Below are 72,089 nucleotides of genomic sequence, written 5' to 3'. Positions count from 1 at the left end.
GGCTGGTACAGGAACTGGTACCACTGTATGGTTATCAAGCTTGCAAACTGATTTGCATCTGCTGTTCCATCACAAAGCTGTGAAAATGAAGAAGATTTAGCACAGATTATAGACCAGAGGTAGAGAGACTGTGAACCTCCAGATGTTGTTGGACTCTAGCTTCCATCAGTCCCCAGCCAGCATGGCCAACGGTCAGGGATGGAAGTTACAGTCCAGCAATTTATGAAGGGTCACTGAGCTCCTCTTTCCAGGTATTGACATAGCAGAGGTTTGCTTTGCACAGTCATATGCATTACCAGCTTGCTCAAGTCTTGATGGCAGGCAGCTGAATGAATGTCTCTGTTGATAAATATTGTATGTGAAATGGTATGATTGTTTCATGTGTGGTAGTATAGTGATAGTGACTCAGACTAGGTGTAGGGAGAGTCGGGTTCGAATCCCAGTGACTTTGGGCCAGGCATCAGCTCTTAACAACAACCTGCCCCCCAGGATTGTTGGGGGGAGAGCTACCTTCAGCTTCTTGAAGGAAAGGTCATTCATTCATTAATAGCATATTGTGCTTTGACTCATTCATACATGCAAGTCATTACTTGATGCTGCAACCATCAAGTGATGAATCTGCTCACCAAGGTACCTTTAGAGTTGCATACCCTTTAGTGTGAAGAAGAGCTGTCCGTGCAAGCTTATTTCTGAGAGCTAAATGCCACTCCTAGGGCTACAACCTATATCTGGAAACCCACTGCAGGGTCAAATATAGAGCTATTCAAACCATATCTATATTGTCCTGCTCTATCAGCTCAGATCTCTCACGGGGAAGCTGATCCAGTGTTCAAGGCACTGCTGGTACTCTGTGTGTTCCTGGGGTCCTTCTATTACAGGTTTATGAGCTGTTGTCGCTCCAAGTGCCTAGCTCCAATTCAAGCCTTATATATTGTCAGGGAACTGCCATCGGCTCAGGGGCGAGAGGGGAAAGCCAGATGGATTACAGAGAGCCCCCAACAATCATGGGAAGCAGCACCTCCTCAGTGGAGGAGAGTAACCACGCCTCCAGTGGAGATGAGCTTCAGGGCTCGGAGGAGGTGAGGCGGTGCCAGGACACCTTGCCTGAGCAAAGCGGGGAGGAAGGATGTCCCCCGTTACCCATGCCCTCTCTGCACAGTAGGCTTCCGTGCTGAGAGGGGAAGCGCACATTGGGTGTCAAGAAACTACTCTGCTGGGGAAGGTTTAAGGACCGCCCACTCACAGATTCTGCCAGTGAATGAGCGAGCCACGGAATAGTGGCGCTCTGCATGGTGAAGGGGTTTTGGCACCAATAGCGAGGCTTTACAGCCGACCAGGGAGGCACTTGCCTGATTGCTCTCGAGTAACCCCCTGATATCCTTACATATATGTTGGCAGGACTGTAGCGCAGGAAGCCCCAACTCTCCAGACAAGCTGACTTACTGTTAAAGGGCCCTTGGCTTATTCTGCAATCTTTGGCTTCTGCTAGGTTGGGGAGACAAGGGTACAGTGGGAAAAACCTCCTCTGAAATGGAAGTAGCCAATAAGACTGTGTCCTCCACATCTGAAGAAGGTCCTGGCAGTTCTTCCCCCAAGGATAGAGCCAGAGCCTTATCCTCTGAGTCAATCACACAGTGCTTTATCTCTCAGTTATGAAGACACATAAGAACAGGCCTTATCCTGTATCAGGTGAGACATTGTTCAATCTCATTCGATATGGTGTGCCATGGCTTGAAGCAACAAGAGTCACCTGGGATCTTCTGCTTGTAAAGCACATGTTCTACCATAAAATTACAGGTCCTCTATGAACTGGTATATGGTATACTGGTATGATCCTATGACCAACAGTTAAGTGTTCTAAGTAGAGCTGCCAGGTATGCCTAAATTCATGGGATAGGCCTGTATTTAAATATCCCATTTCTTCCAAGGTACGCCAGCCATTTGGAACAGCAATTTAGCCAATCGTCTGCTCTGGCCGGCTGCTGGCAGCAGCTCCCTAGGGTCTCAGATGGAATATTTCCCAGTTACCTAGGATAAGTGGAGATGCCAAGGACTAAACGGCCCCAGACTGCTGCGTTCCTAATATAGGATATGATTCTACAGCCAACTGCTGAGTGCTCCAGGTAGGGCTGCCATGTACTGTAAAGAGCCTGACTTCCATTGAAAATTTGCTTGCGTTCCAAAATACACCAGCCGCTTGGAAAAGTTCAGCTCTGTGCAGCCCTTTTTTTGGAGTGCTCAGGGATGGGGGAAGAAAGCGCAGACAGAAAACCCCGAGGCCAAAATATCTCCATTCCAGAATGATGCTGTTTCCAACTTGAGTCCCTCCATTCACTAACTGGCCAGCTCTGCTAATGGGATGAGTCTGTTTAAAGCATCTGGTCAGCAGTCAAGACAGCTGAAAGAAAAGGGAGGCAGAGAGATAGAATAGGTGCATTAATCTTGCAAATTATGCCTATATCAGGAGGGAGGAAGAACTCAAGACAAAACCAGAAAAGCCGGCTTGTCCTGAAAACAATGTTCACCACTGTTTCCTACAAGGAGACATCTGCTTGAGAATTCTCTACTGTAAGAATCCTACTGTTATAGTTAGGGGGAATATCATTTCCCACCATTGCAAAGCATCCTGCTTTAGTACTTAAGAAGTGGAATATGTAGATGCTTTAACAGGCTAGCAACCTGATCCCCCAAAGCAAGTGTGTTAGTGTATTAAGGAGGGAAGGAAGGTGTAGCAGCTATGTGGGAGCACTCAGTCCTGAAGCTTTTCATTCCTTACATTTATTCACTGCTTTTCACAGTGTCCCAAAGCAACATACAACATAAAAACTCCATATATCAGAATCATAAAACACAATAACTAAACATGCTCATCCAATATTATTTATAACAAGACAGATCCTACCCACCAATCCACCCAAAGATGAGTACTAAAAGACCAGAAAACAAAACAACCCTTCCAATTAAGAATCTAAGGCCAGGGCAAAAAGAAATGTTTTAGTCTAGCGCCTAATAGCAAACAGTGATGGTGCCAGGCATATCTCTTTGTTCCGCAAATGGAGGGCCACCACTGAGAAGTTGCCACCTTCCACATCTTCCTTGAAGAAGGCACACAGAGAAGGACCTCTTGCTGAGCGTGGAGCTGTTTATTAAGAGATCCTGCCATCACCATATGCTTAGATACCAACAAAGTACTAATGTCCATAGGGACAGGGGTGGCGCTGTGGGTTAAACCACAGAGCCTAGGACTTGCTGATCAGAAGGTCAGCGGTTTGAATCCCCATGACGGGGTGAGCTCCCGTTGCTCCTGCTCCTGCCAACCTAGCAGTTCGAAAGCGTGTCAAAGTGCAAATAGATAAATAGGTACCGCTACGGCAGGAAGGTAAACGGCGTTTCCGTGCACTGCTCTGGTTCGCTGCATGCTGGCCACATGACCCGGAAGCTGTACACTGGCTCCCTTGGCCAATAATAAAATGAGATGAGTGCCGCAACCCCAGAGTCGGCCACGACTGGACCTAATGGTCAGGGGTCCCTTTACTTTTACCTTACTAATGTCCATGCCATGTTATCATCCATAGCAGTAGTAAAGTAGGTTATTGTAGGAATATTCTGTAAGAAAACAGATAATTGGTTTTTAAATGGCTTATAGCAGCACATATCTAACTTTATTTGGATTCTTCTGTACCCGTACAGTGCAGTCTTGTTTACTCAGAAACAAGTCCCACTGAGATCAAGGAGGGACCCACAAAGAAGTCATGTAACAAAGGAAGTTGCTAAATGCAACTTGCATGTTAGATCTTCCCTATATTCCCTCATGCATTCATTTCTGATTGGATCAGAGAAATGGGCTGAGCTGCCAACCAAGTTAACTGCATCACTAAAAACACAAAGGTAGTCCTTTGCTCTGTGTGGTCCTAGCATCTGAAGACCCTGATGTTATGGCCAGAACACAAAGCACAAAGTAGCACTCCTGACTTGACAACAGAGAACAAGAAGAGTAAGGGAGGGCACAGAGGGCGCACAGAGAGAGACTGTTTGAATGAAGCAATCAGTGATAGCTGATGGGATGTGTCATCTCATATGCAAAAGGAACAGATGAAAACCATCTGCTTTTCACCAGCTCTTCTTTAACTTAGAAAAAAGTGGAGGGGGGGGAGCAAGCTTGGAATGAACTGTTATCTGGATTTACTGCCAGCATCTGACCCACAATGGGGACTTTTTCTTCTTAAATTTATGGTCTCGTGTCTCATCATGTCATGACATCATCCAGCATGATGAATTTTAGGCAAGATGCACTCACATCTTGTTGGGAGCCAGGAGAAGACACCCTTGCAGCACTGGGTCAGCTCCCCAGGCTCCCCCATTTCTGAGAATCACTCGGCACATCTGCCATAGATAAGGCCAGAGGAAGCCACCTCCCTCTCTCCCTCCCAAGATGTACTGCATCTAAGAGAGTTTTTTGCTTTGCTTTATTTAATGCAATATTTACTATTGTGTCTTCATGCTCCACCCTAAAGCTGGATTTATTTATTTTTTATTCTTATTTTTCTGCAAGACAGCCAAACAGATTGAGGATCATAGGAATGATTTGTGTTGTTTTTCTCTTGGCAGCAAAGTGCAGCCCTTCTGAGACTGGGAGGGAATCTGAAACACCACATCTCCATAACTTACTAAAGAACTTGGAACCAGAAGGGTGAAGCATTTGACACATTCCCTAGTTAAGAGAGAAATGCAGGTCAAGCCGGGACGTACAGAGTTCCCAGGGGCCTTTAAACAGATGAGCAGCTCTTAGGTGGCCAGGGCAAGTTTTCTGCAGTTTCTATGAACCTTACACTCAGAGCTGTCAAGTAAATCTGAAGAGAATTTATGGAAGGGCAATGAATTATGAGAAATTTAAGCACACAATCTTTGAAGAAAATCTGAAGGAAACTGAGGGCCAGTATATATGCTACAGGGGTTGTCAGCGCAGGGGTACCAATGTACACACCAGGATCTCCTGTGCAGCCCATGAAAAGTCTCATTATAGATCCCCTCAAAAATCCACAATGCATGAGAGATTGTTTACTCTTCCTGCTCCATTCCTCTTTTGTGTGGCTTGGGCTCTCCTGGATCGAACACTTAAACATGCCCAAACTGAGCAGAGGAGAGATGCAAACGGCTTCTCATTAAGAGAAAGCACAGCAATGGCTGATGTAGGCATCTTTCCAACTGGTGGGGGCATGCAGGCACCATTTTGCAGTCCTGTCTCTACATCCTGCCCTAAATCCACATCTGTTCGACTGGATACCCACACATTATTCAGCTTCATTCATTGTTCTGTGATGCTTCCCCACATTATTGCTGTTTGGAAATCATAGCTGTCAACCGTCCCTTATTTGGCGGGAAAGTCCCTTACCCCAGCGCCGTGTCCCGCTGCTGTCCCTTATTGATGATGTCCCTTAAATTTCCCGGGTTACACGGGAAGCAGCTCCTCTCCCTCCCTCCCTGCTGGCCAGGGAGGAGGGAGGCTCCAACTGTGTTGCTTGGCTGTGTTGCTCACCCAATAAGGAGTCTAAGAACAACTGGGGGGGTGGAGCTTGCATGCCTTGTGCCGATCAAATCAGCCGCGTTGCCTGGGGACTCACCTTTGCTCAGCGCTTCCCAGCAGAGAGGTGATGGTGGTTTTCCTTGCTGCATCCCCTTTGCCGGGTTGCTGCGCTGTGGGATCCACCGCTTGAGGCTTCGTTTGGCTGCTGGCTGGGCTTTCTGCCTTTGGCTTGGAGGGGCTCAGAAGTCGAACACACATGTGCTCTGAAAATCCCTTATTTTGGCTGCTGATCCCTTATTTCCGAGGCTGCTGGTCCCTTACTTTCAAATCTGTAAGTTGACAGCTATGCTGGAGATGCACTATTGTGCAATCAAAGCAAGACCTACACACACACCCTGAATACTTGTGGTATGAAAAGTTACAGGATTTCAGCAAAAAGCGTCCATGTGTGCCAACTGGAAACAACGCAGTCTGACCACCCCAAAACGTTTGCAGGTGCAAACAGTTTTGAAAGCGGAATCATCATTAGCTGCCCCAATACCATCATAAACACAAATAATAATGAATGCACAATAAGAAAAAAAAGTCGTCTGGAGCAGTCCTGGGTTACACAAAGGCAATACTGTACAGAGAGCAAGGAGGAGGAAGCTGACAGGCAGCACCATCCCTTGGACTGGATTTAAGTAAAAATACAAGCAGGTAGGAAATGGCTGAGGGCAGAGTGAGGTTGGTGGGCCAGTGCCCCATTTGTCCTAATGGACCTGCCTCCATTGCAAGTATGTATATGAGCACTGTGGATTATGAGCTCTGTCTCAGCTCTAAGTCACAGCCACTTTGTTTACAGAGACAGTACCACGTTCAATCCCTGGCATTTGCAGCATGGGGGATCTCGGACAAGAAATCTGGAAATGTAAAGTCTCTGCCCAAGACCATGGAAAACCTCCGGCACTCTGCGCAGGCAGCACTGAGCTAGGATGGCCAACAATTTGACTCAGTGTAAAGCAGCATCAACTATTTCTCCACAATCGTTTCTGATAGAGATCTTTTAGGAAACACAAGAAATCTCTATGCTCCTGTAGCTCTGCAGCGAGTCCAATTGGCTTCTGCACCCTTTTCCTACACTGCCTCATTTTCATGGCCCCTTGAGAAAGGGGGAGGGAGGAAACCCTTTTAGTTCATGCACCAGGTCATGACCCCAGGATTTGCAAGACATTATTAAAGTTTAGCAGATGAATCACTTCTATGACAGGGAACTTCTGCCTAAGCATTTGACTCAAATATAGCTTCCTAATCAAGGAGACAAAGGGTTCTTTTTCTCTTAAAGTCTGGCCCATTTCCATCTCCCTCCCAGGTCTATAAACATGGTGAATATAAACACTGAGTTGATTCCAAAAGTAAAAAGGGGGAGGGGGTGGTTGCCTGACAGTAACTCCATTTCTGCTCTCCATTTCTACATCTTTTACAGCTGCAGAGAAAACAAATTTACGCAGCCTCCCATCAGTGCTGTTGTTGTTGTCTTAGAAATTAGCTTCACATTATAAATTAGCTGCACCATATACAAGTAATACTTCTTAGGTTACATTACATGGGCAGCTCAAGCAGCAGGGGTGGTATAATAAATCCTGTGTCAAGTCACCAAATTCTCTGCATTCCTTGACTTCCCAGTCTGTGTCAAATGTCAAATTTCTTGCTGCGGCAACACAAGCAAGATCCAGAACCACTGAGTTACGTGGGTTTTCCAGCCATCTCAGAGCAACGTTCTCAGAGCTGAACGACAACGCTGATAAAACATTGTAAATGTGACTTCACACTATCGTATCTCATTCTGATACTTCATATCTGAAGCCTCACCCAGCTTGTGGATTACATACGCATGCGGGAATACAGCAATTGCTGCTCTTAGCATCATCAAAATCACCTTCCATTACAATATCTTTTTTTTTTTACAGCCTCTTTATCTTGCCCATGCTGTCAACGACCCAATCCATGAACTGTGGTGCTATGCCTGCTGATTGTATATCTTCAGGAACTGCAGGTGTCAGGGAAATTATTCAAAGAATCATACCCTGCCTTTCGATTAGCAACTTCTTAAGGTGGCTCACAGCAGATTGGAAATCTCAGAAAACAAATCCCCACCACCACACAAAATCCACCAGCCCTTAGACTTGTGGCAGATGGACAGGACCAGAGACAGAGGTCAGCAATGTTGGGCACATGCCAAGGCCCATGTCCCAATGGGGGTCCTATGCACTGATACTCTCTTTCCTGGGTGAACAAGCAAGGAGAGAAGCATGGAGGAGCAGTAGATTCCACACACCTTGCCTTCTACCTCCGGGAGATGGACAGATTGGACCCAGAGGGAGAGGCAAGCAGATGAGCAATGGCATTAGAAGGAGGTGGGTCTGTTGTCAAGGAACCCCCCAAACGTGGAACCAGCACTGCTTTCGGATAAGGCCAGAGTGTGCTTCCCTTCAGTTCTGTAGTCCCAGGGAAACGTAGCCACACTGAGGTTGTTTCACTTGCCTCCCCAGAAAAAACACATCCCAGTAAGGGAGAGGCCAGTTGGGCGCCAGCAACCAGCCATAGGAGGAGGAGCTGCAGGGAGGTTGCTTCCCCTTTGCCCTGCCAAAAAGAATACTTTTGGCAGCTCAGGTAGTGCATGGTCGTAGAGCAGTAACTGCTCTCTTCCTCTCTGAAAAAAACCAACCACTGCCATTTGATGGAAAAGTGGCCACAGGTGAGAAGGCAGGAACCAAGGGACACCCAAACCCCACAAGAGGAAGAGGACCAACCAAGACGCCGCGTTTTCCAGCATGGAAGCCAAGCCAATTGTTAGGGGTTTTTAAATATATATATATATATAAAACCTGGGCAGTGAGTTACTCATCATGGCATTAGCCAGCTGTAGGAGCCTGCCAATGTCATGTGTTATGTGTTAACTGGCATGAAGCAATGATGCAATGAGACATTTTGACATGTAGGAGTTCATCAGCACAGCTCCCATAGTTACACCCAAAAGAGCTTCAAAATGCAGGCTGCTGTGTTTATTTGTGCATAAATCATACATCCCACCCCACCCCCACACCAAAGAGCAGTGGTACATTACATAATGCCCAATTTACTAGGATCAGCATTAATGTTTGATTTTTAATATTCTGTTGGGAGCCGCCCAGAGTGGCTGGGAAAACCTAGCCAGATGGGTGGGGTATAAATAATAAATTATTATTATTATTATTATTATTATTATTATTATTATTATTATTACTGCAATACCATTCATAGCTACCTGTAAGCATTGGATTGAGTGCTGCTAATGTCTGACTCAAAACCCCCGGGATGTGTGTGTGCTAGCTGGGTTTTTTGACCCAGGCGAAGCCTCCCAAGGGCTGCCATTGAAGCTCCTAGCTTGTGTGTATGTGTACGCAAATGCGTGGGAGAGGGTGCCAAACTGGGTTTATGACCTGGGTGAAATAAAGCCTAGTTTCTCCTCTGTCTGACTGCATAGGTTCAACTTATAAAACACCTGACTTTAAAAAAAAAAAACTTCTATCATTTGAAAGGTGAGGTTCTGCTTTAAATCAGAAATGCAAACCATCTTGCAAAGGAGTGCTACCATTTAAGCTGCTGGCATAAAATAAGAACCCTACCAAATTGAAGAAGTACCCACCCACTGCTTGTTTTCCTCATTCTCTGTGCTAATCTGACAATATAATCATAAAAATTGACAGCCTCATTCTCACCTCACTCATTTTTTTGGTGCAAAGAGAGTCTGAAAAAGTTCCAGAGCTGTGCTCACCTACTTTCCCCCTAGACCAGGAGAAGTCATCGCAATGCCACAGAGCCACCTTCTCAACACCAGCATCACTATTGCTAACCAGAATGGCAAACAAACATAGCCTTGCGACCTCCACCACCCCATACCATCCTGGTAACTGGGAACAGCACTGGCATTGGGAGGGTGACTCCAAGGCACCAGCCTTCTGCACCAGCAGCTCTTCCACTGGTGCAGGGCTCTCTCTTTCCTCCTGAGTTTCATGTGGGCCTCTGCTGCTGTTGAAACTGGCCTTGAATCCAGCCACTTTGGAAAGAGGTAATTGTTATGTATTCAGTGGTCTGTGTTTGCCTGAGCTTGAGTCTGGACTAAGGATTCTGAGCTCCTCTGTTCTAATTTGACACATGTTGTCCAATCACAGAACATTTTAGGATCTGGGCCTCTGCCATCGGCCCTTGAACTCTGAGTTGTGATTCGCAGTTTAGAAGTTTAGACAGCCAATCACGTTGGGAGTGGGAGTGGCCCAGGCTTTCAGAAATGTATATTAGCAGTTGCTTTGCCTCTGTTTCCCAGTTATGTAGTTCAATAAAGGTTATTGCTGTTATCGCTGTGCCTTGCCTTGTAGGAACCCACCTACACTTCAGTAAGTGTGCTTGAAACAACACTATTTTTTCAAATCAGCTTGGAAGACTGGGCAATTTCTTATGAGTTTTCCCTTGCGTCCTTTTTGCAGAAGAGGAACCTTGTACCAGGAACCTTCAGGGCAGGACAGAGACACCACATTCCCCTCTTTTTATTATTATTATTATCTTTATTGCAAAACATACAACACAGACAGACAAAAACAATACCACAGTGACAACTAAACATTAATTAACTACACATCATCTAACACAGGCTTCCTCAACATCAGCCCTCCAGATGTTTTTGGCCTGCAACTCCCATTATCCCTAGATAGCAGGATCAGTGGTCATGGATGATGGGAATTGTAGTCTCAAAACATCTGGAGGGCCAAGGTTGAGGAAGCCTGATCTAACATCACACACATTTTTTACTTCCGAATCACCTCATTGTGCTATCTAAATACTCTTAATCTATATGCACTTCCTATTACAGTGGTACTTCCAGTTGTGAGTTTAATTCGTTCTGGAGGTCCGTTCTTAACCTGAAACGGTTCTTAACCTGAGGCGCGCTTTCGCTAATGGGGCCTCCCGCTTCCACCGTGCCACCACTGCACGACTTCTGCTCGCATCCTGGGGCAAAGTTTGCTACCAGGAGCATCTACTTCCGGATTAGCGGAGTTCATTATCCAAAGCGTTCGTAAGGAGGACGGTACGTAACCCGAGGCTCCACTGTATATCTATTACATACCAAGGAAAAATTTTACGTTTATGATTTTCTTTAATATTCAAGATTCAATCTATACCGGAGATTTGCATTTTCACAATATTGTTTTAAATATTCTTTAAATATTCTCCATTCTTTGCTCACTTTCTGATTTGAGTTTCCTCTTATTCTTCCAGTCATGTTCCCAAGTTCCAGGTATTCTATCATCTTCACCTGCAGTCAAACTTTGTAGGAATTAAGTCACCTTTCCATTTTTTTGCTACCAGAATTCTGGCCGCCGTGGTTGCATACATAAAGATGGTACTAAAGTTTTTTTGGATTTCAGTGGACATAATGCCTAACAGAAAAGTTTCTGGTTGGGTTTTTTTAAGGAGAATTTAAAGATCTTTTTGAGTTTGTTGTATATTAAGTCCCAAAATTCTTGTATCTTCACACAGTCCCACCACATGTGCATTAAGGTGCCCTCCCCTTTTTTTACATAATTTACATACAAACATACATACATACAAACAAACAAATGTTTGAGAGGTTTTTTATACATTTTGGCCAATATGGCCAAGTTCAGGTATCATCGATAAAACATTTTCATCACATTTTCTTTCAAGTTATAACATGCAGTGAACTTTATATCTTCTCTCTAGAGCATTTCCCATTCATTCATATAGATGTTATGTCTAAAATCCTGGGCCCAATGGACCATAACTGATTTCACCTCTTCCTCCTTGACTTCCCAGGAACCTTCAGGACAGGACAGAGAATGTGTATGTGAGGAGGAGAGGGGAGAGACACCACATACCCTTCTCTTTTTGCATTCCTTTGCTCATTCAGGAAACGCAATCAAGGGAAAGTTAATTTACTATATCAGCTTCTTTTCAAGAAGCTTAAGAAACCACAAATAAGGCCTGTGGATTCAGACTTCAAGGATTCTGACCAGCTGTGGCCAAGAGAAAACATCTGCGGGGGAAGGAACTGCCCATTTACCCGGTACTTTCTGAAATTATCAGTGAAACTCAAGAGGAGGACAGCCGTTCTGCAAGCCTCATGTAACCCGGCTGCTGTTAGTGGAGTTCTTGAACATAACTGATTCGCATTGCTTCACCACCATAGTTTCAGACTTACTCAGCTTACAGGAAATACGGACGCATACACATGCCTCCGCAAATCATAATATTCTTCAAAAGGGGAAGAAAACTATTTTGAGGGTGCAATACCCCTAAGAAATGGATTTCAGCCAATCAAGGTGGCATGTAAAGAGTTATTTGCTCCACAGGGTATTTTGTAAGTTGTTTGCTGACAGTCAGACTGGAATATGCAATGCAGTAATTTCTTTTCTTTTCAATTTATTTGTTATTATAGTTACAAAATATGAAAAATAATAGTTCTAATCAAGATCACAAACTGGGGAGAGAAATATTGAGCCTGTCTTCTCCACACACTGCAGTCCCACTGAAAACCAGGAAGCCTAAGTTTGATATTTAATTTTAAAAAACAAAAACAAAACTTCAGGCATGGTTGCTAATAATCATGCTGTTAAAGTAATGTCTGGTTTGGTCCTCAGTGTAAATTTATGTTGGGAACTGGCTTGGGTTGGGGGTGAGGAGAATAAGGAAGATCCCAGGCTATATATCAGACTGAATCTGGGAGTTACATTTGCTCTGATCATTTGGGGAAACAGTATTCACAGCCAAAGTGGATTGCCTTGTATTTGTACTGGGATATTTAATCACTCTTGCTTAGCCAACCGTAGAGTGTGTATGTATGCACACTCTCTTGGGCAATTTGTAAGCCTTGTATGAACAAGCCTTGAGTGCTATAATCTGAAATATCAAAGGTGAGAAGACGTACAGGTTGCCTATTACCTGCCTCTGCAGGATATTTACATAGCGTCAACCACCACCCTAACAAGGCGCCAATAAATTACAATTCAAATTGGGTATAAAGCACCACCATGATTTGATTAATAGTTTGAACAGGCTGCCAAAGAAGAGGGTGGATTAGCCACCACTTTGCAACCTTCACATCAAGTCCAAGTACAATTTGAAAAAGATATGGTGATCATACTTATGCTTATTGATTCCACCCTTATTGATTCCACCCATAGATATGCTTATTGATTCCACCCTTCATCTTACTCAACAAAGGAAGAGTAAAGCTAAGCAACATAGTCAGCATGATGCATGTCACACACACACACACACACACCCCACACACACAAGGCACTTCTGTGCAGTTTGTGGGCCTTCTTAGAATCTTAGCACTTAAAACCAAGTCTAAGTTTTTAGTCCTAATGTCTGAAGATGTTCATTTGAAAATGAGATGTCAGAGGTGATAGTTCACCCCCCACAAACACACAGCAGGTTTGTTTTTAAAAGATCAAAACCAGAAAGCTTCTCTCTCTCTCTCTCTCTCTCCCACACACACACACACACACACACACAAAATCCTAGCCCCTGTGTTGAAAACTCATTCATAATTGTATGGTACCTTTTCATTATTATGAAATATTTATATTGGCACTGCCAGTTTTGTTTGGATTATCCAGTGATGAATATCGGCACAACACAAATGTGTAAAACTCCTCCAAGTCATGTAACTTACTTTTCATGGTTGATCCTCAGTGATATGACCTGGGATCTTCACAACAAGATAATTTTTACTGTTTCATCGCATGCTGCAAACTGCACAAGCAGCGCCACAAGAATGCAACAGACCTGTTCATCCGGTTTATATCTTTGTTATGCAAATTAACTTATTAATGGCACGGGATTATTGTTTTTTTACTTTTTGGTAAATGGTTGTGCAAATGAGCAAGGACCCATTGCACCCAACATGCAGCTAAGCAAGGTGTCTAGTGCTGAGCAAAGACATATGAAAATATAAACGCTTGAAAATACGATTGTATGTGAACTGGTTTCACTCCATAAGCAACTGATGGGTGTACGTTGTAAGACACCAGTGAACTCAGAAGAGGGACCCTAGCAGGGCTCAGGCACCATACTGTGTACACTGGAAGCTGATAGGTGGAGAGATATTCTTAAGTGGGCCCCCATACAGTTCCCAGCTCTCCAAGAGAACAGCCAAATTGTTTCTTTGTTAAACAGAGGATAAACAAGACTAGCACTGAGGCCAATTTCCACAGAACTGAACTGTTAGGGGGCTGAAACACCCACATACATTATAAATCCCACCCACTGAGTCTTCGGAGGACCAATGGTTGCACCCAATCACTTTTTAATCCTCTATACGTTGTGTACCACAGATGAAGTGGCTGTCATCCGTCTTGCGGTTTTCACAGCCCAACACCGCACAACCATAGCCACTTGACAGTGGCAACAAGGTAAGCTGCAGCCAATCAACTCAGACCAGACCAGATCACGTGACTTGGAGAGCCCATAGCAGTCCTGCCAATATTACCGTATATAAAAACGATTCTAGACTTTCCATAGTAGCAATTCCCAGAAGCATGGCCATGTCGGTCTGTCGCAGCAAACACATCAAAGAGACTTGTGACACCTTAAAGACTAATAAGTTTATTAAGGCATAGACTATAGTCCATGAAAACTGGTGCCATAATAAATGGGTCCGGTCTTTGAGGTGCCACAAGACTCTTTGTTGTTGTTGTGTTTTTCTGGGCTTGGCTCCAAGTAGGAGCAACTCGTCGGTGACAGAAGATGTAGAACAGGTTCCTGCTCAACCCCTATCCAGATCCTGCTCTGGAATCTGACCAGTTCATCTTAGACTACAGTATCCACACTCTGACCCTTTGCTCCCAGCCGCATAGGGCCACACCATTTGCCTCTGACTGCCACTGGTCCCTAACACATGGAAAGAATATCTTCAGATAATGAGGCGACCGAAATGACTAGTTTGCATCAAACCAGCAGGCCCATCTAGGTAAAGGTAAAGGTACCCCTGCCCGTACAGGCCAGTCTTGCCAGACTCTGGGGTTGTGCGCCCATCTCACTTAAGAGGCCAGGGGCCAGCGCTGTCCGGAGACACTTCCGGGTCACGTGGCCAGCGTGACATCGCTGCTCTGGAGAGCCAGAGCTGCACACGGAAACGCCGTTTACCTTCCCGCTGGTAAGCGGTCCCTATTTATCTACTTGCACCCGGAGGTGCTTTCGAACTGCTAGGTTGGCAGGCGCTGGGACCGAGCAGCGGGAGCGCACCCCGCCGCAGGGATTTGAACCGCCGACCTTTCGATCGGCAAGTCCTAGGCGCTGAGGCTTTAACCCACAGCGCCACCTGCGTCCCTCAGGCCCATCTAGCTAGTAGCAATTGGCAAGCTAGTACCAACCTCCCATCACCAGTGTTGCAGCAGCTTACTGAGAGGAGGAGGAGGAGGGCTGAGGTTGAGATCAGAGTGGTGTGAATGCACTGGAGGGAGCACCGGAATAGCTCCACCAATATGTTTGTACTGTGGTAAAATCACCACTGCCTTGCTCCTCTTCCTCTTGGTAAGCCACAGCCATGTGGGTGAAGGGAGGCCAAGAAAGTGTTCTTCCCCTGATGGCTGCTTCTGGGAGTAGCCAATGTGGCGTCCGAGTCCCATCAGCATGACCAATAGTCAGGAATGATGGGAGTTGCAGTTCAGCAGCATCTGGAGAACACCATGCCGGCTACCCTGGTCTAGCTTATTATCATGCTTTCTGAAGTAGTAGGAGTTGGTTCCTTTCAGAGGAAGTATATGACAACCAGTGATCATTTCCTGCTCCATCACTGCTTCTAGCAGCTAGACTCTAGACCAGGGGTCAGCAAACTTTTTCAGCAGGGGCTGGTCCACTGTCCCTCAGACCTTGTGAGGGGCCGGACTATATTTAGAAAGAGGAAAAAAAGAATGAATTCCTATGCCCCACAAATAACCCAGAGATGCATTTTAAATAAAAGCACGCATTCTACTCATGTAAAAACACCAGGCAGGCCCCATAAATAACCCAGAGATGCATTTTAAATAAAAGGACATGTTCTACTCATGTAAAAACACGCTGATTCCTGGACAGTCTGCGGGCCAGATTTAGAAGGCGATTGGGCCAGATCTGGCCCCCGGGCCTTAGTTTGCCTACCCATGCTCTAGACACTCTACCTACCTACCTACCTACCTACCTACCATCTATCTAGTATACTGTCCATCATCTGAAGATTCCAGGGTGGTTCTCAACATAAAAATACACAATGAGAACACAAAACCAATAACCCCCCTCCCAGAAAAGCCAATGGCCAAAAGGGGGGCAGGCGCAGCTAGTGTCACACCCAACAACAGGCTTTCTGCCTGTAGCAACCGCACCAAAGAAGGCAGGGTGGGAAAAGGGGGAAGGAAGAACAAAAGAGCCAGAGGGAGACGGTGCTGGTGCTGGTGCCAAGAAACAGAAGCCTTGCAGCATCTACCAAATATAGCACAGCAGTCAGCATTGCAAATGCAAATCCACGCTGTTGGTGCAAGCCGCCTGGCACAGAGAAGCACACTGGCATTGGGCAACTGGAGCCAGATGGGTGTCGATCCTGGCCTGTGGCAGCAATCAGCTCCTTGCCAGCCTTTACCTGCCTTTTCAGCTCAAGCCAAGCAAAAGTGCTAAACCGGAATGCCCTGTATTTTGGGAGCCTGATTCTTCAGTCCACCTACATGAGGCAATCCATTGGGAGTGCAGAAAGTTTTACATATGGAGACAATGGCTTATATCCTAATTATAAGGTAGAAGAAAGGCCCACTTAGAGCTGTATTGATAGTGGATAACAACCCATGGTGGGGTTGCTACTGCTACATCAATCCCCAATGTTCCATTTCCTACTCAATGCCATCCAAATACATTGCGCTGCTCCTCCTGATACAGCCAATGCTTTAGAGCAAGGATGTGGCCATCCAGATGTTGTTGGGCTACAAATCTTATCATTCCTGACCATTGGCCATGCTGGCTGGGGCTGAAGGGTATTGGAGTCCCGCAACTGAGGAAGGGCCACAGCTCAGTAGTACACCACCTGCTTTGTACCCAGAATGTCTCAGGTTCAATCCCCAGCGTCTCCAGCTAAGACAGGGAATATACCTACCATCTCTAAAACCCTGGAGAACGTCTACTGGTCAGTGTGAACAATACCAAGCTAGATGGACCAACAGTCTGATTTGGTAGAAGATAAAACATCTGGATGGCCAGAGGTTCCCTGGCCCTGATTTACAGAGCCTCACCTACCCACTACTTATGGTGCTGTCTGAAGCTTTGCCATGTATCTCCTAATAGAGTAAAGGAAGCAGTCATAAGAAAGGCAGGCCTCACCAACCACTTAAAGGAGGTGCATTCTGAGAAAAGCATTGACACAGCTTTTGAGCTACAGCAGACAAGAGCACCTGGTTTCACCATTGCTATCTTCTTAAAGGAAGAGCCCGGTTTAAAAAGGAAGGCTTAATTAACGAAAGAACAATTAGGTATGGATGGGTCTCATTTAGAGCCAGCTCCTCTCTGTGCCAGCCATATGTCTGAGTCAGTCTCCAAGTGCTTCAAGGAGGCAGTACATCTTCTTACTATGCCGGTGTTCTTAGGAAAACCACAGCTTCTGAATGAGTGTTAAAAGCAGCATCCTCTTTCTGTTGAAAGGGTGGCTCCCCATCTCCCCTTTTTTTTACCCAGGAGGAAGCTTTTATTTATGAAGAATATAGTGTTGTCTGGAGTCATTGCTTTTGAGCAGGATCAGGAAACCTGCTATCTTCCAGATAATGAACTCCAATGCCCATCGGTCCTAGCCGGCATGGCAAATAAGCAGGGATTATGGGAGTTTTAGTCGGGAAACTTCTGGAGGACCATACATTCCTGATCTCTGCCTTAGAGGTAAAATATGTCTAAGTGCACACTGGACTGGAATGGGGTGGCTGGAATCCTGAACAGCAGTGCTTCAGTTTGTTGCAGTTCCCACCAGTTTGTATTAAAAGATCCCTTTGCTTAGTGTAGAAGAGAAGTCATAGAATCATAGAGTTGGAAGGGAAGCTGAGGATCATCTAGTCGAACACACACACCCCGTATTGTAGGAATATGTTGCTGCCCCATATGGGGATCGAACCTGCAACCTTGGTGTTATCAGTGCCACTCTCTAACCAACTGAGCTATCTAGGCTCGTCCTTCCTGCCTCCACCGCTGCTTACATATGTTCTTCCAGTTCTTAACTTCTGGATGATGAAATAAATGTACTTTTTTATAATAATTAAAACCCACCCTACAATTCAAATAAATGGAAATAAAACTGTGCTACAAACCGGTTTGACTTTGTTTGAGTCAGCAGTTCCCTAATTAACTGGAGAGGCCTGTTTGGGGAATAGGTTGCTGGAGGTTGGCAAATCCCACCTACCCGTCCAAATCTCCTTGGCACTTTAATTACTACTGTGTCAGCAAACATGACTGCACAGGAAAACTGGTGCTTCTGACTCTGCTAAGTACATGGACATCCCCCAATTCCTGGCTCTGTTCCACTAATACATCACCCTAATGCTCCCTTCTCTATTCAGTGCAGAGTGTTGCGGTTGCACAGCTCTAAATTAAGTTCTAAATATGATATTGTTGTGAGTTTGTGGAAGGGTCAGGCTGTATGATGCCTGAGTCCCTTCTAATTCCTTCATCCAGCAAAGGGTTAAAATCTAATGGAGGATCCCATTGTTGAATGGCAAGGGCCATAATGGCCCCAAAGTATGGGTTGTTAGTATAAGAAAGGACATTTCTCTGTGCCAGAGGGCAAATGGGTGGGCCGCCTCCTTCACCTGGCTGAAAGACAATAGCCAGAGAGTCACATCTGGACTTTTTGTGGTGGGAAGTGAAGTGATGCATAAATAAAAGCTTTCTAGCCTTGCACTTTTTTAGTCTACATGCCCACACACTGGATATTCAGACATATTCAGGGGAACCTCCTGGCCTTGTAGTTTTGCTGTGACTCACACTCACACCATCTCCCAGTCTGCCTGATGAAACTGGGTAGCTCCCAGCAAGTCTTGCAAAGCAAAGGGAGAACCAAGTGCCCTAAGGGACTTGGGTATGTTAATTCTGGAGAAAGGCAGAGATGATATGATAGCCATCTTCAAATATCTGAAGGGCTGTCACATGGGAGATGGAGCAAGCTTGTTTTCTCCTGCTCTGGAGGGTAGGACCTGAACTACTGGCTTCAAGTTGCAAGAAAGGAGATTCTGACTAAATATCAAGAAGAACTTTCTGAGGGAAAGAGCTGTTTGGCAGTGGAATGGACTCCCTCAGAAGGTGGTGGGCTCTCCTTCCTTGGAGGTTTTTAAGCAGAAGTTGGATGGCCATCTGTCATGGAAGCTTTAGTTGAGATTCCTGCATTGCCAGGGTTGGACTGGATGACCCTTAGAGTCTCTTCCAACTCTACGATTCTATGATTCACCCCATTAGTTTTAGGGCATATTACATCATTCAATATATTACTCCAACCCTGACCTGCCCAGTAATTAAAGTTACTCCAGGATGGGTGGCGGTGTGTGCTGCATTATGCAATTGTAACGTCTACTGTTGCAAGTATTTTGCAAGCAGCCTGATCCTTCACTTTTTTTCCAGCTGTGTCTCTTCATTCTTGCTTTTGGAACACTCTTGTGTCTGCATTTGACTGGCAGTGACTCTCCAGGTTGCAGACAGGGTGTCTCTTACAGGCCTACCTGGAGATTCTACAGGTTGAACCTGGAACCTTCTTGAATGAATGTTTCTCCCTCTGTATTTCTGTGCTGCACTTGGGAGAATGGGGCTTGTTTGCTTTTAGACTGGCACAGAGCCTAATCGGGAGCCACTCACTCACCTGCATGGAGTTCCTGGTCACCTTTGGTTGCCAGAAGAGGGTTTCAGAGCCACGGGGTGCTATACTGTAATCTTTATTTTGTAGGGCAGAACATCAAGCCGTGGGCTAAAAAGTGTGACAGTGACACATACAGCATTTCCCACTAACCTAGGATCCTTCTCACCCCTCAAGAAATTAATGGGAGGAATTCAACATGTCAGTTGTTCTGTTTGCGCAGCTTCCCAGACAGAACAAGACTCCTTCCCTTCCCCCAACTGTTTTGGGAGTTCTCCTGACACACACACCCCAAGCCAATTTCAGGGAGCATGGGGGTAGAGAGGAGGCTGATGAGACACATTAGTTGAATCCCACCCCATATATTTATTTTGCTCCAACTGACTTCTTGCAGCTTCATAAATCTGCCTGAGATGTGTACACAGCCTGTTTGCCTACGCAGCTATCTGAATAATGGGACTATTGAGTTGCCTGTTTGATGGGGGATTCCCATGGAACTCAATTGTGTCATTGTACAAACCCCAAACCTAGAACTCCACACTTTATATGTGCACAGAACTCCACAAAGGGATTCTAGATAGATGACAGATAGGTAGATAGAGGCAATGTGAAGCAAGGGCACCCCAGTCCCACCTAGCCCCAGCCTTCCAAATTATGCCTATTCACATGTAACCTTATTTACACATGCATTGTATGTTAGATACAGCAAACATGATGCCCCAGATGCATTTTGTCCCCTCTCTCTTTGACTGCAACAACAATACCTGCTCTAAGAATGTGTTCCCGCCACACACACACACCAAGTGATATGAAGAATAATGTTGTCAAGCTGCACCTACGCTCACTTTGCAGACAGGTGCAAAGTTTTTATGCACATCCCATGCCCGTACACAACTGTCTTGTTACCTGGGGCATCCAGCTTTACCAACAACAAGTTAGCTGGAAAACTTGACTTTTGCCTTCCTGTTGTGTTGCAATGATTTCCACCTACATAATTGCTGCTTGTTTGGGTAGCCAGGTACAATGAGATATGCTGACTTGCCGGGCTTGTTTATTTCTCTCATTTGTACCTCATTCTTCCTCCCCGGAGCTCAGGGCCACATATAGACTGAGATCACCTTCCTATTTATCCTCACAACCCTGTGAGGAAGTTTAGTTCCTTTCCATTGATCTTGTGTATTTTACTGTCTCACCTGATGCCCCTCCCTCCGCCCGCAACAGGGCAGCCACCTGTGCTGACTCTGCCTAATGGTATACAGTGCCTGATGAAATACAGGTTTTGATTATTCTTCCAAAACATAAACATACAAGATTCCTTAAAAGTCTTGAACCCGGGCACTGGTCAAGCTTAGTATTGCTTAGCTTTACAGATGAAACTTCATGTAGAAGATGCATGGCGTGTTGCTATCTGGGTTGCACAATGGGGGTTTTTTTAGTATGTAGGATTATGTTCACACAAAATAATTGTCACAGGATTCCTCACTATTTACCAGATAATGTCAGCTGCTAATGGTTTGAATGGTGCTTTCCCTTCCATTGGAAGGGCATTCCCTTCTGTTGCTGCCCATGGAATGCTGCCCCAGTATCCCAGATGCTGGAATGGTCACTTTTCGGTAGCCTTGTTGCTTCTGTGGCTTTAAAGTAGCATTCCCTACATCCACTCAACAAGGTGCCCTTCAGAGTAGACACACACACACACACACAGAGAGAGAGAGAGAGAGAGAGAGAGAGAGAGAGAGAGAGAGAGAGAGAGAGAGGGCTGCACTTAAGTGCATTAAGCAAGAAATCACTTAAACTCCATGGCAAGAAAAGATTCAACGTTGCATGTTAAGTCATATTATAGGCAGTGGCTGTTTATAAAAAAGTTTGCAACCCAGTGAGTTGTTTTCTAATATCTATACACTGGGGAAAGAACATTCACACCACTATGCAAAATAAACTTCCAGAATTATACTTACTTGCATGACCCAGCTGCCAAATTTGAGAATCTGAGTTTTCCTTGAGGCTGAATTTGTGGTAGAGAATTTACAGGGGCATGTGTGCATTACAGCTACTGGCAGACAGAGGTTTTGCAGAAGGGGGAATTTTAGCAAGCTACACCTGCAACTATTAAAGGTGCAGGAGTCTATTTTGCACCTGGCCATCCTAAGTCTCATTCCTCCAGTGCAGGATTCCTCAAACTCAGCCCTCCAGATGTTTTGAGACTACAAATATCATCCCTGATCACTGGTCCTGCTAGCTAGGGATCATAAGAGTTGTAGGCCAAAAACATCTGGAGGGCCGAGTTTGAGGAAGTCTGCTCCAGTGCATTAACAGCAGTCCTTGTGTCTACAGAAAAAGACGGATGCTAGCAGGACATTACAATGCATGGACCAGAAAAGACAGGCCAGATCAGCACTGCAGGAAGAACAGGTCTCTCACACAAACATGGAGCTCTTAAGCCTGCTAGAACCCCATATGTATGGCAGGTGTCATATTTCTATCTTGTGGAAACTGAAGAAAACTTTGCTAAAATGCACATAATAGGTTTTTCTAGACAGAGGTTCAAATGCATCTTAAGAAGATCATTCAAGGTGCTTGCAGGAAAGCGTATCCCTTTTCTAAGCAGGAACTGCAGCAGTTGCAGTGGCAGTACACAAAAACAAACTCATAATGGCAGGCTCCAAACTTTCCTTCAGGGAAATGTTGTTTACCACACCCTTACTCTTCCAGTTCTGGGCGTGCACACACACAAGTAGGCCAGTCCAGACAGCCCACTCATCATCTCCTGCAACATGTTCTCCAGACTCCTAATCAGAGAGCTAATAAACTGAGGAGGCTCTTCTTCTGAAGTTGGATTATGACAGAACAGACGCCATCTTGAATTTATTGTTCCTGGCAAATGGAACTCTCCTTTGATGCTATGCTTCCCAGCGAAGATGTCACCTTTGCCTTTGGGGGATAGCATGCTTGTTTATGAACGACGTTGGAAATGTGTTAATCCTACAATCCCTTTGTATCGCAAATGGGGATCACTTGGGGCAACTTTCCTCAGACACATTCACCTTCAGATAGGTAGGCACAGCTCTTTCTCAGTTATGTACAAGTTCACAACCCTCACCCCCTCACAATGATGCATTGGTGGGAGCCAAGCTGCACATATATAGGCAGGAGTAAAGTTGTTTTAAACTGTTTTTAATATCATGGTTTGATTGCTGTACCCCGCCCTGGAACCTTAAGGGGAAGGGCTTGTAATTATTAATAAATAAAAGTAAATTAATAGTTTTAATAATAATACACCTATACTAGAGCTGGTTCACATGAGTCAAATTATGGCTTTCTGCAAACATGTAGCCTCCTTGAGAGGGGCTTGAGGCTGCTTTGCTCCCCACCTCCCCAGTCCTTTTTCCTGTCACGCCACGTTGAGCTAAGCTAAGCCAAAGTTTGGCCTCATACACAGAGGCTCATGGTTAAGCCCTCTGCTCACTAACCACAAGCTGTAGCCAAGGTTTATGTTCAAGGTTTTTTTATTGGCTACAGCTCATGGTTAGTGAAAGGTGAGATGTTGTTTGTTTGTTTTGATATACCGCCCTTCATCCGAATATCTCAGGGCAGTTCACAAAAATAACTACAAGCCCTGGTTTAGATAGCATGCAAAGCTAAACCCTGGCTTGACGCAATGTGGTGCAGCTAGGGCCACAGAAGTGGAAACAGCTGGAGGTTCCTTTCTGGAAGCCTGCCCATTTGCACCATGTTGTCATTGAATCATAGCTTGGCTTACCACATTGTGCAAATCTGGTCGCACACAGCCATTTCCCCAATTCTAGCAGCATCACTGCCCCAGTCATTTCTCATTATGAATGCCGCCAGATTCTGAGTTGGAGAAAAGTGCTGCCTATTAATGCTATTGCATCAAACCCATTAACTACCATTTTAACTTCAAATGAATGATTTCGGGGGGTGTATTTTAAACAAAATCCATCAAAATGTTGAAAGAAAAAGATGCCATTTGAAAAATTAAGAAAACTCAGGCCAGGCTCTAAAGCAGTGCTTCCGAAACGGGTCTCCAGCTGTTTTTGGACTACAATTCCCATCATCCTTGACAACTGATCCTGCTAGCTAGCGATGATGGGAGTTGTAGTCCAAAAACAGCTGGAGACCCAAGTTTGGGAAACCCTGTTCTAAAGTGTTAACCTATTTTGAATCTGAGTAAGAATCAAATTCAGCTCTAGTTGTAAGGAAAAGGGGTATTCACAGTGGCCTTTCTTTCACCACGTCCAAAGTTTAGCACTCCCAAATAGGGACTATGACCTCCAACCCTTCGTCACTGTATTTTTAAAAACCAACCCTAGCTGGCCCTTGTTCTAAACAAGTTCTAGACAAGCAAGTGGTATAGTAACATAGGGATCTTTACAAGGAGTCAGACCATTGGTTCATCTAACTCACCATTTTCAACACTGGCTGTCAGTGGCTTCTCCAGTGTCTCAAACAGAGGACACTCCTGGTCCTACCTGGAGATGCTGGGGTTTGAACCTGAGACCTTCTGCATGCAATGCAGATGCTCTACCACTGTGCTATAGCACCCAGTATTTCCAGGCCATCTTTCATCCAAGTATAAACTGGGCCCAGCCCTGCTGAGTTTCCAAGATCAGACAAGACTGGGCGTGTTGGCTATGGCCAACGGCTATGTATGCAGGTAGGAGATATTGCAAATTAGACATCGTTCTGCGAAGGACAGGGTGTAGCCTTACTGGCCATCCAGAGTGGCTCATGATCAAGACCATGACAATCCCTCTTTACAAAAATATAATAAGACAGACGGGCTGTGTATTAAATTACAGTTCAGCCAGTGCCTTCCTTGCACACTCTGTAATTTTAATGTGTGCACCTGCCAGTATTGTGATAATAGGCATGTAGCAATGCATGTCAGCAATTTTTTTAAAAAACTTCCCACACAAAAGAGAACCTGCCATGTGGCAAAGCACAAGATGTAAGGGAGGATAAAGACCTTGGGGGACGTTGCTGGCAGCAGATACACAGCAGGCCATGGGGTGTGCAGCGTGGCTGGAGGCAGCAGGCAGGAAGCCAGGCTCCAAACAGGGTTTGCAGGATAAAGGAGGGAGCCAGAATCACTCAGATCACAGAAATGTACTATATGGATGGGCTAGTCTTCTTTGGAAAATGGGTACATAACTGGGAGAGGAGTCCCCTTGTTAAGAGATGCAGGGGACGGGATCGGGACAAGGTGGAGGAAAAATTCCTCTAATGGAATACTTAGTGTTGGTTTTAAACGCAGTGTAAGGTAGTCTCTATGTGAGTATACTGTATTCAATTATGGGGTATCAGAGTTTTTAGGAGCTAACCAGGCTGGGATAGTTGGGACAGCAAGTTTGTTGGTTTTTGAATGTCTGATGTAGATTTTCCAATTTCGTTGTTCTGTATGGGACAATGACAATAAAGATTATCGTATTGTATCGTAGTAAGCATGAGAGGAGGTTCAAACAACAGCCTAAGTGAGTAAAGGATTCCTCCTCCTGTTATTGTATAGGGGCCAATTAATAACTCCCTTTTAATTTGCATAATTTGCAGAAGGTTGTTATTAAGTCTCTGTTTTTGCTGAATGTTTATTGACTGTTGATTTGCTGCCAGTGTGCGTGTGTGCCACCTTCAGAGACCAGGCGAGTGGGGAGATCTGAAAGGTTCTTGGGAATTAGCAGACTTTGAAGTGGCCACAGAAAACTAGCTGAAACATCTTATTATGTCCCCTAGTTGCAAAGCAGCATCTGGTGAAAAGTAGTCAAACATCCATCCAAGCTGTTCTTCTCTAGCAATACTCATTCAAATGTCCTAATACCACATTTCACATATAAATGGAACTAAGAATTCAAAGTCATTCCTGGTGATCAGCATCCTGGATTTAATTTAGGAGTGCAACTTTTCAGCCTTATGGGATAAGCAGAAGAGAAACGGAGGAATCACGTACCTGCTGAAAGTTATAAAACTGGGAAAGAGCGGAGGTAATAGCTTTACCTGAACAAGTGGTTGTGATAATTCGGACTTTAATATATTTATGTTTCCAATGTTCAAGCAAACTTACACCCCCAAGTAGAATTATTAAAAATGTCATTGGATACATATAGCAAGTTAGGCTACTCTCTACAACAATGAACCCTATCTATAAGCTGTCCCCTCCAATGCTTTTGAAATACACTCATGAGTTTTCCAACAAAATGCAAGTTCTGTTTAGGGTGGGACACTTACCAAATCTCAAGTCTTTGAGTATTAGAATCTCTGCAGGGCTGTCATAATTAAGGTGGCATTCTTGGCAAATCTTGGGAATGTTATATGGAAGGTAAGGAAACAGCATCCTTGGTTTGCTGAGTGGTACAGGGTGCTACCACATGACCCAGAAGCTGTACGCTAGCTCCCTCGGGCAGTAAAGCGAGATGAGCACCGAAACCCCAGAGTCGTCCACGACTTGACCTAATGGTCAGGGGTTCCTTTACCTTTTACAGGGAGCTACATTTCAAGACTGACACCGTAACTTGTACCCAGACAGAAGTCAGTGCAGACATCTGGCACATGTGTGAACATAAAACAAGGGAAGCATGAGGGTTAAGCAGTATTTTTGTCACCTCTCTGATACAGAAGAGCACCTTTGCATCCTGAACCTTGAAAAATTTAAAGCAGGGAAGGGAAGAATGTATGGAAGTCACAATAACACTGGCTCAAATCCAGGAACTTTTTATTTCTCTGGAAACAACTCACCAGCCTGAGCAAAAATTGCAGGTGGCAATTGTACATTCTTTTAATTTTTTTTAAAAAAAGGAAAGAAAGTGTTTGGTTTCATAAATTTCTGTCATAAGAAACAATTTCAATTATTGTACACCAAGCTTTTTACAAAGCATCCACGTTAAGATGGTTTCACCGGAATTCTACCATGCTGTCATCCTCTTATGCCATGCAACAATGCTACAACTGCTTAGCACATTTTTAAAACATTAGTATTACAAAGATACAAAGGGTCATCAGTCGACTGGTATTTTTAAGACATGGAGATTGTGACACATTTCCTCTTTCGTCATTTTCCTAAGGAAGTTACAAAAAAATAATAATTTAGTTCACGTGGACAAGATGTGGGATTGCAGTCCAGCCTTGGATCGTTTGGTTCGTACCTCCATTCGTGTAACAGTGCCATTGGCCTCAAAGATTGGCTTCTGTGGTTCTTGTATTTCGTAAGATCATAACAGTTATATGGTACCTCAAGGGTCATGGACTCCAGCCTCCTGCTTCAGCAGGAGTCACTAGACTTGGACCCTCCCTGATAGATGCTCCTCCAATCACCTCTTAAGGACCTCCAAAAAGGAGAACAATGTCACTCCTGACATCAGATTGTTCCACTCCAAGTTATTAGTTCCATTTAGATCAGCATCTGCAGCAACTAAGAATTAGTTTTGGCCGAGCCCCAAGGGTTCAGGAATGCCATTTTCAGTCTGGGCCAATTTCACATGGATTCAGCCCTTTGTCCTTGGCCTCTTTGTACATCCTTTGGAAGTCTTTGATGCGAGGGGCACAGCCTAACCTGGCCTCCCCAAAGTGCATGTGGCCCATGAATAGGAAGTCTCCTTCTCCTGGTTTCACCCCACATTGCAGCAGGGTCTTGATCTGTCCTCGCCACCTCCCACTCTCCTCTGCCAGCTTGAAGATCTTGGTCTTCTGCCTGTAGATTCTGTTCACACTCACGTCAATGATGGAATCTTGCTGTTCCTCCTCATTGATTACATTTTGGATGGTACCTCTGACAACTGGGGAGAAAGATTTGGACACATAATTAGGTTGAGGGTTTATACATGCAAATATAATCACCTAACATTCCGCTTAATATCAGTTGGGTCCTGCATAAGGATTATAATTGGGGCAACTGATTCAGCAGCACCCTTGAAGACAATGGATGGTGGCACCACCAGAAAGAGAGGTATAATTCAAGCGATGTTGCCCTCAAAACACATTTCCTTTAGAGCAGAGTTCCCCAAACTTGGGTCTCCAGCTGTTTTGGACTACAATTCCCAATATCCCTGACCACTGGTCCTGCTAGCTGGGATGATGGGAGTTGTAGTCCAAAAACAGCTGGAGACCCAAGTATGGGCAACCCTGCTTTAGAGTATTTCTCAGCCTCATTGTATATTCCTGCACTGAAGTCATAACACCTGCATGAGTAGCTTTTTAAATGTTAAATTTACAACAGGCAGCCAGATTTGTCTTTTTTTGAAGATGTTACTCACAACAAAGTGTTATATCATACTCAAAATTCCTCCTACAGAAAGTCCCACCGAATAGGGTTTGCATGGTTAAGGTTATTAAATACACACAGAGAGAGAAGGACATTTCAGTTGCATTCTATTAATGGCCCAGGAACATTTACATTGAATTCTCTGGCACACTGCCAGGGAGAAACACTTGCAGCAAGATGCCACCTGTCTGGGCAGCTTTTTCCAGCATGGCTAACCTAGATCAATCCCACTGCAATTCCTGGGTGCTGCACCCTCACGCCCCCAGTCAGAATATCGCCCATTCTGTTCACTGTATTTATATCTGCAGCACATGTCCAAGACCCAACATGCCCAGCTGTTTCATTACAACATTTCCTTAACATTCCAAGCGTGGGAAAATTTCTTTAATGCTCTCTAACGATCATTAGGAGGAAAACAGCTACCTCACAAGTCACGTTGGGCAAAGCCACTTGTCTTTCTCAGTGGCGGCATCAGGGTAGGGCAGAAGTCTAGGGTCCCATTCAGCAGGATGAAGAAAAGCCCCCTCCCCAACACGACAGACATACCACCATTTGAAATAAGCAAGGTAAAACACATGGTGGCAAGTGGTGCAGTGGTCTAAACCACTGAGCCTAGGGCTTGCCGAACGGAAGGTCGGCGGTTCAAATCCCCACAACAGGTGAGCTCCCGTTGTTCGGTCCCAGCTCCTGCCAACCTAGCAGTTCGAAAGCACGTCAAAGTGCAAGTAGATAAATAGATACCGCTCCGGCGGGAAGGTAAACGGCGTTTCCGTGCACTGCTCTGGTTCGCCAGAAGTGGCTTAGTCATGCTGGCCACATGACCCAGAAAAACTGTCTGTGGACAAACACCGGCTCCCTCAGGCTGTAAAGTGAGATGAGCACCGCAACCCCAGAGTCGTTCACGACTGGACTTAACTGTCAGGGGTCCTTTACCTTTACTTTAAAACACATTAGTATCTGAGGCATCAGACACTAAGGGGGGCATAAGGTCATTGTGTGCAGACCATTTGGGGAGGCTGGACAGAAAGAGGATACCTTGTAGTAGCTCAACTCAGGGTGTTGGAAATTTTCAAACCCCAAATAGGAACTACTGTTTCAGACTCTCTCAGGCAAAATATATTTAGAGCAAAATAAAGCAATCAAGCTTACATATTCTGGCATGCTCTCTTCTTACAAAACTGATCAGAGCCATTTACACCACAGCAATTCATATACAGTGGACGCTCGGGTTGCGAACGTGATCTGTTCAGTATTCACGTTCGCAACCCACAGCGGTACGTCTGCACACGTGCGGGTTGCGATTTGGCACTTCTGCACATGCACAAAGCATGATTTAGCACTTCTGCGCATGTGCGACCGCCGAAACCCGGACGTAAACCATTCTGGCACTTCCAGGTTTTGGCGCATCTGTAACCCGAGGTATGACTGTACACAAATGAGACTATATGGCACAGTTTCAGTGGATACACACATGAAAGAGATCTGTTTTCTCTGTGGTTCACAGCTCACAGTCAGTTCTTTGAATTGGAACTGTTTTAACTTTCAGTTTTTCAAATCTAGTTTCACCGCCCATCATGGACTTCCAGCGTACTGAAAGGTGAGGCCAGTCATATGGGCCAAATTAAACTGCAATAGTGACATGGCTAGGCGCAACGGTCCCTGACCACCATAGCATTATCCTATTCCATCCTGACACAGACTGCCCCATCTCATATTCTGCTATTCTTAAAGCACATTGTGGGCTGGCCTCTATGGGGACAAAAAGGCCTATGGTATAGAAAAGGGCTCTACTCTATCCACACCATAAATGGATAACATGTAAAACTCATCCATTCTTTTCTTTTTTTACCTCCCCCCCCCCAAAAAAAAAAACCAACCCACATTTATATGAAAACAGGCATTTGAGTATTTGGGCTTTTGTTAAGGTTCCATTTAGAAACATCAAGAGGGCAATTCCTAATGCTTTCCCCTAAAAACCTTTGAACCTCTACCTCTGTTATTGCCGCCTTCCCCTCTTTGTCCAGCACAGAAAAGAGCTAGTCAAATACAATGACTTTAATTGAAGCTCTTCAGAGCTAAAACCCATAAAAGCCCTTTCCTCCTTTGTGCTTCTGGACACACTTTGTTTACTCCGAAATGGGGAGAAAAGGACTCCCTTGTTTGTTGCAATCCGGAGCTTTCAGTTTGCTCACTGTTTGCTGAGGTCTCTGCAAGCCAAATCCAGCAGGTTGTCACAATGAGGGAGTGGGGAAAGAGGAGTTTGAGAGAGTGATGGTGAAGGAAACAGCAACGGAGAAATCAAATAAACTTACCGAAGTCACTAGTGCAGACAGCCAAGAGGACTTCCGTGTCACTGCAAGGTCGGCAGGGAGCTGAGAAAAACAGAAAGGGCATTTCAGTATCTCAAGAACGTGAATGCCACAAAAACTGAAGGGTTTTCACTAAACACACACACACACACACACCCATTAACCTCAAAGGTCATGATTGATGCACCACTGAAAGCAGCATGCAGGGAGCTCACATCTTTAGCTTGGCAGAAATAATGCCCTATCAAGCAGGGGAGGGACCTTTGGCCATATCCACATGATACATTTCAAGAACTCTTACTCCTCTTCAAGAACGCCCTTAACAAACTACAGGTCCCAGGATTATGTTAGGAAAACCACATCTGTTAAAGTGATCTGAGTGTTTGGCATGTGTGGTGTGGATGTGGCTGTTTTTCAGCCTGAAGCCCACCTTCCCTTCTTGGAGGGGGGATGTGTGTGGATGCTGCACATATCAAAGGTGGGTGGGGCCAGTGGCAAAAATGGGCAGAGCAAAATAATAACAACAACAACAATCTTTATTACGGTCCAGAGACCAACAAAACATTACAAATCAATACAGAGTTCATACAGCCTACCTCCAGGTTAATCAAGCACTTTGTTTGGAATATAGGGCTCATTTGTTCTTTCAACCACCGATAAAAACTTTGCCACTGCCAAAGTTCTAGCTTTTGTCCGGTCTTCCAGTAGGAACCTGACATAGTGAGCTTCTGACTTTCCCGGGAAAGGCACCAGCAAGGGTAGTATCAGTTCAGCCCTGGCCTGCTCATACTTCGCACAATGTAACAAAATATGATTTATGGACTCGATGTCTTGAGCACACGAGCAAAGTCTGTCCTGGTAGGGAACTCCTCTCAACCTACCATCCAGCACTGCAGAGGGGAAGACATTCAGTCTGGCCTTGGTAAAAAGCCTTCGATAGTTAGGTACTGTCAGGTTTTTGATGTAAGGTGTTAACTCAAAGACATACCCATATTGAACTCCTGCTGCCAGTGGACTACAGACTGCGTGTGACCGAGATCGCAAGTCACTGTGTGCATTGTCCCATAATCTTTGCTTTAAAGCCTTTTGGGCGCCTTCATAGCCCAGGTAATACAGTTGGGGGGGGAGACAGACCAATAGAGGTGGCAAAATAATAATAATAATAATAATAATAATAATAATAATAATTTATTATACCCCGCCCATCTGGCTGGGTTTCCCCAGCCACTCTGGGCGGCTTCCACCAAAACACTAAAATACAATAACCTATTAAACATTAAAAGCTTCCCTAAACAGGGCTGCCTTTAGATGTCTTCTAAAAGTTTGGTAGCAACACATCCACCTATGCACAAGAGGTTAGTTTCTACTCACACTCCCCCTCCAGGCAAGTTAAAAGCATCATTAGACTTCAATGACATTTTCCAGCCAGACAAAAACGCCTAAGGAAGTTATGAAGCAGGACTGGTGAGAGGCAAGGCTGGAGAAGAGAAGGTGGTATGGGGAGAGATCAGAGGGCCAGATAGACACAGTTGAGGCCCCTGGGTCTGAGAATCCCCCCCCCCGTGCGCGCGCTTTAAAGACTAGATTTACAGCAGGTTCTTCCCTGCTTCTGAGTTAATTTGGCTATCTGGCGGCAATCATAATCTTATTTTTCTTATCATTAACCTTTATAGGGGTTTATTTCTTCTCTCATACACAACTGTCATCTAAGTGGAAAGTAATGTGGGTGGTGGATGATCCAGGAAGCAGGTGCTAGAGCGGGGAAGGTGGTTATCTTTAATAATTGCCACAGTGTAAAACCATTCAAGTGCCATGGCTTCAGTCTTGTTTGTTTTGTTTTGAACGCCTGCCACCTTTTTGGCACTCCTTTGCAAATTTATACCAAGGTCACTCCCGCACCTAACTGCATGGAGTGCAAAGAGAAGAGTTATACATTGAAAAGTTTGATCGAGGCAAGCTGGCAATTCAAGATGGTGTAGATCTTTTCTATGGCTTAAAACTATGGAAATGCAGAATCCGGGCAGGCTCTCCAGGTTTGTTGGACGGGGCCATTTTCTACTTGTTTTCTCTCCAGCCACAAGGTGCAGAAATGCTTCACAATAATCATGGCAGCTGTGTGCCAAAGGACGGTCATGGGAGCCTCATAAATATGATTGGCACTTTTTCTGCACAAATCACGATCATGGGGACCAGATCACAAGTAAGAAAGTCCCCATCCCTTAGCTACTTGGTGACCTTTGTGATCAAACACAAACACACACTGGCATATAATTTGGAAATTACAATAGTGCCATGTAAAAAGTCACATAAACAAATCTTCTGTAGTAGGTCTGCTCCAAAACCTCATTGGTCTAAGAAAATGCTGATTCAAGTATGTTTCAAGAAACAAAGGTTCTTGTGTCATACATGGCTGACACAGGAAGATCAAGTGGAGACTCAAGGCCAGATCTGTTACAGCTCCCAAGAATCATGTAGGCTGGAAACAGCAGAGAGACCCTATTGCAGGGGTAGGCAACCTAAGGCCCGGGGGCCGGATGCGGCCCATTCGCCTTCTCAGTCCAGCCCATGGATAGTCCGGGAATCAGCCTGTTTTTACATGAGTAGAATGTGTCCTTTTATTTTAAATGCATCTCTGGGTTATTTGTGGGGCATAGGAATTCGTTTATTTTTATTTCCCCCCCAAAATATAGTCCGGCCCACATGGTCTGAGGGACGGTGGACCGACCCACGACTGAAAAGGGTTGCTGACCCCTGCAGTAGAGAGACCCTATTGCTAATCTAATCAAGGGAGGAATGTAGCTGCTCTTTGTACGGGGCCAGCTACTTCTGCCGGGAGAAGGTGGGTGCTGTTAGGAGTGCAGATGTTTCTATAATACCCTATTCAGTTATGGAATTCCTTTTCTCTCAGAGGTCTGCCCTATCTAGCAACATGCTAATTAAATCTACCCGCTAGAGGCCCAGAGACTGGGAAGGGGGTTGGGTGAAGAACACGACCTTCTTTGTCATCCCAACAAGGCACTTGCAACCATCATAAAAGTGAAAACCCTCCTCCTCCAACTGTAGTAAGGATCCAAAATTAAGCTCATTGGTGGCTTAAGACAGAACTGAAGCACTGGAAGATTATAGAACCTTTGCCCTCCTCTCATACCACCTGCTATTTAATAACTATATTTTTTCCATTTGAGCAAAAGTGAAATGAGCAGAAGTGAAGATGTGAATCAGTTGCCCCTCACTCCCCCCCCTTTTGATAGCCACATGAAATGCATTAATGTGCACACTGCCAGCTCATAGAATCCATCAGTGGCTGCTTCTACAGCTTCACTGTATCCTGTGAGTCGCTAGCTAGCACGCTAGTATTCTGTTACTATAGAGAATATCACCCACAACAGCTGAGAAATTCAGGAGGAGCAGCTAACCTGTGACCAGTCATGTGTTGTTGGAGTACAACTCCCATCAGCATGGCCAGTGGTCAGGGATGAGGGAAGCTGTAATCCAGCAACATCTGGAGAGCTACAGGTTAACCACCCTGGACCTAAGAAGCAGAATATAACACATTCCAGTAAATGTGCTTAGGATCATAATCCTACGGCTTGGTCAGATGCTGTTCCCCATGGAGAATTCTCAACTAGTTGGAAAGGATACCTTGGGTTGTTTCTTGTTTTATCTGAATGCAAACTCTTGTTTGATTCTGACATCCACTCCTAACCTGAGGGGACTGGATTTCTGGATAATCAAGTAAAGGTTCAGCCCAGTTTGCTTATTACTTTTTGCAAGGGATAACAGGGCAGAACAAGGAACTTCAGAGAGCATCACTACAACAAGAGTCCACTCCCAGAGAACATCTGCCTAGTCCAATACAAGTAACATTTGACGGTTTTGGTCAGGAGGGTTGGTAGACTTCAGACTTGTCAGACATACTTTTGCTTTTTATAAGATTCCTGTGACCCAGCAAGCAGAGCCTGGTGCTTGCAACAGACATACGGTTTTCAGCATGGGAACTAAGCTGAGTTTTTCACACAAAAGCCCTCTTCTGGTCAGCTTTCTTCATTTCGGCCACTTAACTCAGGTGCTATTGTTAAGCAATTGGGAGTCAGAAAACCCTTCCTGGTCTACTGAAAATCACCCGAAGATCCACCAAGAGATGCTGACCTACCTTGTGCTCACCCCGGCCTAGCTAGCTAGTGCCTAGAATACTGAATTTCCTTGCCTCAGCTTAGAAATCTAATATTGCAGAACAGAAGGTCCCAGAGAAGCACTGACCCAACCTGAAGGATTATGTCTGCAAATCCAACCAATTGCTCCAGCCAGATGATTTATATACAGCTCAGTACTTCATATAATAGGATTACACATACAAAGCACGACTTTTTCAAGAGGAAGAGAAGCCTGAGCAGAGAAATTGTTCCCTCTTTGATGCAAGAATGATTTCTTGATTAGTACAAGGAACTAATGCAAGGGAAAGCACATAGAGTACTGAATACTACTTTGGGGTTTCTGTACACAACTCTTGAGCATGCTTGACAAAGGGTGCTTTAATTTAGGCACTACAAGGAAGTGCCTAGAAGAAGTCTGAGTGATTCGTGCCTTCCTTTATGCACTTGTCATGTAACTACCTGAAGCAGCACGCACCTAGAAATCATTATCGCCATGGAGATGGCAGGAGCTGGATGGGCAAATCTCTTCTGCGACATGTGAGTGCTTGAGTCTTCTCAATGCCACAGTTAGGATCACTTGTAACAAACATGTAAGAGCAAGTTCCCCCAACCTTTATTACCTTATATAAAATCTTCACAGTGCACCAGGTGCTTTCTGCATTAAGGTGGGGGTTGGTAGGAGAAGAAGCACATGTAGAAACTCTACGATATGCTATTCAAAGTCCAACAACATTCAGACCATCAAAAATGATGGGTCTTTGTGCTTAAGGATTCTCATGAGGAGCATATTTATGCACTTCTATATTGACTTCCTAAAAGGATGCGGGTGGCGCTGTGGTCTAAACCACAGAGCCTAGGACTTGCCAATCAGAAGGTCAGCAGTTTGAATCCCCGGATTGGGGTGAGCTCCTGTTGCTCGGTCCCAGCTCCTGCCAACCTAGCAGTTCAAAAGCACGTCAAAGTGCAAGTAGATAAATAGGTACCACTCTGGCGGGAAGGTAGACGGCGTTTCCGTGCGCTACTCTGCTTCGCCAGAAGTGACTTAGTCATGCTGACCACATGAACTGGAAGCTGTACGGCGGCAACCTCGGCCAATAAAGCGAGATGAGTGCCGCAACCCCAGAGTCGTCCACGACTGGACCTAACGGTCAGGGGTCCCTTTACCCTTATATTGACTTCCTAGTTTGTGTGTTGCTATGGGAAGGAATCATTTACAGCTAAGATTTATGAATAGAGACCTTTTTATGAGCAAATCTCCTGCACGCTTAGAAAAATAAAGCCTGCTCCCCCCCGCCACCATGTTGAGCAATATAAATATATTTTAAGAAGACAAAAAATACATGCATCACGCTTACTAATGCATTTTCTGCTTTTGGCAGAGGTTTGGATATCCCCAATGCTCAGAATCCCAAGCAAGCAATAAAAACCACATATGCTCCCCAATAATCCAATCTGCAGGAGAAAGAAAAGCAATTTCACTCCATTTCCAAAGCCGGATGCTAGCTCTGCTAAAGAGACCATGGCATAATGCTGGCATTGTGCATGCTTGCTATCAAATCAACTGGGAATTCCTTTGATGGAGTGTCATGACCTGAAGTAACCTAAAGCAGCCCTTACCCGCACTTGCAACCCCTTGACCCCCACTGCCAACTAGTGCATCTGAAAGCCCTCTGTTTACTTCTGTACAGGAAAAGTGGAGATATTTTTACATTTTGCCTTGTGAAACTGCACTGTAGGCCCAGGTGCCTTTAGCCAAGTGACTTCTTGGTTTCTGCTGAAACCATGGCAATAGGCTTTATTGCAAGCCAACTAACACTGTAAAAGGTAAAGGTACCCCTGCCCGTACGGGCCAGTCGTGTCCGACTCTAGGGTTGTGCGCCCATCTCACTTAAGAGGCCGGGGGCCAGCGCTGTCCAGAGACACTTCCGGGTCACGTGGCCAGTGTGACGAAGCTGCTCTGGCAAACCAGCACCAGCGCAGCACACGGAAACGCCGTTTACCTTCCCGCTATAAAGCGGTACCTATTTATTTACTTGCACTTAGGGGTGCTTTCGAACTGCTAGGTGGGCAGGAGCTGGGACCGAAAGACGGGAGCTCAGCCCGCCGCGGGGATTCGAACCGCCAACCATGCGATCGGCAAGCCCTAGGCACTGAGGTTTTACCCACAGCGCCACCCGCATCCCTAACTAACACTGTAGAACATTTATTTCCTTCAATTACAGTACTTCTCTGCAACAGGAAGAAATGGACATGAAAACTCCTGGGTCAGGGCAAGGTGATCAAAAATCTACATTATTTCTTGCAGCTTTCCCCCTGAGGTTAACATGTCTTACTGAGGAATTCTCATCATCTACATTACACAATATGTAGATTTCAGTTACCCCATGGTCTAGCTTCTCTTGCCGGCAGTCATTCACCTCCAGCTACTGCCTGGAGGTAGGTTTGCCATTAGAGCTCCTCCAGAGTGAGAAGTGCAATGTATACTATTGGGTTTTTGTGTTCCTAATATTAGCACAAGGAAGAGTGGGGCCAGTAATTTGTGTGACAGTTCTTTTAAGACAGGTTATTTCGTGATTGCACAGCAAAGGATGCACCAAACCTTAAAAGAACAAAAATAACAAAATGCACCAAGCCCACTTTCTTCTCTAGGCCCAGCGTTAAGACCCAGCACCTTCAGAAAGCTGCTGGAGCCCCACAGCTAACACCGGCCCTGGGACCACCGCCTTTAAACATTTTGCTCCGATCACTGCCAAAGGGGTAGATACCAGCAAAATGGAATGTAACTAAGGAAGCAGCAAAGATGGTCAGGGGCCTTGAGACTGATCCACACCCTACATTTAAGCCACATTCAACACACATGGTGTCCCCCTAAGAATCCTGGGAACTGCAGTTTGTTAAGGATGCTGGGGAATGATATCTCTATGAGGTGGAAACTACTGTTGCCAGAATTATTTCAGGAAAATAATGTGCTTTAAATGTATGGTGTGGATCTGGCCTAAGCTCTAGGATGAAAGCTGGAGTCAGGCACATTTAGTCTGCAAATGAGACTATTAAGAGGTTGTCACATGCCAATTTTATTTTCCTGTTGCTCCAAAGGGTAGAATCTGAACCAATAGGTTTGAATTACCGGGGGGGGGGGAGTATTTAGATTGTTGGTTAAGGACAAACCTCTTGATGGCATGAATAGTGGATCAGACTGCCAAACAGACTGCCAAACAGACATTTCAGCCCTTCTCAGATGTTTTAAACTGAGTCTGAATGAGATGCCGGAGTAGTGGGCTTTCTGCAATGATAGAGGGTTGGAGTAGATGTCATTTGATGCCCCCCAACTCTGTAAAAAACAATAATCAGCCTCTGATATTAATGAAAAGCTATGAAAGCAGTAGATGAGAACTTTTGTTTTCTTCTGGGATTTGACAAAAACAAGGTTTTTTAAAGGCACACTGAACTTAAGATTGTGTTTCTCTTGACCCGTCACCATCTTCATTCCATCCATAAACTTGACTATGCCATAATTGCAGAACTGAGAATAACATCCAGCTGCTGAACAAAACGAACTAGCTTCTCTCACAATGTTTATAAGAAAAAGCTGTGTAAATTATAGGGAATGTCAGGGAGGAATAGACACACTGGAAACTTATAATGAGGAATCGTAAGTGGTTCCAAAGTTCTATCGTTCACATTCAGAAAGTTAAGGCAGAGATCCTGCACCTAGGTATATATGTACTAACCTCATTAAAAATCAAAGCAATGTATGCTTCCATTGCTGGATGCAAGATCATAAACTTACGCCCATTTAAATCAACACGTAGTGACTATTTCAATCCAAAATCGAGACAAGCGCAAACTGGTTGCTCAACTATTGGCAGCTGTTTGAGTACCAGTGGTCAGAGTTTGCTTATATTCATTATGGAAGGAAATCTGTTCCAACACTAGTGGCTCTTCTGTAATTATATGTGGGTTCAGAGAGTCCAATTTTCTCCAAGGTTGACAACAATTATGATCAAATCTGACTGGAATGGAAATGTTAGATGGTGGGGGAAACTATGAACAGCTGGGAATTGTTTTAGGTAGGGTGCACTCAAGGGCCAAAAAGCCACAACTCCAAAACAAAACGAAGCTCTAGTATGCAAAAATGGGGGAGGGGGAGAGATGCTTCCTGAATAGTTCTAGTGCTACAAAAATCTAAAGTGTTTCTCCCCAAACAAACCACTCCAGCTCCTATCATGCCCAGCCAGCATGACCAACCATCATGGATGATAGGAATTACAGTCCAGCAACATTTGAGGAGTACCATGTTACCTAAGGAGATGATCTCTCTCATGTCACCACACTGAGAAAATGGCCATCCCACCGACACCATTCTTGATGTGACCCAGAAGTCCCAGATTCTCTCACTGTTTCTGTGAAATGCCCCTTTGCCTCCTATCATAAAAGTGCACCAACCTTGCCCTAACACTTCAACAAGTTCACTATTTCAATGGACAAGTAATTGCGTTAGACCAGAGTCATACAGAAGCTTGATATCAGCACACTCAAATGTAAGATTTAATGGGTGAACGGGTTCAATGTCTGCTGGTCTCTGGCACAAGTCCACTAAAAACCAGAGCAACACACACCTGAGGAAAGCTTAAGGTTTCACTGTGGGGATCCTGGGGTTTGCCACTACTACTGGGGCCTGAAGAAAACATAATATATTCACAAGGCTTAAGCGCTCTCAATGGTTCTTTTGAATTTGACAAAGTTATTAATCTCAAATTCTCTTTCATTCCTGTTAAGGCTTGTGGCTTATTGTCATAAAAAGGTAAAAAAAGCTAAGAAAAACAACAATTCATTTCATTTTGAACGTTCACCATATAAAACGATCCCTGCATCCTTTGACTGACTTTGCCCGCTGGGACTATGGTATTTCATTAAACGTATTTACAGGTTAACCTGTTTTTCTTTTTTAGAAAATTCAAGTCCGGAACCCCATGTGCAGCAGGGCTTGGTCTGTGTCCTAAAGAATGGACCGCTTTAGTTTCTTTTGACCCTTTCTAAGGGAAAATGCTTTGTGTAATGTGGAAAAAGCAGGAAGGCAAACCTTGGGCCAGGGAGACATGGGTTCAAACCAAAAACCTGTCTCGGCTTTGTGGCTCTGAACAAGTCACCATATGCACATCAGCCCTACCTTTTCCATCTCTGACCCATCCATGATGCAGGGAGCATATACAAAGGTTCCCAAAACTTCCCTGCAATCAAAAACTCTGTGCAGGATTACAGACCTCCCTTTGGACCATGCTGCTAAATGCAACCTGGTTGAGAGGTTTGGGTACAGTTCAGCCAGTTTAGAAGTAATAGGAAACTAAAGCTTGCCCTGACATCAGAAGTCACTGAAAGATCATCTTTACTGATAGTGCTGTGAACACACCAAAATCTGGTCCCAAACCATCACTCCCTGGCTCAACCGATCTCTCTTTCAGAAATTTGGATCTTCGATATTCTGCATTGTATGTCCTGTTTGCTATGGACAAAAGGGAGGAAGATCTTAGAATTATCTTGTTCCATTTAGTTAGAAGGAGGGGGGCGGCTTGTGGGCACACCACAAGTTTCCTGCCCTTTTATACTTGTAAGTTCTTATCTGCTATTTTGCTGAGCACAAAAATAACTTTCCCTTGCCCTCTGGTATCAGGACAATAAAACTAAGCCCTGGTATATATTAACCCAAGCTGGAGCCCTGCCAGGAAAGTGTCTCAGCCCCATATGGAATCCAGATTGGAGTGGAATTGAATTAAATGACTAGGAGCTGGTTAAAGTTAAACTTGGAAAGCAAGTTAGTGAAAGAAGATCAAAGTTTAAGGAAGCCTTTCAAAATAACCTAAGCAATCTTTTATGAGCGGTTTCTGAAAGAGGCTGGAAGTGTGGAGGAGGCATGGATTTTGGTTCATTTCAGACTTTTTTCGCGGAATGTTGGGCAAAAGTATAGCAACATCTGGAATTGCATACACAGACAAGGCTTTAGCTGAAGTGTGGAACGTGCCACAGCGGCTGCTGACTAAAAGGGAAAATGCAGTCCACGAAGCTGTTCTCCTGGGCCAAGTCTCACTGAAATGAATGAGAACTACCTCAAAATAGGCTTTCACCATACACACACAAAACCCCCAAATTCTGATGCAAGGCAATCCAAATTCTGCAACCTAAATAAAATATCCTTATCGTGCCACATTTATTCTGTTTCTGCTAAAGCCCTGGAATGGGATGAAGAGTCATGCAGAGCGCAGAAGTCCCACCCTCTGGTCATTCTGCTTGCTGCTCCTTGAATTCAAGAAGGCACACACAGTTAAACTAATCTCTGCCATCAAGTGCTAGGAACCTGCTTCTTCAACACTTTGATCCTATATGTGAGTACTCAGACCCAAGTGCCACTGAACTCTGCAAAGCTCATGCCTTTCTATGGGACAGCAGCCTCATATTTTCTCTGTCTCCTATTAAAACTACATCAGCAAAAGTGACCACACTTTTGAGAAATCCAGCGAGGAGCTTCAGAGTTCATTTGCTCCTCATTAAGGTGGCTTAAAGTTTCAGGGTGGTTATTTTGGGGGGGGGAAGGTGTTGTAATGCCAGTTGCCTGTGAATTGTTGCATTATTCATCCCGCAGGTGAAACTTGGTAGCAAGCCATACTGCTGCTCAGGGTAACCACAAGCATGAATCAGCCTTACTCAGTGGGCTTTCATCCAGAAACAATCTCAGAGATTCAAGGGGATGAGATCCAAATACTAAATTCTGAATACAGGCAGGTGCCCTGACATCAACAGGGGATGCACAGCCTAAACCCCATGCAGATATATTCTTGGGAACTGTTCAAAACCTATGCAGGATACTGGGCTGGGAAAGGCTGTGGTACTTAGACAAGTACCTGTACATGTCTCACCTAATCAGTTTTTGTTTTTTTTTAAAAGGGCACTGCAAGAGAAAGATGCAAGTATGATGTTAGCTGGCTAAAAATTGACTGGGCTTTCAAAAACAAGAATACAAGCTTGTGTTTCCAGTAATCTGCATCATATTACTCCGAGTACCTGCAGAACCTGCTGACCTTTTTTAAAATGCATGTATGTCTGAAGGATTAGAATAAGAAAAAAAAGTGCTCATTTATTAATTTTAAATAACCTGTTTGGCCTCTCCAGAATGGGATGCGTCACTGTTAGGGTGGGAGGGCTCCCCTCTCTCTCTCTTTTTCTTTCTCTCTCTCTCCCTCTCCTCCCAGCCACTGCTTTTGGGTGTAACCTTGCTTTGGCTCTGAAAACATAGCTTTTTTGTGAAAAGGTCATTATGAGCCTTTTGGCAGGCAAAACTCTGCAAAGCAGGTTCCAGGGGCCTGTGCAGCCTCAAATAAGCTACAGCAAGTGACTCTCTTTTTGCTCACACATCCTTCCGCCCTTTCCTCTCCTGCCAACAAAATTTAAGCCCAAAAGAACAGGGTAGGTGGGGGTGAATCATTAAACAAGGTTCAGTCGAATGCCTACTTGACATTTGAAAGAGAAGCCGTGTCTGAGAGGAAAGGTGGGGGGTGGGAATAAGCTTTTATTAATTGACAGGATTGCAAGGCGTAGAAGTGACTTTATTGCCACCTTAGGCCTACTCAGACCATACATTCTACACCAAAGAACCTTTCCACATGATGAGAGGGGAGGGAGAAATTTCAAAGCTTACACAGTCCCCTGTGCTTTTCTTGGTTTTGGTGCTATATTTGGAACACGAGAGATACTAAGCTCACATAGATGTGTTTATGCTGTTCCACTGACCATGGTTCATACCTTGGAATCAGGCTGTGTGCTCTCCACCACCCCTCCCCCCACAAGCAAATTCCTCCCTTCATTCTGTTCTGCATATTAACCCATGGTTACATCTCCCCCAGGGTTAACCACAGTTAAAAGAGAGGAAGCTTCATTTTTACAGTCAGGACACCATGGTTCTCTCGCAACCATACACTGGTGTGGATCACAGGGTCAAGAGAGACCCTGAATTCAAATCAATGCATGTCCTTGGCTAAGAGCTATAGCTCAGCAGAGTGTGTTGCATTCAGAAGGTCTCTGGTTCAATCCATGACATCCCCAGGTAGAGATGGCGAAAACCCTGGTCTGAAACCACGGAGAGCTGCTACAGTCAGTGTGCTGAGCTAGTTGGGCAGTGGCCCGACTGCATTTAAGGCAGCTTCCTAATTTCTGTATCTTATCAGGCATTCTGTGACATTCCTCACCTGCTTGGGGATTGTGCCCTTCCAGAATCTGTCCCAAATGTCACCATGTGCAACTGTTGAGGTGTGTGTGTGTGTCACCTGTACACATCCATCCTTCATCTCTTTTTCCCACTCACCCACCTACACTTTTGCCTCATACCAGAGAAAAGGCTTTTCAAGAGCTATATTCCTCAAACATTAACCTTTGGAAAATAAGCTGGTTACTGTTCTCACTTAACTTGAGCGGCATTTCAATGTGGGCATTTATAAATGTTTTCAATTCGCTACCGGACATTAAAATATAGCAAACCCATAAACCGGCAGACCTGCCTTACAAGAAGTAGATCCCATCAAGATAGAGGAAATGTTTGTTAAAGTTTGACTTGGCCTAATGCAGAACAACCCCTGAAGGTAACAGGGGCTTATATTTCTGAATTCCAGTAAATTAAGTTTGCAGATCTTGGCTAAGGCACAGGGAAGCAGTTTTCCAGTGAAAACTAAGGAGCTTGGAGTTTAAAAAGCACTTTGAATATACAGAGCAAACTCTCATGGAGTAAAGTGCTTTTCAACATGAGTAAGGGGATTGGAATCCTAGATGAACAGCTGCAAAGAAAGATTATTCAAGCTCAGTGAGGGACCCCAACTTTCCTTCCTTTCATTAAAAAAAAAGAAAGATTTGAGGCAGCACTGTATTTTTGTGTGCGCATATAGTGGTTACCTTTGAGCGAGCCTCAGCCCCCAACCTTCTTTGTTTATTCTCAAGTGCTTTAGTAAAGTTCCCATTCCAGATTTATATGAGAGAGTGAGACAGAGTGGAAAGGGAGGGAGGGGGCTGTCTCTAATTTTATTAGTTTTCCTCTCAGTTGGTAGTGCCACTGGCTATATAGCTTTCAAGCTGATCTCAGAAGATTTCAAAGAAAGTTACTCACTACTTTGTCCTCTTCTTAGGAGAAGTAGCTGTTTTCTCACACACACTCAGAAGCCCCATGTTGAATTTCTATTGCAAATTACCCCATGTCCTGATTCATCATTATGCCCCCACCCACACACAAAAAATACATCACTGGTTGCCAAAGATGAGGGCATGAAAATGTGTAGCATATTGATGCAAGGAAAGCAGGCAAAAAGATGTTTCAGAGAGAAAATGCAAGTTATTTGTAACGTGTAGCTCTGCCCTTAGATCCTACACATCACACAGTGGCCTGGTTCACACATAAGGCTAAGCCATTGTTTGTTTGTTTGTTTGTTCTTTTTTTAAAAAAAGAATGCTTTAACAATTTGTCCCACAGATTATGGCTTGTTCTTTGCCTGCTCTTGTGCTTTGGTAGTTTAGTGAGCACCTGGTGGTGATCGTGCAGGTGTTAAGCATGTCACAGTTGGGAAAGGTTGCTAGGTTTGCACATAGCACCAAGGCATAGCCTGTGGCTTCATAGACCATAGCAAGTCAGAATTAAGCTGCTGCGTAGGGCATGCTCGTAGCACTAAGCCATGGTTTAGCACTGTGTGTGAAACCAGTATCTCCTGGATGATGTTATATAGTTCACTTTCAGCGCCACAGTCCAATGTGAATTTTGTGGTTTTGTGCTTACAGGAGGGGGTGGCATGAGCATCAGACACACTCTTTTTGCCACATGTATAGAAATGCGGCCTAATTACTCCTTCCTATTTACATAACTCCAGCCTTAGGTCAGCATACATCAGTGGACCAGTAATTCACTTTCAGCCACTGAAACTAGCAGCAGACACAACTCACATGTTGCTATTCATTAAAAAGGTAATTCCCAATCTTTGCTCATTTCACAAAATGTTTCAAGCTCACTTATGGAGTGGAGGGAACCCAAGTCAAGTGCATACACAATGGAGATCACAATGGAGATTGGCTTCTGCCATAGGAATATGGCTAAACCAACAGAACATGGTTTACAACACAGTGTTTGTTCCCTGCTCCAAGAAGCTTGCTTGGGGAAAGCCCAGATTGAGAATGGAGGAGTGTAAACTAATAAAATGCTGGATCTACTAATTAAAACCATGGCACTCTGCCAAACACTGCTTATGTGCTGATGCACTCTGCAATGTCATAATTCTGGGGGCACAACGGGTCATTAAAGTATTAATATGATGACTCGGGTGCTTTGATGACAGCTAGGTTAGGAAAAGGAACAGAAAAAAAATTAAGGGCAGGGTTCAGTAATATCATAAGGGTGCAGGAAGAGAGGCAAGTAGTCATTTAGCTGATGAGAGTACATGACTGCAGGGAGGGGGAAATAAGTTCAACTTATGTGAAACCTCATTAAGCATAAACTTCACAGCTGCTTTCTTTTAGCCCTTCAAAACTATTATCTCTCAAACTAGGATCAATTCACACCTTTATTGAACTCTACCACCTCCCATTAGTCAGTAAGGAAGGTAAATGCAGCAATACTACACATGATCCCTGGAAGCAAATTCCATTGAACTCAGTGGGATTTGCACCTGAAATGCATAAGAATGTGTTGTAAATGTGGTGTAAAAAAAGAAGACCCGGAAATCACTAGAATTTAACTGATGGGTCCTAGCTACCAAACATGAGACAGCCTTTGTGTACCACAGTAAACCACGAACCATGGCTTACCTCCCATGAGCCGAGGTGATCACACTTGCTTTATTCCTCCTGCTCACATTTGGGAGAAAGAAACCACCATCCCTGGCTTAACATTACATTGGAACTGAAGCTTGTTCTTGGCTTATCATTATGGTTTGTCTGGAATAGAATAAACCATGGCCCCTGGCTCAGATGCAACACTAAACAATGGAGTGTGGTTCATTTCTCCCTAGTTTCAGTGGGGAGGAACTAAGTGAGTGCAAAAGGGCGTATAAATTTATAGCTGAATCTACAGAAATCATCAGCAGGTGGTTTGCTAGAATATAGGCAATCATATGCTAAAGTTACTATCTTATACCTCAAGTCCCAATAAATTAAGTGGGACTTAATACTGCACGGAAGTAGGAATGCACTGCAACAGATTTTGTTGCAATGTAGTCTCTAGAAATATTTTAAGATTCCAAAATATCCAACTTTAAAATATCTCAGAAAGCAAAAAAAAAAAAATTCATAATTGAGAGCAAAATATCCAACAGTCAGTTGCAATGCCAAATGCGCCACCTATCAGCTGTTGCGGAGAATTGCAGCAGCTGTTGCAGCCAAAGTAGAGTTACACGTGCAAGGTCACCCAAAAAAACAGATGTCTGCAGTCTACACATTTTGAATTGACAGACAGCCAACATTACTTTGCAGAACCGAAAATTTCTACTTGGTAAGACAAAAAAAACCCCAAAAAGAATGCCTGAAGCACAGATAGGAGCTGGACTCAAAAGTTGTGTGTGTAAAACTTGACTTTGAAATGCAGGTTATTAAGTGGTGCTTCAGTAGCCACAAAACATTTGTATCATGCCTCATCAGAATCAAAGGATAGCAACTGACCTAATATGATGTGAAATTTCAAGACCACAACCAGCCCAATCCAGGTGCCTGAAAAACTGCCCACTCATGAATTTGTCTGAAAACTAGTGGCAGTACCCAGCAGCACCCTTACCTTTCCCCGTTTGATACAAAAGGTATCTGTGCCCCCTAGGATGCTGTTAATAACTCAGTGCATATACTTTAGGCCATGCATTCTTTATTCAATGCAGTTTTGAGGATGGAGGGAAGATACACGAAGATACAAACTTTTGAAAGAAATGGGTTTTTTTATATGTTAGTGTAAAAATGGTGGGTCAGAACTCAGTACTGGGCCATGGCCTGCTCTGTGGTGGGTCACAACAGCAGCACTGCCACCATATAAATATCTGGCTGAAAACCTAAGTAGTAGGTCCCTAAGGCCTGTTTGGGCTAAAGGCACAGAGGCACCGCTAAATTACACCACATGGCAAGATGCATCATATCAACTGTACATCTTCACTGAGATTGAGGAGATTATAAAATGTGATAAGGCAGGCCTTGCCCCAGGAGAAGAACCACTCCTTTGCAACAAAAGAGTAATTAGGTCAAGGAATAGGAGGAACAGAAGCAGAACAATAGGAGTGGAATGAGGAAGGAAGTCTTTGTCCAGCAACAATTGGCTGAATCACTTGCCACTTGTACATGCAGGACAACAGGCTGATGTGATTATCCCAATGAGGTACATGCACTTTCCTACTGGGAAGTCTATCATGTGCAAAGTAGCTCCAAGTTTACAATTCATGGCCTCTCTTTTCAGTCATTTATGTTATCATTTTGATTTGAGGCCTGTCTCACAATTCATACTTGTACACAAGGTGTGAGGTAGAGAGAAGGCAATAATATTTTTTTTAAAAAAGGCAGGGAATTTGTGACTTGGTACCTTGAGGTAAAAAATAATAATAAAACAGTGAACACAGGCTGTTCATTTCAGGAGCAACAAGCAAAGTTGCATAACACTGACCTGCTAGAAAGGTAAGAAATATCTGTTTATTTCTTAACATTAGCAACTTTTTCTTCCTAGGAGCTCCTCTTCACCACAACCATTTCTGAAGAGTATAACTTTCTTTCCAGCTACTTTGCGTAACCAGACAACTGATGGACTGTAGACCCCCACCCCAGTGTACTATTTTCACATTCACTTTAGCAGACACTGAGCATTCAAAATCGGGACAGTGCAACTGCAATGGATCACCTAGCAACTTACCAGAAACCATGTGCAAATCGGATGCCGTCCCCTTGTTTATCAGTTCATACTGGAAGCCTGTGATCTTCCTGCTAATGTCCTGCTGAGGGGTGGCCTCGACAAAGAGTCCGCCTTGTTCAAAGCTGAAGCAATGCACTCGGGCGGGGCTGTGATCCCCATCTTGGACCAGCAGTTTCAGTTCTCCAGTTTTTTCCAAATAAATATTTGCTCCTGCGGAGTCCTTGAAGGGCTTTATGCAGACAGTCCAATGCTTGGAAGAGGAAGATACAATACTGGGTCGCAGGTTCACTATCAGCGCTCCTGTGGGATACATCCAGTCTATGGATCCTTCGGCGCAGCGGAGGTAGACCTGTTCAACATCTTTTTTGTGAGACTCGTGTGTTAGTCCACTGGGGGGGGGGAAAAGAAAGATGGAGAGTTTACTGTAAGAGTGCCTCCATTTATTTCAAGAGAATACTGTATATGCTCAGATAAATAAGTTGTGGGGATTTAAATAGCGGCTGCGGAACACGGCAAGCCCATGAAGTTTGAAAAGGCTTTCAGTTGTGAATTCAACTCTGGTGCTTAACTGAAAAAGTTGCAACAAGGGTAGCCAACATGGTACCCTTCAGATGTCACAGACTACAACTCCCATCATCCCTGAACACTGATCATGCTTGGCTGGGGCTGATGGGAATTGGGAGTCTAACAACATATATAGGACACCACACATTGGCTACCCTTTGGTTGCAATAATAATTTCCATTATCTGGGGCCATGCAACATCTTTGGGAGGTTCAAATTATTAACATTTATAACAGACGTTGAGTGACAAGGCAACTTGCTCACAAAAGCTGTGGATAACAGGTAACACTGAGGTTTGTTCAGTCCTCCACCGCATTCACACCAGCACCCAAATCTCCCCATGTTTATGTAAATCAGCATTCCCCAAATTTTGGTTCCCACCAGATGTTATTGAACTCCAAACCCCATCATCTCTGAACATTGGCCATGCTGACTGAAGCTCATAGGAGCTGGAGTGTAGCAACCTGTGAAAGCAGATGAAACAACTGAGAGAATATAAGTGATGTTAAACCCCAGGAGTCAAATGACTTTGCTGCTATGCAAGAGCGGGGGAGAAGAAGAGGATACATATTTAAGCTCAACCGGCGTTTAAAATTAGTTGTGGGAGACATTACTGGGAAGGAGGAGAGGGAATAGGAAGCAGCACACAGCCCAACATATGGTTTCCATTTAAGAGCGAAGTGGCTGACATTATTGGGAATGTCAGTATAACATTCTGTTCAGAGGTTACATGAGGAAGCTCCAAAAAAAGTCAAATTCTAATAATCATCATCATAATACTGTCTACAAACACATGCTGAATAATCCTAAAAGCCACATCAAGAGCATAGATGCTTGTGGGAGAAGGAGCTGGTTCTTGACCTCTGTGCTTTTGCCCACCAACACAAAGAAACACTTGATATATTTGAGATCTGCATCACTCAGCTGGGACATGAGATGCAGACAGTGTTCTTTGCCACAGTGTGGTCTGGTGGTGGGCAGATTGTTACACTGAGCTGGATTCAAACCCCTCTTCTCAAAAGGAGGAACTGACTGATTTTGACTAGTTGTGCCCTTATCACCCACATTTACAAAAATGAAGTCACAGTCTCACTCATAGGGATGTTGTGTGGCTACAGTCATGCCAGGGGAGCCACTACCTACAGTGGCTACAGTGTTCAGTTCAAAAATCCAACATACATGAGAGTCCCACTCCTTTAACCCAAGCTCATCTGGCATTCTCAAGGGCAAAGCAGTTGACAGCATGCTAACTGGGCTCTGCAACCCATCAAACCTCAGATAATCTACACTTTAGAAATGACTTTACTGTGGTTGCATCAAGCGAAGAAGTTGCCCTAAAAGCAGTTTGCGTTATCAACATCATATGAGCAAAATACTATTCCTGCTCCAAAATGTGATCATTCTTCAGCAGGGGTAAAGTTATCTAGAAAGGAAGATATAAGTCATTGGAGAAGAAGATGGGAGTTTCGCTTTGAAGTTTCCACAGTACGCAAGCTTGACATTGGGACAATGGATTTATGCATGAGATGTCTGCAAGCTTTACTTGCTACTGAAAGTTGAAAGTGGGTGCACTGTAGAAGTTTTCACTGGGGCCAATTATATGCCGCAAATGGGGTAAGGCAAAATTGGGAAGAACAAGCAGTTAGGGGTAACATGCCAAGTTCCTAATGGAATGGAGAACACTGAATGCAATTTCAAGAAACACATAGATTTCCTTGGCTAAAGACTCGTGACCTAGTTAAAGCTGCCGCTCACTAGAGTTGGTCAGGATGAAAGTACATCTTTTGCATGGGGTGGTCAGAAGATTCATTACCAAAGGGTATGAAACATGAAATTAAATATCTAATATGTAAGAGGCCTGACAGGACAACAATGCATTTAATTTAACTTCTGTTGTTTTCTGGCCAAATAAAAATGGAAGCAGAGATCCTGAGGTGGAGGGTGGAGAGAAATAAAGTAAAAAAAGTAGATCTGGCATTTTTTATTTAAACATCTTAGGACTTTTGTGATCTTTAACTATGGAGATTGGCCACCACAGTATAGGTACTGATGCACTACATCTCTTCACAGATTGTTGGCAGTACCTGTAACCTCATCTGCTGCCACAGGGCAATCTAATCCCAGTGCCTGGGGTGACACAAAAAGAGACCTATTTCTTCCAATGTAATCAGACTGAATGCAGACGGGAGATTATGTGGGGAAAGCCCTAACATTCTGCAGTAACAAACATCTTATGAGGGCAGACTACAAGGATACAGATGGGATGTAGAATACTAGGGCTGGTCACAGCCTTCCTGGTTGAAGGAATTTCCCCAATTCCCCCAGGAATCAATTGCCTCAAGCTGCTTCTTTTTTTAAAAAAAATGCTTGCTTACAAAATCCACTAATTAATAATAGGTGCAGTTTATTGATTACATTACCATATAGCTAAACCTTGTTTCAAGGACCTCACAGCACAAGAGCACTTTAAAGGGCAATCCTAACTTGGAATAGACAGGAGTGAGAAGCTGGACATGCAGCTAGGCACCCCAAGACCTTTGGCTCACACTCAGCCAGGATGACCACTGAGTGGCTCTTCCTTTCCATTGTTCTATGCCAGCTCCAGACTGGTGCAATGGAGGAGCCTAGGGATGGAGCTCCTTAGAGGGATCTCTAGGGCAGGGGTCAGCAACCTTTTTCAGCCATGGGCCAGTCCACCGTCCCTCAGACCATGTGGTGGGGCGGACTATATTTTTGGAGAAAAAAATAACAAATTCCTATGCCCTACAAATAACCCAGAGATGCACTTTAAATAAAAGGACACATTCTACTCATGTAAAAACATGCTGATTTGGTGACCATCCGCGGGCCGGATTGAGAAGGTGATTGGGCCGCATCCGGCCCCTGGGCCTTAGGTTGCCTACCCCTGCTCTAGGGAGCGCTGGATGCAAAGCCTTCCCTGAAAACAGCCTACCACACCAACAACCCTTTCCAGTGTCAGATAACAACCTTGGACAGGGAAGGATTGCATTATTAAGTCTCACAACAACCCTGTGAGGTAGAAGTTGGTTAAGCCAAAAATGTAAAACCTTGCCTGTGATCTAGCCAGCGAATGTCAAAGCGCAGCAGGATTCTGAACCTGGTATTCCGACTTCCAAACTCATCCCTCTAGTTGAACCATGATGCCAAAGCAGCTATCCATTAAATAGTAGCCGTTGACTATGGCAGCTGTTGTGGTGCCTGCCGGATGTTGCTGGACTGCAACTCCCATCATCCCTTACCATTGCAGGCTGTGGCTGCTGGGAACTGGAGTCCCAAAAAGCATTTGATGGACAGCACACCAGCCATCCCTGTAAACAGAGAGGTGCATAGGCTGCAGCATCAGTCCTTGTCCATTCCAGAAGGCCAAAAGCTCAATTTGTTACCTGTGTGATGTTCTTAGATCTATATAAGCACATAGGAAGAGGATCAGACCATAGGCCTGCCTAGTCCTGTACCCTGACTCTCAAAAATGGGCAGCCTCATGCCTCTGGGAAGCCCTCAAGCAGAATACACGGGGGCAACAGACCTCTCATTGCTGGTACCTGGACTGTGATCTGGGATGTGGCATATATGCATCAAAACTAGCAGCAGTTAAAGCCCTACCCTTCCAAGAAAAAAACTGCCTTAAATCAAGTCAGGCTATTAGTGTATTCACACTGACTGGGAAGCAAGTCTGCAGGGTTTCACACAGGTGTCTTTCCCTCTGCTACCTGGAGATGCCAGGGATTGAATTTGAGACCCTTTGCATGCAAGACAAGTGCTCTAGCCCTGAGCTATAGCCCTCCCCACACTACTCTGCAGCCTAGGCAGTATGGCTCAGACCAGAGGCACCTGTTTTGGTCAGTTCCACCTATTTTTCAGACGTCAGATGTTCTCTGCTTGTGCAACCACAATAATGTGTCATTCCACGAAACTAAAATACATGATGACAGACGGGGGGGGGTGAGGAGGGGGGGAGAGGAGAATGGCTGGGTCAGCCTCACAACAGGAAAGTGAGTCATGTTGGCTACACACATTCCCTGTGGCTGGCATTCAGAACATTGACGAGCTTAGAAGAGAGACTTCATTCATCAGCATAGCAATATATTAATGAGCTGGTAGCTGAAAGACCCAAGTAGAAATCAGGAAGTCCTTGGGCTTAAATGTTTTGCCTCTATGAGGCAATTTTAAGCATGCCACTCTCTAGGACCCCAATCTAGGTTGGAAGCACTAGTAGCCCACCTTATAGGTTTGTTGTTAGGGCTGGGTTTAGGGACAGGTGATCGAAGCGAATCCCGAGGGCTCTTAAAACTTATTTTTGTAGTAAACCACACTGATGCTGATAGAAAATGCTTCTGTTTCAGGCAGCTGTATTTAGGATCACAGTCTGAGAATTAGTGGGTTTTGCTCAAAAAGCTACCTATTTCAGCAAACCACATTTTCAGGAAATGTGGCTGTGAAACTGTTAAAATTATGCCCCGAGTCAATTGGCCATTACAATTACCTGATTCCACCCCACCCCCCATAGCAAGTGGCCCATGTCACTATTTTCAGCTATTATCTTTCTAGATAATGCAAAAAATATATATATAAATGCCAATGTACATGTGACAATCCTTGACACTCAAGATAATTCATTACCATCTGGATTCCTGTCCCCAAGAAAAGAAAACAGAGGTGCCTGGATTCTCTCACACACCCTAAACAACAACAGGAATCAGCTGAAAAGAATGTAACAAAAACCTTATTTCCGCCTCTTTGATCTTTAGCTATTCCCCCAAATAGTCAAGTTGTTACTCAAAGCCACCGAATTTATGTATTAGTTTAAAACTCTTCCACCGGTAACCCCATTTGAGGGGTTTTTTAAGTGTCCCAAAGAAACCAAATATAGATTACAAATGCACTCCATTTAGCCATGGTTTCTGAATGAAAAATCTAGCCCTCAAAAGTCATGATCTATAAAAGGTTTTTGAAAACCATAAAGACACATTAAAATGATTACAGCGGATTAAAGTGGGGGGGGGGGGGGGTGAGGAGCTTTTGGAGCCAAGCAGTTTTAAAAGATTTCACAACCAGAACGATTAGCATAGCTGTGGCAGACATGGAACACTGGGTAAGAATCTGCCATCAGCGATGCTGATTTAAATCTGAAGGAACAGGAGTGACGTGATGCCACAGGTGTAACAGAGACCAGACCAGTATCTTTCCAGAGATCAGTATTGTTCAGCAACAGGTGAACTCCAGAGGAAGTTCGGTCAAATGTTAAAAACACCCACAAGTACGCACCACTTTTACGATTTCCGAGGAAGAGCTAACTCCACCCAGAACAAAAAAAACCACAGGCCTCTAAATTAGGATTTCGCCCCCTCCATAAAAAAATATTTAAAAATCTTAAGGTAAGTAACCCAATATGGCAAAGAAACAAAAAAAACAACAATCCTGAATTAATCAAGTGTGTTCGAATTTGTGGGAGTGTGGGGGAGAGACCTGTCCTACTAATCAGGTGCGTTCCAAAGCGGGGGCGGGAATGTTAAGACAGCGAAATCCCACCGAGGGGATTTAAACAAAACCGAAGCCAGCGCTCTCGCTCTCTCGCTCGCTCTCTGCGTTGCAGCTTCGCCAAGCGCGAGCAATCCGCACCAACCCTGTCAACTCGCCTCCTAAAAGGGAGGACTTACAAGCCTATTGTGTTACAGCGAAGTGAACGCTTGAATGCAGAAGGTCAGCGGCGAGGAGGTGCAGAGTGTGTTATTCGGGTGTTGGGTTGCACAGATGTGGCCGGTGTCGCTGCGTGGTCAGTCCAGAGAAACGCTCTACCTTTGTCTGCGAAAAGCCAAGCCGCCCTCCCGCTCCCCCCACCCCACTCCCGCCTTTGCCCGTTGCTTTGGCAATACTCATCCTGAACACTCCTGGAATGTTAATCAAAGTGCCCCCCTCCTCCTCCTCTCCCCCCCCCTTCCCGCTTCCAATAAATCAGAGCAAACAGCAGAGGAGGAGGAGGAGAGGTTGCTTTTATCCCTTCGCAACAATCAAATCCATGTGTCCGTGAGCCGCTGGAGCAAGTGAGCCCAGCGCGGGACGAAGCGCCTCTTCAATTCTTCTCTTGCCCCCACCAGTTACTCCAAACCGGAGCGAAACTTTACTTAACAAAACCCGGAGAATAACTAAGGGACCCCCCCCCCTCACTCCCTGCATTCATAAGGGCAGAAGTTGCAAGAGGAAGCAAGCATTCGCTCCGCGGTGAAGCCGGATCCAAGCCCCGGTTCTCTCGAAGAGCAAAGGGGAAGAAATGGTCGTAAAAACAGAGGCGGGGGGCGGGGAGGAAGAGCTCCAAATGCAGAGCCCATGAAAGTGGCCAGAGAGAAATGGAAGGGCAGCATCTGCCCGCCCTTTCTGCGCCCTTAGCAGAGGAAGGGCTGGAGCGCGTCTCGGAGGGTGCGCGCTCGGTTTAAAGGGAGCGTCGACCCCCTCGGAGGTGGCACGGAGAATTGCCCACCGAGAGAGTAAAGAAGATTGGCTCGGGCGTTGAGGAGAGAGGGAGGAGGGCGCATCCCAAGCCGGGCAAAAACCTTGCAGGGGCGCATCCAGGGAAGCAAAGGCTAGGTGCGGGGATATGCCCGGACAAAGACCGAGCAGTTGGCAGCGCACATGGAGCGCCGGGCTGATCCGTCTTGCCACCGGGCGCCGAGGGTTCCCCGTCCGCCCCGCGAGCTCTTACCTCCCCTTCCAGCTGCACAGATCGCTCGAGTACTGCGCCGTGCAGCCCCTGTCCAGCGCCAGCAGCCCCAGCAGCAGCAGGAGCGGCGAGGGCGGCGGGAGCACCAGCAGCCCAGGCGCCGGGGCTCTCCGCATGGTCCCCGCCGGGCTGCTCGGGAACAGTTCCACCAGACCAGGCGAGAGGAGAGCGTCCGCGGCCAGCGCTACATGGCGAGCGGCGAAGGCGGTCCGGATCGAGCCTTTAGCACGAGCTGCCCATCCCCTCCGTCCGGCCACTCACTCGGCGCAGCAGCCTACTAGAGCTCTCTCCAAGCCGGCGCTCGCTCTGGCTTCGCACGGGGCGGGGAGCCGGGCCAAGTCAAGAAACCACCCACTCGAGCGTCAGCTGAGAAAACCCGCACCGGAGTCTTCGCGGAGCGGACTCGGCTCCTCCCTGCACTGCCGAGCTGCTCTTGGAAGCACTTAGGAGAGACGGGGGTTCTTTTTGTGTCAAGGGATTTCTTTGGAGCACGTCACAGGCTCGGATACGTAGGAGTCAACTCCTAGGGGCCGAAGGGGTGGGTCTTCGGGACTCCCCAAAAATATTTGAGGAGGCTGCCCTGCTCCAAGTGAATGGGCAGTGCCAGCCAAATAGTGATTGATTATGCAAGGCAGGGCTTACTTGCCCACCCCCAATATTTTATCTTGATGATGGTCTGGGTAAAAGGTAAAGGGACCCCTGACCATTAGGTCCAGTCGTGGCCGACTCTGGGGTTGCGGCACTCATCTCGCATGACTAAGCCACTTCTGGCGAACCAGAGCAGCGCACGGAAACGTCATTTACCTTCCCGCCGGAGCGGAACCTATTTATCTACTTGCACCTTGACGTGTTTTCTTTCGAACTGCTAGGTTGGCAGGAGCAGGGACCGAGCAACGGGAGCTCACCCCGTCGTGGGGATTCAAACCGCCAACCTTCTGATCGGCAAGTCCTAGGCTCTGTGGTTTAACCCACAGCACCACCCGCGTCCCTTTGGATGGTCTGGGACACAGGCACAAATCCAGCAAGTATGGCAGGGGGAGAGAAAGCAGCACTAACTAGATGCCACTCAGGTGTCACACCTGGACCCTGTTTCCTTGTAAGGTTAATAAGCCAACAATTGCATGAAACCACAGTCTTGCTGATGGAAACCATACAAGAAACCTAAACGTGCTTGGAAGATTGGCACTGCAATCCTACGCATCAGTCTTAGCCAATCTGTGCCCTCGAGATGCATTGGACTGCAACTCCACCAGCCCTAGTTAGCATTTGGAAGGCACGAGGCTGGCAAAGATTGCTACGCACTCATTTTGGAGTTGGCCCCAGCTAGCTTAATAAATTTACCTCCGTATAGTTAAAGCTAGGGTTTTCCCAGTAGTGATGTATGGAAGTGAAAGCTGGACCATAAAGAAGGCTGATCGCTGAAGAATTGATATTAATGTTTTTGAATTATGGTGCTGGAGGAGACTCTTGAGAGTCCCATGGACTGCAAGAAGATCAAACCTATCCATTCTGAAGGAAATAAGCCCTGAGTGCTCACTGGAAGGACAGATCCTGAAGCTGAGGCTCCAATACTTTGGCCACTTCATGAGAAGAGAAGACTCCCTGGAAAAGACCCTGATGTTGGGAAAGATTGAGGGCACAAGGAGAAGAGGACGACGGAGGACAAGATGGTTGGACAGTGTTCTCGAAACTACCAGCATGAGTTTGACCAAACTGTGGGCGGCAGTGGAAGACAGGAGTACCTGGCATGCTCTGGTCCATGGGGTCACAAAGAGTCAGACATGACTAAACGACTAAACAGCAACAAAAACATACATAGGGTTTCACTGCACATTAAGGGCAAGTAGAATGCTTAGCTGTATATAGCATGGACGTTGACAACATTTGAGCTGCAATCCTGAATCTGTTTACTTGGGAGACCTATTGCAATCAATGGGACTTCTGAGGAGATATGCATTTGACTGTGATGTTGAGCCTTCTCTTTAATTATATATTGGAGGGGCTTTCTGTGCAGCCCCCAAAATGTAAGACCCTGCTGCATTGGCCACTAGCCCAACTAGTCTAGAATTGTGTCCTCATACTGGCCAACCAGATGCTGATAGGAAGCACGCAAGCAGGACTTGAGCACAACAGTCCCAGAAAACTAGTTACAGAGAAAGGGATGCTTCAGGCTATGTTTATTATTTAGGACTACCTAAACCTCTGGTTCAATGTAATAAATAACCACTAATGTGTTATTTAAAACTTAGTCCCTCTTCTATCCCCTAGCCTCCCTAAAGGCCACTAGCCTGTCCTAACCTGGGTTTGTTTGAAGTACTGTATTAAAAAGTGAGTTGGAGTCCTGGCATGTGATTTTTGTGGTCATTGAGTATGAGTTTTTGTAGTAAAGACAGCATCCTTCTAAAAGGAGACAGTGACACAATCTACAGACTACTTCACCTAATAATTAGACCTGTAGCAAGCTGCTGTGTCTTTGTTGGCATGGCTTACCTGAGTAAATGTGTGTCTAATGCGGCAGTCCACAGGAGCATATTTTAACAAATAAAGAGCATGTGAAGCTGCCTTATACTGAACCAGTTCATTGATCCATCTAGCTACACAAATTTATATTCTGATGGGCAATGGGTCTCCCAGTCCTCAGATCTTTCCCAGCCCCAATACCTGAGATCTCTGGACCTGGAGCTAGAAGGCACTCCAAATCCCTGTTCAGCAACAGAGCTGGGTCCTTATGTGTCCTTAACAGGGATATAGGAAGCTGCCACTGATACATCTAGCTCATCGTTGTGTATGCAAGCTGGCAGAGACCCGCCAGGGTCTGAGAGAAAAAGCTTTCCCAGCCCTGCCTCAAACTGCAAGGGATTGGGACCTTTTGCATGCAACACATGTGCCCTAAAACTGAGCTACAGTTGTGGGTGGATCAGGTTTATGCAGCCTCAGCAATGAGCTCACTTGCAGGTTTGGCTGCACCTTCGAGGAGCATAAACAGTTCCTGATCATAACAAAAAAAGGCTGTGTCAGCACAAGGAGGAAGGGTGCTTACTGGTTATTAAACACATTTCCAGGTGCACCAATAGGGCGCCCGCATGGATAATGATGGAAGCATTCCTGCCTCATTGCAACATAAATATTTATTAGTATATGCAAACCGGCATGGCATTGGAAGAGTGGTGAAGAGTGAACAGGTATGGTCAGGTGCCAACATAATGCTTTCAGGTTGCTGTGGCAGTACCATAAGCTTTAATTAAAACAAAAACAAAGCAGCATTTGAACCGTATTTTCGGATTGGTGTAAAGCACAGGCCGTAAAACTTTTTCAGACTAAGTCTGAGGGGCACGTTCACTTTTGGTTAACTTTCCAGTGTGGGTGTGGCCAAAGCAAAAGGGGCAGGGTCAAAACAAAAGGGGCAGGCCTCCCAGCATTCTCACATAGACACTCATACATATCCACACAGAAACATACACATATTGCCTGTAAAGAGAGGTGATGATTGTGCTTAATTTCTTAAGAGTGAGATGCTACAGTTCATCATGGACAGGAGCCCCTCCTGGAAGCAAATATTGGGTGGGAAACTACAGCTAGTCACTGGGGAAGCCTGTACATGCTCAGAAATACGTTTCTTGTGCTATTTCACCTCTGTTTCTTCATTATTTCACATCTGTGGAGTGGCCACGGATGGGAGAAGGGAGCTAAGTGGCTAAAGAAAGGAGGATGGGACTCCCGAAACAACAAGAGCAACAAAGGAGCATCTTTACATACATCTGTGCAAGGGTGCCAACTTGAATAAAAATTTGGGGGGGCAGATAAGCCCAGTCCCACATAATCAATCACAATACGCAGCACATGCACACCATTTGAATAGCAATGCCCATCAACTTGGGAGGGGGCAGCCCCTCAAAAAAAATTTGGTGGGAGGCCAAAGGCCCCTCGGCCCCTAGGGGTTGGCTCCTATGCATCTGGGCATCAGAGGCTCTGGCCAGTTTTTGTGGGGGGAAATCAGGTAGTTTCTGTAACTGTCAGTAAATCAAACTAACACATGGATTCAGACAAAACAGTGCATTTAAGTTCATGCAGAATCAGGGTCGTTTGATGACGCCCTAAGCTACTGAAGGTAATGAGGCCCTTTATATGTACAGCTGTCCTTTGTCAACAACAAATTGTCGCTGTTTTTGTGTTGAATATATGCTATATGGTAATTTATAGGTATCTAATAGGTGTCTAAAGCCATTTGCACATAACAAAATACGTACCGTACATCATAGGAGCCTACACAACACAAAACACTGTTGCTGTACGTAGGTTTTATTTTATTTGTTTTTTATCTTATATTTTGGAAATGTTTTTTTTTTTCAATATTTTGGGGGATCCCAAGAGAGTGGGGCCCTAAGCTATAGCTTGTTTAGCTTATACGTAAATCTGGCACTGTGCAGAATCAGCAATGGGTAGCCCCCAGGCAGAAAATACTTCCCAAACTATGTTTTAAATGTTAATATATGTGAATGTATTCTTGTTTGAAAGGAGGGTCAGCTCCAAGAATCTAAAAAATGTTGCCTTCAACCACATGCTCCCATGCTGTTGAACTGGTAGCTGGGAACTTGGAAACCACTACACAGCAGAGATTGTCATTGTCACCCTGTGTCCATTATCACAGTGGGGAAAGTCAATTGTGTGAACCTGTTCTTGCACTGTAGTTCATCAGTGCTGGTATTCCTTTGCAAGGGAACCCCCCCCCCCGCGCGCCATTTACAAGCCTGGCGGTACTGTAAATGCTTGAGAAATACACACTAGCAGATTTTGGTTTGGGGGTTATGTTCCCATAGTGCTTATGACGGAGGAGGTTTCAATCTTACAACTGTATTACCATCCATTTGTGGATTATTATTTTTGTCCATGTCAATTTTGTTTTGCAAATTAGGGTTTCTGTTTGTTTGAAAAAACGAATCAGTTGATTGCAAAGCTTCAGTGTGGTTTACAGTAATTACATCAAATGATGATGCAGTAGCCGAAACATCTAATTACTGGGCTAAAACAACACTAAGAGGCATCATTGGGAGACGAAATATTGCAAAATTCTTTATTTTCTTGGGCATGTACTGTAATGAGAACTTACATTCTCAGAATCTTAATTTTTCTTAGAGGGATGTTTTATTCACCACAGGATTCTGTCTGTATGTACTGTACTACTTGGAGGGAGAGAGAACCCAAAGAAATGTGCAGGGCTTTCTTGTTCCTCCTTAGATTATCTCTGTAGTTCCTTACCAGCCTCTGCTTCACCACAGTATTATCAGACTCCACTTCTATGATAGATTGCTTATCACAAACATTGTTTCACGTATGATACAGACAGGTCCTGATCATCTAAAAGCTATGCAAAGGGGCTCCCAGAAAACGTCTACAGCTGACTGAATGATCCATTCCCTATTTCCAAGCGACTTATCTCTGCAACCAGTAATGAAATTAAAGTGAGTAGGGCCCCAATATATGTATTATTGGATGTGCCACAAAGTTTCATAGAGTTACAGCCCTGCTAAGAAATCAGCTTATCCTTCTCCAACCCATTTTTCTAAATAACCCTCTACTGCTGGAATTGAGAAATCCTGCCCTGGATTTTAATGCTAGGAAAAACTGACTATTGAAGAAGCAAAGACATGCGATTCAACCCACCTTACTTTTTGAAAATTAATGCCATGAAGGAGCAAGAAAATGACCAAACCTGTGTTTGTATCTGAGTGCTCACATGCAATTTTTGAAGTATGTGAACCTGCATTTGGGAGACTTACAAGATATGCAAACTCCCCCCCCCTTCTGCTTTCATGTGCACTATTGTGGCTTCCCCACATGCAATTCCATAGCTTCAGATGGGATATATCAACATATTTTAGCTGCAAGAAGGAAAGAGAACCTCCATGTTCAGAGGCAATTATACCTCTGAATACTAAACACCGGGGTGGGGGGGATAATGAAGGTTCCGTGCAAGGTGAGAAAGACAGAAAGAGCAGAACAGGAGAGATACACAAAGAACCCGACAGACTCCAAAACGAGAGACATGTTCTCTAAAGCAACAGATACTAGGATTGCACAAACACCAGCGGTCTGTCTGGTCCTCCCCATGGTGCCAGATAGACTGCTAGTGTCTGTTGCAATCGGCTTCAGCTGTTTCATAGCAATCAAAGAGCTCTCCTGGAGAAGGAGTCCAAGGTTCTGAAATGCATTGAACTGTAATAAATTGATGTGTTTGGTGCTTTTGAGAACAAGTTTCTCTTTTTGCATTCTTTCTGTTAATTCCATGCAGTGCGTGCTGTCTTCCCAGAATCATGTGGTACTTATTGATATTTTCTTGTGAACATTTTGTATTGCTTTATTGCAAATCGCTTAAGAGGTTTTTCTGATTAAGCAGTACACAAATCTTGTCATTTGTTTTTAAAAAAATGTGACTGGCTGGAAATATTATGCTGGAACCGATGAAATACTGATCCAGCATGATTCTTCTTAGACATGCAATGGAGAAAGCAACACACAGCAGCTTTGGCCATGGACTAGTATAATCAGTCAAGTCCTTTATCGCCCATTGTTGTGATTTGATGGGTCTTGAAGTTAGTTCATATGAACACTTTGCTCTGTGGTATGTTGGTTATTTTTTCTATTGTGACTTACCTTTTGCTTTCATTCGGCCTAGCATAAATTGGTGCATGTTGCAGCTGGGTGTGTGCTTTTGCAAACGTAGTGAATTGCATAACAGCAGTCCTAATACAGGTGAACTGATCATGTGGTTTTCCCCCTTTGCTCTCTGGTGTAATTCCATTCCTGTTTGAGAGTTTGATTGTTCACAGGGTATTAGGGTGGCTTGGGGGCAAATAGCAAATTCTGGTTTACACCAGGGCAGAATATATACACAGTCTATGGGCAGGCCAGCCTTTGCCAATTTAGTGCCATCCAGATGTTTTGGACTACAACTCCCATTGACCCCAACCAGTATGGTTGTGCTGCCTGGGGTTGATGGCAGTTGTAGTCCAAAAACATCTGGAGGACACCAGGTTGATAAAGACTGTGTCGGGACCTCCTATAATATGCCTCCCTTCATACCAAGCTACAGAAGTAGGGACAGAATTAAACACAGAAATTGTATTCCCTTTTCTCTCAATCCCATCACAAAAAGGTGGAAATGAATATCTCTGTATAAAGAAAGAGAAAAAACGACAAGGAAAGAAACAGAAGCATAACAGTGCAATCCTAGAAAGAAGTCCTATTGATCGCAATCAGATTTTAGTGTAAACATGCCAGAGTGCACTGTGAGGCTTTGATCTTACTGTACAGTGGTACCTCGGGTTACATACGCTTCAGGTTACATATGCTTCAGGTTACAGACTCTGCTAACCCAGAAATAGTACCTCAGGTTAAGAACTTTGCTTCAGGATGAGTACAGAAATCGTGCTCCGGTGGCATGGCAGCAGAGGCAGGCCCCATTAGCTAAAGTGGTGCTTCAGGTTAAGAACAGTTTCAGGTTAAGAACGGACCTCTGAAACAAATTAAGTACTTAACCCGAGGTACCACTGTAACTTGCAAGAAGACACACAGGCACCTGAGACTTTACAGAAGGAAAGGATCAGACAACACAAGTGACTTAGTCTAAATTTCAGTTTCATTATTTGGGGGGGAGGTTCTGTATAATTCCCTATATAAATGTTTTCTTTTCATTTTGACAATAACTGTTATTTAAATAAATAAAGTATTAAAAAAATCCCCAGGAATCTCATGTTCAGATGAGTTAAGACGAGCAATTATTAAAGTGAAGATGAGCAATTGTTTGGCCTTACATCTAGTAAACATTTATTTCCTGTTTTAAAAACTTTTAAGTTTTGCAACTGTCAAGGCATATATTTATCTTGCTGTCCATACTCCTGGCGGGCTTAGTTTTTCATTTTCTTCAACTTCTCTTCCCTGCATGCACATTGCAACCTGCGGACTTCAGCGCAGGAGATCAGAAGCACTGCAGATAAACAATGTCTTATAATTTCAGATACTCAGCAAGGGGCTCTAAAAGCAGAAGATCTCTAGACCAAAGACCAAAGACCAAATCCATCTCACATACCACAAAGTTACATTGACAACAGCGTTCTCAAAAACCCTTGGCATGATTTAGACAAAACAAAAGCAACAGTCAGCTAAACAAATGTGATACTTAACCAAAACAGAGCACTGCAACAATGGGAGAAAAATAATCTTGCACTATAACAGTTGCTAAGTTACCAGGAAAGAAGAAGAAATATTTTTGCAGCTATAAGACACCGTGGCATGTAAATTTGTTTAATGGTACTGATACTGCATGCTTGCTTTTCAAGTGCATATCTGAAGAACATCAGAAAACTTCAAGGGCTTGTGAAGGCTCTACAGTTCTAAGCTGGCTGAAATCAATGGATACCCAACAGCTTAATGTGTGGTCATGGGCAGGTTTCCAGAGCTTCCACCATATCTGGATTTGTCTATCTGCTTTTGAGATTACTGTTGAGTTACAAGGGAACCTGTTTGCACAGCAATGAGTTCACCTGTGCCAAAAACTTGTTCCTCGTGTGCCAAAAGTTGAGCTACTGAGCAATGGCCATTGCATTACATTTTTGAAAACCACCCTGTGATCCTCAAATGCAATTTATTCAATCAATCAATCTTTGATGCCTTCAGCATTGACCATTAGGAAACCAATGACTGAAAGAGAGAGCCGCTGAGTCAGCACAAAGAACCTTTGGCATAGGAATGAGGAACTCATTTGAATGATGGCATTGGGTGATTTCATCCTGTGATCTCATATCTGTAATACTGGCATCTGTAATAGAAGGAACTGCAAAAGTGTTCAAACTAATTTCTAAGTATGGTATATGGCTCTAGCCAAGCCTCTTTCCCAACAGATGTGGGTAAAATCCAAATCCAGTAGAATTATTCTGAGCCCTGAACATCACATAGAGCTGAAAGAGGAAGTAGGAAAGAGTGTCACTCTTTCAACTTCCTCCTACAATTGTATGTACTTTTCAAGGGACAGAAAGTAACCACCCACCCCTCTTTAAGATCAGCAGGGGGTGTCTCAGAGGCTTCATGGATACTAGGAGACATTGGGGGTGATACTGTGCCCCCAGGCATCATATTGGGAACTCAGACATTCATTTATCTGCACATTGTGACATAGGAATGTATTCAACTAAGTCCCACTTGAAGTATACCCATTGACATTAATGAACCTTGGTTAGCCATGTCTATAAATATCAATGGGAGTAACACAAGCAATGAGTACTACTTATGGTATCAATGGGCTTTCCCTCTCAATATAAATAGAAGGTTTGGACTGGGGTGGGTGGAATTTTCGCCGGGAAAATGGTGAGGCAGGAAAGGGTTAACAATCACTCCAGTCTGGGTCACTCACTGGCTGCTATTTACAGTGGGGCGTGTGTGTGTGTGTGTGTGTGTGTGTGTGTGTGTACCTATACATAACAACATAAACAATGATGTTTTAACTTCACGTGTTTGACCCTTAGTATTCAAAAGTCATACAGGCACACACAACAAATACTGTCAACTCTTCAAGAAATAGATGGAAGGAAACCCACCACATCTCACTGGTTCTTTTTTATTTTCCCATTGGTTCTATGCAACTGAAACATTGCTTTCACCTTCAGACCTTGCTCTGCAGAGCATGGAGCTGAAAAGTGAAATGAATGCCTGCAAACCCTAAAGGTTTTTACAATGTGCAAATATTAAATGATACTTTTTTCTTTTCTTTTTTTACAAAATACTAAGCCCCATGATAAAAACCACATGAGCAGAAATTACTAGCATGGATTATTTTTCTGGGGGGGACATAATGATTGTGGCGTAGCACCGGACGTCATAAGGGAGGTCTGTTCTTCACCACAGGAGACATCTTTGCCTGCAAGGCATCCCAAACTTGATTTCTAGGAAGCAGAAATGTTGCTGATTTCTATTTTCCAAGCGTTGTCAAGTCTTGTTTCCTTCTTCCAGTGTCCAGCTATAAAGGGAGTTCAGTGATATTATGTTACTGTCCAATTCTAGTCTCTGAGAATTTTCTGCTGGGGACTTTACATTATGCAGACTTTTACTGCTGCATTCCATTCCGTTGTGATGGCTTGTTGCCTTTTACTGCTTCTCCAAATTTTTAGCTCTGAGCATAGAACTATTCATCTTTTCAAGTTAGAATGCTTTTTCGGTCCTACTAATGTGTCCCTTAGTTATGCCTGTGTTTGACCTCCAAGGAGTTGAAGGCAGCAAACATGGTTCTCTGCCCTCCCCTCATTTTATGAGGTAGGTTAGTCTGGCTTGAGGTAGGTTAGTCTGGCTTGAGCTCCTTGGAAAAAAAGGAGAGGTATCAATACTGTAAATTAAATAAATGATGGGGGTAGGGACCCACAGGATAATATGAAGGATGCTGTATTTCAGAAGTCTGATTTTAGTGCAAAACTGTGGTGGGAACTGCACTTAAGCACTATTGGAGCTTTGCACACCCATAGAAACAAAGTAATGTTGAAGTTTGCCATGAAAGTAGAGCCAACATTTGTTTTAATTTTATTTGCAAATGAAGAACTCACCTCTGAACATGTTTTTAGAAGAATCAATGCCTTTAAAGGTGCACTCAGTGCACTATCGGTTGCCCTTGTATTTTTAATTTAACATTAAAGTAGGTGACTCATTCAAAGTTATTTACCAAGTAAGGCATGGCAGGGGTTGGTGGTGAATGGAGGGTGGTAGTGCCATGGTACATGGCCTATTAAATAATGGCCCATTGAGAAAGAGAGATTAAAGGATTCCTGAATGCATTTCAAAGGCGAGACTACAATCTGAATCAGTCATCAGTACTTCAGGGGGATATGGAAACTTCCCTCCCAGCGTACGTGTTGCACAGAATCTAATTATCTTCTAATTAAATGGAGAAATTGGATGCTGATGGAACACGGTTATAGGTTGTCTTATAAAGGAGTATGGGCTGAGACTCTGAAATATTACTTAATAACAAAAAATATGTACCCAATCACATATGCCCAAAATAATTAAGTTATCCTGCAAGTGCACATTGTGCCTGTACACACACCTTCAGCTCACTGATTTACCCAACCATCATCCTTTGCAATTAGCCACTCAGAGACAAGTAATTCCTTGGAGGCAAAACCCTGGAACTTAAGCCGCCGTATGCCTTGTTAGCAGATGTGCTGGGAATATTTGTCAATGGTTGAGATTAGCTGACTTAATGCCCTCACCAGATATCCATGGAAAAGAGTTTGGCTGCAATCCTATGCACAAGCTTGCCTGGAAAGAAGCACAATTAATAAGAGGGCCTTATGTGTGAATGAACATTCATAGGATCAGGCTTCTAGTTGGCCCAGAACAGTGATAAGGAATATGTAACCCATCAGATTCTGTTGGACTGCCATCAGCTGCAGCTAGCATGGTCAACACTCAGGGATAATGGGAGTTATTTCCATTTCCATTATCTGTTTTTAAAGTTAGGTATCTTCATGGCTCGAGTCAGACCTGGCATTGATTTCCGTGTATTGTTTATCCAGTAATTGTATGGGAAGCATCCAATCTTGGCAAAGCTCACTCTGAGAATATATAAAAGCCACTATCTGTTTTGCCTCAGTAGGAACTCAGAGAGAACTGCTGCAGCTAGCATAGAATGATAGGCTCCTAATATTTTCTTGGGAGAATATAACAAAGACAAAGGAATACCCACCACCTCTGCAACCTTTGAGGTACCTTCAGGCTCTATAATTTACGAAAAATGCATCACATATATCAGAACTTGTGGAGTCTAAGAGCGATTCAGCTGAAGTTATTCTATAGGAGTCTAAGCACTGTGAGGAGATTGTGGATTGATCTGGAAAAAGGAACACAAAGTTGTAACAAATGTGGAAGCACATGTACCTAGCTGATACCAGTATTAATTTTACATAAGAAGTTGCTGCTGAATGCATCACAATCTCTCTCTCTTTTACTTTTATGTGCCACAAAATCAGCAATATACCTGGAATGAATGGTGCTCTCCCTCTGTAAATATTGGGCGATGATGCAATCCCGATTAAGAAAATTGCTCCCATTCTTCTTTATCTTCATGTATTGTTCCATGTTCATCAAAAGGTAGTCACTGACACGTTTGAAATGCTGGGTCAAGGAGCCCTAATGTTGCCAATTGTTTGAGAACATTTTTGGAGATAAACATGGCAACAGTATTTACCAGCTACTATGGCTTTTGATCTTCAGTGCATAAGTCTATCAATAGCCCAACTGACCAGGCTAGTTGGGGAAATCATGCATAATGCACTTTTCATCCTCAAAAAGTCCATGACACACATTGAGTAAGCAAACATGATGTATGACCTGGGCGATCAAAAACGCAGCAACTTCCATGACTGACTGATCAAAAGTTCCACTATGATTACAGAAATTGCTGCTAGGCTTACCTATCTGCAATAAGTTTGTTCTCATGTTGTTCCACACATGAGCATTCACCTGAAGAAGTTCAGGAATACTCTATTATGAGGCAATGTATTGTGACAGGTTTGGGGATCCTGTGGCCCTCCAGATGTTGGACCCCAACTGCAGGTGCCCTTGACCACTGGCTATGCTGGGGGGTAACCAAGATGAGTTGGAGTCCAACAACATCTGGAGAGCCGCAGGACCCCACCACTCTGAGGACATTAAATGGAATGTCTCAAGTTATTGTTAATATATCCCATTTCCAATCTTCTGAATGGAAATTAGGATGCCATAATAAGGTGGCTGAAAAATGTCCCACCTTCAGACTTATGTGATACAGTGGTACCTCGGGTTACATACGCTTCAGGTTACAGACTCCGCTAACCCAGAAATAGTGTTTCAGGTTAAGAACTTTGCTTCAGGATGAGAACAGAAATCTTGCTCCAGCGGTGCGGCAGCAACAGGAGGCCCCATTAGCTAAAGTGGTACCTCAGGTTAAGAACAGTTTCAGGTTAAGTACGGACCTCCGGAACGAATTAAGTGTTGGGATACTGCCAGGGAGACACAGTCCATCATGCCCCAGGCCGATGCCGGACGATCCATCGATCTCCCGTAGATACAGTATCAGTCAATTAGCGACATGAAGCCTCGGAAATAGCTTTCCACATCCCAGAGCTCGTGCACGCTCTATCAGCAGAGTTCACACAGCGAAAGATGCACTCAGGAGAGCATATTTACAAGTTTATTCAGCGTTGGTCAGAACAAAGAAAAAACATGGCTGCCTGCTTCAGTGTCTCAGACACACAGAGAGAACAAAAGCAATAGACAAACAGAAACTTCCTGTAAGCAGGAAATAGGTAGGCTGTGACTCACAACAGCCTGTCCCCTTTTTAAGGTGGAACGGAAATATCCTAACATTAAGTACTTAACCCGAGGTACCACTGTAATCACTTTGCCTTGGGCTACATGTGTACTCAATTGCAGCTTTTTGTGGCTTGCTGAAGTACTTTTGCAATTTGGAATAGTCCCCTCTTTTGTGGCAGAAATTTCTTATTTCCCAACATTCCTAGTTATCAGGCAATCTTGGGTTGTATGTATGTACCAAATTTCATCAGTTTTCTAAGCTATATGGAAATAGTCTAACCATTCCATTGCTCAGAAATGACATAGTGAATCAGTTGGTCAGTGGCGCCCAAATATCTATCCATCCATTCATCCATCCTCTGATATTTGCTAATAAGGAGGCCTTCTTTGAGATTTGTTATTTCTGTTTCCTTCCCAGTTCTGTGGTATTTCACACCTAGCTCCCACATTTCTCACTGTCTACACTCTTTGATTCACTCTCTGTGATATCCTGAACTTGCTCTGTTGACTATAGCTTGCTCATTCATTGCTTGTTGGCTCAGCTGGGCATTAGAAAAATGAGCCTTTGTTATGCCTCCTGACCATCTGAAATCATAAGCAGCACAGGGTCGACTTCCTCTGCTACTATCCTTCTTTTATACCATTCCTTCCTCCTTCCGCAGTTCCTGAGTAAATGAAAATAGTCGTATAGGGAGCCTGAAAAATGCGTCAGGGTCCCTAACATTCTGCTTACACTAGTTTGTGCTGCAAAGTACCATTGTTTTCCCCTCCACCAGAGAGCAACAATGTAAAATTTAGGTTGCCAAGAAGCCAATGTTGCTTTTATGTTTTCTTAGCTAGTCTGTGGAGGGAAGTAGTTTTGTTTACTTTGCACAAATTATGAGTTCATGTTTTGTTTAGGAAAGTCTTGCGTTCTGGCTGGAGGTGTTTGATAAATCACACTTACTTTTAGATCTCTCAATCCATTTATTTCTGTAGTTGAAAACGTATGGATGTTTCCCTTTTCAGACTAAGCGAGCGTGAAAATATCCAGCAGCAGGTGAGACGCAAAGGGGTGAGAATATGCATCCAAATCTGAAATGGAGTTCTATCTGGCATGCAGAAAAAGCATAACTCTCGTGAAAAAGATCCCATCTGAATCATGCAGGCCAGTTTTTGTGAAGGACGGACTGCTACTGCACATTACGAAATGCTTGCTGTTATGAGAATTATAATTTCCATTCCAGTGACTTTGTGCACTGTGCAAGTGTAGCATTTAGGGTCTCTGCGCAGGTTGCTTTCTGCTTAGTGAAGATCAGGTCCTTCATGCCATCCCTGTTCTCACAGTGCAGCATTCCAAATCTGTGTTGAGTTCTGCTTGGCAGAACCCCAGAATCCAACATGAACTCCACCTTAGCCCTAGGAATTTAGCACCACTCTTACCCGCAACTTCCCTTCTTTCCTGATGACATAGAGTTCCAGGATACAGTTACAACTTTTCACATTCTCCATCCTGGGCACCTCTTAACTACAAGTTAAGTATAGATTATAGGTCTGCAATTGCTCTTATTGCCTCCATTCCCAATAGCATTTTTTTATCAAGTCAAGCAGTTATGAGTGCTTTCCAGTAAAGCAGGGGGTAGAGTGGAGGGATAGAGGAGGAGTGCTCTTCGTTCACTCCAAATTGCACAAATTGCACAACTATTGCTATTTCCTGGTGGGATTCAACCACACAGGGGCAAATTCACATTGTGTAATGATACGCAATGTATCTTGTGCACAAAAATCATTTCTCCCAAAGACACGACTTTCTGCATTAAGGAAAGTGATGGAGGAAACGAACCGGAAAGCGTGGGATAACACTTGCTTTGACACAATGTCACCTAGCCTCCCCACAAATCAATCACAGGAGCCAACGACTCCCTGCAAACAAATCAGGACGAATGCTCAACAAACAGGTCATCCAAAAGCACCCGTGGTTGCTAGTCTCTCCAAGACATAAAAGATACAGGGACTGTCCAAAATCATATAATCATCCATAATGGGATAATTAGGCCATGAATTATTATGCTCTTAGCGACTTTACACACGGAGGCGGGGGGGAATCAATTTGAAGGGAAGGGAAGGAGCATTAACAGCTGCTGGTAAGATCAGGGTCTACTGACTAGTCTTTCACCTTGAAAGAAGTGGTCACAAAGCAACAGTGGGGTTGTTATGTTGGTGGGAGTTGCTCACTGTTCCATAGCGAAATACTAAATACACCTGGATGTCTATTTAGGAGATGTTCATCAATGAAACTTTGCCAATGTACCCACGTGTAATGATCTCCGAATCTCCCTCTTAGTTTTATTCATCCCCAGAAGCAACTCACAAGAGAATTACAGCCCAGCAAAAGAAAACTGGGATGTTCTCATCTGGTCTGTCCGGGGATTTCCAGGGATAAACGCCTCAGAGCTGTGGCATTATATAATTGTATATCTAGGGGAGCTCAAAATTGCTACTTCTTCTAAGACCCTTGAGGTTTGTGGCAGGCTGCTTTATATGCCTCTGTGTATATCTTGGTGGGCTTGCCCCAAATGGGAGTGGCTGGTGAATAAAAGATTCACTCTTATGAAGACTTCTTTGTTTTCTTTAATTCCAGTACACAAATTCCATTGGGGGAGGGACCATAGAACACAAGAAGCCCCCTTGCTGACCAAAGGCCCTTCTAGTTTAGTTGACTCTTGGGGTACCTTCGAACTCCACAATTCTAATTCAGCATATTTGAATTTGCTTGGTTCTGTATGGGGTCCCTTAAAGACCACCATCTGATTAAAGCTTACAGTGGGAGACACCACAGCAAACACGCAAACACACACACACACACACACACACACACACACACACACAAAACCAGATCCAGTGCTTGCCAGCACCATAAAACCATGGAACAAATCTGCATGGATATTCATGTTTTTGACATAGGATAACAACAAACTAATGAACAAATCACACAACACATATGTGGGCACAAGATGACCTGTGATTTGATGGTGGCTTTGAGGGGGTCCCTTACAAAAATTAGGAGGAATAATAATAATTTGTGCATTTGATCTATGTTTTTGTGCCATAACAGTGCTTCGAAGCACTGGATTCAGAGAGTTCAGTTAATGGAGACAGATGTGCCTTGTGATTTCAGTTTGCAGGGGCAATTTCAAGGGGATACGCCTTACTGGACTCAGCTTACATGTGTAATTGCATGTGTGCTCACTTCCTCGCTTACTGACACTCCCCTGGTCAAACTGCTTTCTTCTCTCCTGTAACCCAGATTGCTCTTTTTCTCCTGCTCATCTGCTCAAGTGCCAATCTGAGCCCTGAAAAGCACACAGAACTGAAAGAGGAAATGGAAAAGTGTTGCTCTTCTAACTTCCTCCTTCAGCCCTGTACACTTTTGGGGGTGTGGGGAATTAATGGTCATGGCAAAGGAGCAGTAAAAGGGACAGGGCTCAAAAAATGCCATTGCACCTGTAGGCCCCATATTAGTGACATCACAGGTAAACAATACTGGATGGACCCAGTCTGGCATGGAAGGACACCGTTTCCTGTGTATGTGCTGGCTTCTGTCTACCTTGAGTAGGGAAGAGGTCACTAGTCACTGAAACAGGGATTGCATCAGGGTTGGGAACACCATAGTCCTCATCATCAACCTCATCATCACTGACTTTTGGCTATGCTTGCTAGGCTGATTGGAAATGGAGTCTAGCATCTGGAGGGCCACAGGGTCTTCATCCCTGGCTTAAACTGGCAGCCTGGATCAGCCATAGAGGTGTGCAGCAAAATCCAGAGTTGCATCAGCAAGGCTGTATGAGAAGCTTCCTTACCCTAGAGAGCATTGGATCCCTTGAAGCCACAGCTTTTTGGGGCAGGCTAGTGTTTGAGATGGCGGCTGCAGACTATTCTGGGGGAAGGGGAACTTATCATGGTCCAACTCTCAGCTACAACACACAGTAAGGTCCCACTCCTCTTCTTCATTGTCATAGACATAGGTTTCATCAAGTTTGGGCATGAATGGACACCATGTCTCTTTCTCTGAAGAAAGCCAGTGGTAAAAAGAGGATGCTCGATTGCCAGAACCTTTATCATTTGAGGTACAAACTAGATAGATACCATAGAGTCATAAAGCTGAAAGGGACCAGATTGGCTAGCCTTTCTACCCTATGGAGAGAATCTTTATAGCAGAGAACAGCAGGCAGCTGTATGGTTGATTGGCAGGCAATTTGTCCTCTCTCATGCTTCCATGAAAAGATTCTTACAAGACTTCCCCGTATTTGGGGGTTTCAAGTTACCTGATCCAGTTAATAGTGTGGTACCAACATGTGAGCCTGTCTGTCTGCATTCTGTTCTTGATTTCTGTACTTTCTTCAGTTTGTAGCAGTTTCCAGTTTGTTAGTTTT

At 44.5% G+C, this 72,089-nt stretch overlaps 1 protein-coding gene across 1 annotated transcript; it reads right to left on the bottom strand.

Moving 5' to 3' along the window:
• Positions 1 to 26,119: 26,119 nt before the first annotated feature.
• METRNL (meteorin like, glial cell differentiation regulator) lies at positions 26,120 to 54,653 on the bottom strand. The gene is made up of 4 exons (XM_081895664.1): positions 54,325 to 54,653; positions 47,043 to 47,431; positions 29,994 to 30,053; positions 26,120 to 27,196 (listed from the first exon to the last, which is right to left on the bottom strand). Exons 1-4 carry the CDS (start codon positions 54,456 to 54,458, stop codon positions 26,880 to 26,882), a joined length of 900 nt encoding a protein of 299 aa, XP_081751790.1. The 5' UTR covers positions 54,459 to 54,653; the 3' UTR covers positions 26,120 to 26,879.
• Between the last annotated feature and the right edge of the window lie 17,436 nt (positions 54,654 to 72,089).

Source organism: Podarcis melisellensis (genome assembly GCF_964234715.1).
Source record: "Podarcis melisellensis genome assembly, chromosome: 2".
Taxonomy (NCBI): domain Eukaryota; kingdom Metazoa; phylum Chordata; class Lepidosauria; order Squamata; family Lacertidae; genus Podarcis; species Podarcis melisellensis.
Note: the sequence above shows the minus strand (reverse complement) of the source record. Positions and strands in the feature narration are given on the sequence as shown.

Excerpts from the sequence above, each read along its gene's own strand:
- METRNL (XM_081895664.1), bottom strand. The coding sequence starts at position 54,458 with ATGCGGAGAGCCCCGGCGCCTGGGCTGCTGGTGCTCCCGCCGCCCTCG. Across the intron at positions 47,432-54,324 it reads CTGTGCAGCTGGAAGGGGAG|TGGACTAACACACGAGTCTC; the intron begins GTAAGAGCTCGC and ends CCCCCCCCCCAG. Across the intron at positions 30,054-47,042 it reads CGATTTGCACATGGTTTCTG|CTCCCTGCCGACCTTGCAGT; the intron begins GTAAGTTGCTAG and ends TGTTTTTCTCAG.